This window comes from Prionailurus viverrinus, chromosome D1, assembly GCF_022837055.1.
Source record: "Prionailurus viverrinus isolate Anna chromosome D1, UM_Priviv_1.0, whole genome shotgun sequence".
NCBI lineage: Eukaryota > Metazoa > Chordata > Mammalia > Carnivora > Felidae > Prionailurus > Prionailurus viverrinus.
The window spans coordinates 5,048,404-5,120,492 of NC_062570.1; positions in this window are offsets into that span (position 1 = coordinate 5,048,404).

The window sequence follows — 72,089 nt, forward strand, 5'->3', positions numbered from 1 at the left end:
GAATTGCTGGATCGGAGAATACATTTAGTTGTAACTTTTATGAACACTGACTAATGTGCCATCTAGAAGGTCTGTGTCCTCTGTAAGGAAGGGTGAAAGTCATTGTTGACACAGTCTTACCAAAAAGGGCATGGGTCTTTGAGATGAATATACAGTGACCACTTTTGGTGTAAAATGATCTTACAGTGTACTTTTAATTTGCATTCTTCTTAGCATATCTAAAGTAGAGCACCTTGTCATGTGTTTCTCTGTGAATGGCCTTTCATGGCCTTTCATGGACTCTGCCTATTTCTCTACTAGAGTTTTAGTCTTATTGATTTCTAGCATACCTTTTATTTATTTATTTTTACCATGGTTACCTCTTGGTCTGTAATATGATTTACAAAAGTAGTTTCCCTCTATTTCTTGGATGACTTTTGACTTTATGCTTTTACCAAGCATAAAAATTTGAATTTTGGGAGTGAATGAATTAAACTTTAAAACTTTATGCTCCTGGCATTAAAGTTCTATTACAAAGTTCTTCCCCATATTCAGATTAACAAATGTTTTCTCCAGAGATTATTCCAGTTCTCTATGGTTTCATTATAATGTTTCATCCATTTGAAACTTATGTTAATCTAAGGTATGAAAAACAAAGCCAACTTAATTTTTTTCCAGGTTACTAACCATCTGTTCCCAAACTGCTTATCAAAGAATCCATCTTTCCTTTCTTTACTTAAATGCCATTTTTGGTTCAAATGATCAACATTATTTTTGTAAATATGTAAGTAAGTCTTTTATATTTACTCATATATTTATTCCTTGTAATGTCCTTAGTTTCTTCCCGTAGGTCTGGACTTCTATCTGGAATCACTTCTCTTCAACACGAAGAACTTCCTTTAGTGTTTTTTGTAGTATGAATCTGATGAGGACAAATTCACTTAACATCTGTACATCTAAAAATGTCTTTATCTTTGCCTATTTTTGAAGGATACATTCACTACAACTTAAAATTGGTAGTTTTCTCATTTCAGCATTTTAAAGCTACCTTCCTTCTGCCATTGCTTCCATTATTTTGATGAGAAGTTAGCTGTAATTCATTTTTGCTTTTTAACCCTGATTTAATTTTTTTAAAAATGTTTATCCACTTTTGGGACAGAGAGAGACAGAGTGTGAGTAGGCAAGGGGTAGAGAGAGAGGGAGACACAGAATCCAAAGCAGGTCCAGGCTCTGGGCTCTCAGCATAGAGCCTGATGTGGGGCTCGAACTCATGAACCGTGAGATCATGACCTGAGCCGAAGTAAGACGCTTAACCGACTGATCCACCCAGGTGCCCCTAACCCTGATTTTTATGTGGCTTTTTCCCCCTGGTTGTGTATAAGATTTACCTTTTTTCTTTTAATGCTCACTCTGAGGTACCTACGACTGGATCCCTTCATTTATTTTGCTTAGGATTTGCTAAGCTTGACTGCATGGTTAACATCTTTATCTTTTTGGGGAAATTCTCCCCCATTATTCCTTCATATTTCTTTTCAATCTGAGCAGTGCAAGTCTGTCAGATCCTTCTGTGTCTTCCAGACAAGTCCCTGTACCACTATTTACTCACCAAGGTCTGGTGGAAAGAAACTGGTGAACAGGAAAGCCCAGCCCTGGATTTGGGCTCATTGGGATTCTGGTCCCACTGCACCAGACAGCATATACCTATTGAAAGATAGGGTGGTTTCTGCTCATGTCTGCACGGGTCTGCTGCCTCCTGGACTTCTCCGTGCTCCCAGCCCCAGCAAATACCTCCACAGAGGTGACGGTGACACTTATCTCTGCTCGCCTGCAGAATGCTGGCTCCTTTTCGTGATTGAATTTACCTAGACTTCTTTGTTTCCACAGATCTTCAGTAACTTGAAAAAAAGTATATTGTCTCCTGTTTATCTGCTATTTTCTCATTTTTCCCCCAGAGGAATGATGGTCTTTTGCAACCATTACATTCTAGGTGGAAGTGAACCTATTTTTTTTTCAAAACTTTGTTACATTTATGTTCTATTTTGCATGATTTTTTTTCTATACTATTTGTCTTCTCCTTTGCTTTAATTATTGATATACTTCATTCTGTCTCTCCCAGTTCTGTGTTCATTTCTGTGATGGCTTAGCTTTTTCTTCTATTTTTATTTTCCTGAGCTTTGTCAGTTCATGCTTTATCACCTGTTGCTTCTTTTCTCTCTGCTTTCCTTCTGTTTTCCCTCCTTTCCATCTCAGCTCTTGAATCTTGACCTTACTTTTTCTTTATAAATGGTAATATTTTGTTAATTTTAAAAAGGCTTGTGTCAGTATGGTTAAATTTTCAACTGCTCCATGATGACTTTTTTCCCCCCTGCATTTTGTTCTCTCTTTATCTGGCCTTCTCTCTCTCTCTCTCACTCTTTCTCTCTCTCTCTCTTTCTCTAACTTATTTTCTTGTGGTGGGTTTGAATAGATATATCCTGGATCGGTTCTTTTTGATTATCAATTTTTGAAATACCTGAATGTTTTCATATATTTGCCTAAAACCCATCCTCAGGAGGCCCAGAACTCAGTTTCAGGTTAGTTGAGATAATTGTTGATGATTTTGTGCATGTGAGTTTGTACTTCTTTCCAGTCAATTGATATAGGATCTGACTATCTGTGAGATAGATATATATTTATATATCTATAGATATAGATTTAGGTATAGATATAGCTGTATAATCAATGAAAAGCCTTTTCCCCCACTCTGTCCCTGAAACAGATGGGTGTCTACCACTGACTTGTGTATGATTCTCCTGTGACAGGAGCGTTTCATCACAAGTAAGAAGTTTGTCATCCCAGGAGCATTTCATACTTTAGGGCATTCTCCCTTCCCTTCCCTCCCCTCCGCTCCCCTCCCCTCCCATTTCCTCTCCTCCTTCCCCTCCCCAACCCTCCCCTTCCCTCTCCTCCCTCCCCTCCCCTCCTCTTCCCTTCCCTCTCCTCCCTCCCCTCCCCTCTCTTTCTTTTTCCAAGCTGTTTTCCATGTTCTTTCTGTCCCACTTGCCTTTCTCTCTCTTGACTTCTTCCCACTCACACTTCTGCTTGATCTTCACTGTTTTTGACAGATTGTGTACCTATTTTGAGTTTTGGGGTTTTTGCTTTTCCCCGTTTCCACAAAAAATGGATGAGTGATTTTGTTTCTTGTTTTCATCATTGTTTTTGAATGATTTCCAAGGAAGAAAAAGAAGAAGTGCAGACTTTAAGTTACCATCTTCAAACTTGTAGTCATTTTATTATTTATGAATGTCTTCTAGTGTCAGGTTCTATAAGGTTTGCTGTTGCAATACAAGTTGCAAGGTATTTGTGTTCTGGAAACATCTGACCTGGGAAGACTTCTTTTTTTATTTATTTAAAAATTATTTGTTTGTTTATTTATTTTCAGAGAGACAGAGAAAGTGTGAGCAAGGGAGGGGCAGGTAGAGGAGGAGGAGAGAGAGAATTCCAAGTAGGCTCTGCACTGCCAGCACAGAGCCCAATGTGGGGCTTGAACTCACGAACCATGAGATCATGACCTGAGCTGAAATCTCAGAGTCATACACTTGACTGACTGACTCACCCAGGTTCCCCTGGGAAGACTTCTTAAACAGGGTAGCATTTAGAGTAATAAGATCAAAATTTCTTTAAACAATGACATTGTCTATCTCATGCATTGATATTTATAGGTTTTAAAAATCTCTAGATTTAGTTCAGTAACTGACGTCACTCACTCCTTTTTGACACCATATACCTTAGGGTAATAATCCATTTTGATTAACTTAAGTATTCCCTATAAAGCCTTTCTCATAAGCCCTGGTGAACAATTTGTGTTCAGTGAGTGTTAGCTGTCTATGCTATGTTCTTGGTGCTTGTCATGCATTGACTACTCACGGTGTCCTGCTGTCATCCCTATTATCAGACAAGGACATTGAGGATCAGAGAAGTTGAATAACTAACCCAAGATGAGTGGCAACACCAGCCATCATACCCAGCTCTGCTTCCTTCTCAACTGTGCTCTTAATCTCTCTTTTTCAAAATGTCTGCATCCTGCTGCTTGCTCGAGAATCAATGAGGAATTACCTATCATTCTCTTTAAAAAATGAAACCATCTGTGCTCTTTTGTGCTTTTACTGGTTTCTTTTTCTGTGTCTTTTAGAACCACTTTATGGTAGAAAGCATCACTTTGTAACAGCCTGATGAATGTTTATGTCAATGGAAACATTGCTTCCTATTCCCTAAGACTGTGTTTCTACCTACGTGTCCTGCACTCAGGACCTGCCTTTTTCACAGCAACATGGCTTTGTGAGTTCCTGCCTAATCTCCTTTCCATGGACCCCCTTTCTCCGGGTCCCCCTTTTTCCTCTTTCATAGACCCCTGCTCCCCTTTACTTTCCCTCTGACTCCTTCTCAGCTTTCCAGTGCCTTGAAGAGGCCCCATCACATCCATAAGCACTGTGTGAGGTATGAGGCTCTTGTCCTCTGCTGTCCTTCAAGGAAAACACAACTGACCATCGTTAGAACACAATACTGATGAGAGTTGATGCTAGCAAAGTCACTTCTTATTCACATCCTTCAGAGAAGCAGACAACTAGACGGGGCTAGGTGTGCAGGAGATTTACCAGGGAAGGTCCTGTCAAGGATCAAGGAGGAAGAGTAAGCAGAGACAGCTTTTGGGCCAAGGCCCGAATCTGAAACGCATGAAAACAGAGAGAGAAGAAAAGAGTGGGGAGGAAAAGTCTCGGTTTGTGGTGCCAGCCTGAGGGAGTTTTGGTCCGGTCAGTAGGGAGTGTCCCGGTCAGATTTGCAGTTGAGAGGATCTGACGCTGGGCAGGAATGGGCTGGAACTCATTCCCCTGACATGCTTGTCTCTGGTGGCAAGAAGCCTGGAGAGCCCTTGCTGCAGGGATCCCTGGGATCCCCGGGATCCCTGGGCCAGTCTCAGCTTCCTTCCACAGGCTCTGGAAGATGATCTGACCAGATGTCTCGTGGCTCCCATACCTCTTCTCTCCCTCTTCCCAAGATGCTCTCATAGAGATAGAACAAGACAAGAGTAGAAGAAGGGGAGGAAAGAAAACTCCATCGTGTCCTCTTTGTTTAACTGAAATCAACTCATTTTCAAAGTGGACGATCACACTTAAACCCAGAAACTTGGGCGTCTCTGGAAGTATTTGTGTGTGTGTCCAGGAGACACGAAATGAAGCTCTCAGTTTGGTCTTCAGGAAGGCATTGGCCCAGATCTCCAGTGTCAAGAAGAAATGCAGAGAGAAGGCACACATCCCTCTGTCTGCTATTTGAGAGATGTGGCATCTTTAACAGGTAGGGTCTTTGTCTCTTGCTTCTTTTTTTTTTTTTTTTTGGCCATTTTAAAAAGTTTTCTTTTCAATTCCAGTTAACACGCAGTCCAATATCAGTTTCAGGTGTACAATATCGTGATTCAACACTTCCATATACCATCAGGTGCCCATTATGACAAGTGCCCCCCCTTAATCCCCTTCACCTGTTTAACCCATCCCCCACCCACCTTCCTTCCAGTAACCATCAGTTTGTTTTCTATAGTTAACAGCCTATTTCTTAGTTTACGTCTCTCTCCATTTCCCCCCTCCTTTGCTGGTTTTCTACACCCAGTTAGTTGCCCTCAGTGCATCAGGAAGTTGGGACAATAAGGGGGTTTGTATATATGATTGTTTCTCATTGCGGAACTCTCAACACGAGAAGCTTCAGTCTGAGAAAGATGAGCATTTGTTTATTTATTTATATGTTCTTTTTAATGATTGTTTATTTATTTTGAGACAGAGAGCAAGAGTCATTGGTGTATGTGAACTTTCTACAGACACCCCAACCTTCAGAACCCACCACCCTGACCAATTATCAGCCATCAGTACTGAGGCAGGACCTCTACCGCAAAAAGATCATGACTTACTGACAGCTCAGATGATGGTTAATATTTTTTAGCAATAAACTATTTTATATTAAAGGTATATATATATTGTTTTTATACACTTAATACACTATTGCACATCTCTTAGATGACAGTATAGTATAAACATAACTTTTATATACACTGGGAAACCAAGAATGTATTATATTGCTTTATTGTGATAGCAGCTTTATTGCAGTGGTCTGGAACAGAACCAAAAATATCCCCTGCAGTATGCCTTTCCTTTCCATGAATTATCTCCATTAACCCTCACACTAACCCCATGAAATAGATATTTAACTTATTTTGGAGATGAGGAAACTGAAAAGTCAGAGAGTTTGAGCAATTTCTACACGGTGAAGCCTCTAAGAGGTAAGCATTGGACCTAAGTGTGTGCATCTAGAGCCCATGCATATAATAACTTTGCCATGCTTTCTCTCTCAGTGATTCTAGGCTGTTGGGTTGGCATCACTTAGTTTCTTGATTTCTGTGCTGAGATTTGCCCCAGTTACCAATTTCTGTTGTTGCATCCCGCCCGCAATCTCTCCTCTGAGTAAGCTCTGTTCTTTCTCTCAACACACTTCTTCTATCTTTAACATGACAGAGCTTGAGTTATAGAGATGGTAGACACATGGTTTGTTAGTTATCCATGGCTGCTGTAACAAATGACTGCAAACCGCATGGATTAAAATCCTGTTTTTTCTCACACTTGGGTACACTAGAAGTCTGAAAGCAAGGTCACTGTAGAGCTGTGGTCCTCCAGAGGCTCCATGGAATGCTCTCCCATCTTGGCCTCTCCCAGCTTCTGCTGGCTGTTGCCATTCCTTGACCTGTGACTCCAATCTCTGCCTCTGTGGTTACATTGTGTCATTCTCTTCTGTCAAATTTCCTTTCCTCACTATTAGAAGGACACCTGTCATTGGGTTTAGGGCCCACCTAGATAATCTAGGATAAAGGACCCTTCTCAAAATCCTTAACTTGGTCATGTCTTTTGACATGTAAGATAATTTCATCCTTTTACCATATAAGGTAATATTTGCAGGTTCTTAGGAATAGGATGTGGGCAGATCTTTTATGGAGATACCACTCAACCCACTAGATACTGCAAGGCAGCAGTCACTCTTATACATAATTGTTAATTGTGTCCTGAACTGCAGTAAATCCTGCACTTCCCTTGAGAACAGTATTCTGGGCAGCTACTATCAATCAACTGGTACTTGCTTTGGAGGTAAAATCAGTTGTTATTCATAAGATGGTTTATAAAACCCCTCTCCCTTATAATTGGTTCCCTGGTACTTTTGCAAAATGGCAGGCAACACCAGGTTTTTGCATAGTAGGTATAAAGGGACAAAGTGTTTTGTCTTTCTTGAATATTGGTGGGAGATTAAAATGATGTGAAGATTTTAATCATCATTGAGGACAAAAATATTTTTTTTTGCACCTTGCTACAAAGCTTCTTTTCTATGTTTGATTAAAGAATAATACTATCTTTAGTGTATTCCATACTGTTACTCTAATGTTTTTATTTATTTTTGAAGGGGAGAGAGAGACACAGAGCATGAGTGGGGGAGGAGCAGAGAGAGAGAGAGAGGGGGAGACACAGAATCTGAAGCAGGCTCCAGGCTCTAAGCTGTCAGCACAGAGCCTGTTGTGAGGCTCAAACTCACGAACTATGAGATCATGACCTGAGCTAAAGTCGGAGGCTTAACCGACTGAGCCACCTAGGTGCTCCATCCATACTGTCAGTCTAGATTATCAGTTACACTAGATTACTGTCAGGCTATAGGGATCCTAAAACCCGCCTAAGGTTCTATCCACTCTAATTATAATCTGGATATTTCCAAAAACAAACAAACAAACAAACAAACAAACAAACACACACACAAAAAAAAACAGAAGAAGAGCTGTTAGAAAAGAGAGATCATAAATTTAAAATGTCTTTACAATTTCTTTTGGGTCCTCATTTCCATAATCTTTCCTTTTTTAGTGTTTTCACTTACGTGGTAGTGATTTTAGTTTCTTGTTTTTAGTTGAAAAAAATTCATACGCAGTCTTTTGATAATAGGTAGATTGTTGTAGGCAGGGTAGGTAGTGTGATTGATTTTCAGACAGATGTGAGTGAAGTCTTGACCCTGCCACTCAGTGACTTTGGGCAGATGGAATTTGTTGTACTTACTCTGGTGGGTTGTGGCAAGAGCCAGGGTGACATAAATAAACCCCCTGAATACAGTTTGTTGCATGAACGAGTGAACATTCTCTAGGTACTCTAGAGGTAAAAGAAAGATAAAAATTTCTTTTGACTTCATAGAGCTGAGTGTTTTGAAAATAGAGACACCTACATTCCCATATTCACTGACAGAAAGTTAACCTAGGGTAAAGCCTGACTATCTGCCAAATGATTTTTGAACACCAACAAAGCCCACTTCAGCTTGAGTAGCTGTGCCCTATGATTAAACAGTGCCATCACTGGGGAAGAATAATTCTGAGGATAATTACATTATGTTGAGATATTTTTGGAAATAAATTGTACAAAACCCATTCAGTTCAAATGGCTTTATTTCTATAGGGATTTCACTGGTAGCAAAACCATTTGTTCTGTCAGTAGCTGGCTGGCATGGTGATTTTTGCTAAAGTATTACTACTCATTCACATTTGATTGGCTTGGTAAGTGTTCTTACCTATTTAAGGTGATCAGAAAAAGTCCTTAATACATGTGTATAAATCTGTGGACCTTAAAAGGAAACACAGTGATCTTTGAAAATATATGTTTTCCTTGTAAACTCCTATCATTCTATTGTATTTCTTCTTCTCTAAGTTTTGCATTGTATTATATTATTTCTGTTGCTGTTTTCATATCCCCTCACCCACGTGTTATTAGGAAGGACACTCCCAGGAAGAGCAAAACCGCATACCTATTTTAATCAGCCTCTGCAAACTATCTAAAGTCTATCAGAGTGTTTATGATATACTCACTGCTCATGCTGAGCACATTGATGAGCTCCTCAAATGGGGAATAAAGCGTGGTTGTGCCTGATGGGGTCTTGAGCTATGTTTAGAAAGACCCTGAGCTTTGAGGGGCGCCTGGGTGGCTCAGTTGGTTGAGTGTGGGCCTTCAGCTCAGGTCATGATCTTGTGGTGTGTGAATTCCAGCCCTGAGTTGGGCTCTGTGCTGACAGCTCAGAGCCTGGAGCTGCTTCAGGTTCTATGTCTCTCTCTTTCTCTGCCCCTCCCCCACTTGCATTCTGTCTCTCTCAAAAATTAAAAAGAAAAGAAAAAAAGGAAAAGAAAGACCTTGGGCTTTGAAGCCCACAGACCTGGATTCAGGCTTTGGCTTTGCCACTTAAGTTGCTTTTCAACCTTGAGAAAACCACTTCACCTCTGAGTTTCTATTTCCTTACTTTGCATTATAATAATATATATTGACAGAGTTGGTTTGGAAGGAACTGGTTGCTATTGTGGCCAATTCATGGCAGATGCATACTCTCTAAATTCCCTTTTTCTCTTTGCTTTTGAATGGAAAATAAAACCTCTTCAAAACACATATTCTTAAAACAAATAAAATAAAACCAAAGCAAACCAACCAAATGGCCCTGTATAGATATTCAGATCTTGTTACTCAAGTCTCAGTGACTTTTAGGAAAAAAAAAAAAAGCCAATGTTGCATTTCCTTTCATGATAGAAAAAAAAAAAAAACAAAAAAACAGCACGGGGACCCATAATTTGATCAGGTGCCAGGACTGTTTGGTACCATTCTTCAGTGGGACACCATGCTTTCTGTAATGCATGCTCTGCTTGTAGCTTCCTGTTTGAGTTTGCTTTATGGGAATTGTTTGAATACTTGTATATCCATGGAATATAGTAGCCACAGTGAGTCATTTAGCCATACTTTAGCCATGCACTCATTCACCACATATTGTTCAGAATATTTATGGAAGGAACAGAATTGTTGCAACACATAGACCTCAGGTGAGTAATTCTGAAGGCAAATTGAGTAACATGGTTTTATTCTTCTATCCCCACACTCATTTGCTCTTGCATTCATTTCGGTCTGTTTGTATAAGTGGATTCATTAATTTAATACATATTTATTGCACATCTACAATGTGCTAATCATGGGCTCCAGTGGCAAAGAAGATTAGACAAATTTATATATGTATATAGATGTACATGTATATATACACACGTACACATAGACACGTATATAGATTCAAGTATATATCTACAGTATATATTGAATAAACAAATAAATGAATTTTATGTGTATATATATAACTTTTAGCTGTCCCACCCATTGTGTGGAGGGATTTGAGGTAGCTTGCAGAAGCCGAGATTAACAAGCGAATGGTGGTGCAGTCCATTGTAGCAGTAGAGCTTGTCTCTGGAGCCAGACAGGTCTACGTCCGATATCTGACTGTGCCAATTTTAACAAAGAAAGGAAATCCTTCTGCTGCCTCAGTTAAACTATGTGGAAGATGTATACATTTGAGCATGTGTGTGTATGTTTGTGTGCCTGTGGCTGGGTTTACATCGGGGGAGTCGAGAAGGAACATTTGGACTCCCAGAGCTAGGATCTGGTGGTATCCTCATTTCCAGCCTCCTGGTTGTCTTCACTGGGGAACAGCCTCTTTACTGGGTTACTTTACTTACTTGGTTTCTTTCACTGAAACTAGAGCCATTGTAAACATGGTCCTTGATTTGCTTGTGTTCTCACTGGCTCCTCCATGCTGAGTCCCAGCCTGACATACAGACAAGTTGGCTCCAGTCTCTACGATGTGAAGTTGGCAAATATTACATTATAAAGTGAAAATCTGAATGTTGAGTTGTGTCTAGCCCAGGTGAAGGGCTGATCAACTTATGTAGATGGGTTGCAGGGCTGTGTTTTACAGGGATTTCTTGAGATCTGTTGTCCACATTCTGATTGAGACCTCAGAGAACTTCATCATGTACCCTCATGTACTGACATGTTTGCTCTAAAAGGTGCAGAAGTAGATCTTATCCAAAGACTAACCATAATAATATCTGAATCTGAGGACTGTCAGGAAAATTGGGAGGGAAAGTGTTGCTCTCAAGAAAATTGGGACTTAAAACAATTTAGTATTGTCCATACAAGCAATATGAAAGTAGCTCAGCCCAATTCAATAAACATTTACTAAACCCCTGCTGTATGTCAGACATCTTAAAAGCACTGGAAAACAAAGACAACTAACACACAAACTCATTTTTTGAAAACCAGTAATATAGGGAAAGAATCCTCATCTTTCCTGTTATAAACTATTCCTGAGGGTGTCCAAATAGTCAACGAGAGGAGTTTTCTCCTTAGAGGGGGATTCAGGCTAATCAATGCAGCATAAACAATAGGATCAGAAGGTCACATTTTACATGTGTCTATGAACTCAATTGTGTCTCCCTCAGTGAAGAAGCCCTAACTCCCAGAGTGGCTCTATTTGGTGATAGGACCTATAAAGAGGTAATTAAGGTTAAATGAGGTCATAGGGTAGAGCCATAATGTGATAGGGCTGGTGCCCTTTCAAGAAGAGAAAGAGACCCTAGAGCTCTCTCTGCTATGTGAGAACACAGCGAGAAGGTAGCCTTTCTGTAAGCCACTGAGAGAGCTCTAACCAGGAACCAAACTGGCTGAAACTTTGCTCTTTGACTTCCTGCCTCCCAGAACTTCGAGAAAATAAATTTCTGTGGTTGAAGCCACTCAGTCCATGCTATTTTGTTATGGCTGTCCTAGCAGAAAAACACAATTGTCTAATGAAATAAGGATTCTAAGCAGTGATCATCAATTACTGCTAATATCAGAGAGGACCAGAAAAACACGTCTCATGATAGAGGTAGTAGGTATTACTGCCTTTCAAGTTGTATTGCCAGAAATTCTAACCTGTATCAACTAAGCTTCTAGACCTAATTTATAGTAAATACAAGGGGTCAAGGGATGTTTTATATGACAATATGGTCATATAGTCAGCCAAAGCCTGGCTGTGGGAAACTCCACAACATAGATAAGCCAGTTTCTTCAACATCTAAAGAGAAGAACAAAAATAGGAAGGAAAAGAAACTGTGGATTAAAAAAGAAGCATATCTACCAACTGCAGTTTATGGGCCTTTTGACAATCCCAATTAAAGTGAACATGCAGGAAAAAATATTTTGGAGACAAAGAAATGTGAGTACTAACTGAACGTCTCATAAAATTAATGAATTATATAATTACCAGCAGGGATAATGGCATTGTGATTATATTTTATAAAGATGATTATCTTTTAAAGATACATGTTCAAACATTTGTGGAGGGAAATGACACTGGCTGCCAGGAATTGTTCCAAAATAATCCAGAGGAGGGGAAAGTAGGAAACAGATGAAGCAAAACTGGCCTTGAGTTGATGATGGTTTGAGAAGGGTAATGGGTGAGTAGGGCTTCATTGTATTTTTTTCTCTACTTGTTTGCAAATGTTTGAAACTTCCCATAACAAATACCTTAATAGAAAGTTGGAAAACATGTAAAAGCTCAATCTCGCCCTGAAGGATCTCAAAATGTAATAAAGATGGGCATGCCTGCATGCAGATAATTCTGCTAGCCTGAAGGGCAGTGAAGGGGGAGACAATAGAACAGCTATGTTGTTCATTATTAGAATTTCAGTTGTTTTCCAGCTCGAGGCACTGTGCTCTGCTTGTTGATTTGTGAATTTGCCACCTAGGGGCAAATTCATCAAGGCATGAATTTTCTCTGAAAAATGTACTTAGCTATTTTCTATAGGTTTCAGACACACTGAAAGATGTTTTTTATCCCCCGTCATTCCTCTCAATTCTTTGCTAGTAAGTGATGCTTACAAAGAGTCCACACAGCAATGGTGGTTTCTACACGAAATTGTTGACTAAGTATAACATTTGGCATTTGATGGTGCCATAATCATGCCTCATCATGCCAGACAAAAGGTGGTTTGCCACACCTCCTGTCCTTGCACCTTACCAAGCCCCAGTTCTTCACCTGTAAAATGAAAATGCTAATGATGTGAGAATATATCTTGAACTGTCTCCACAAGGATTGCTGGTTGAAAATAAACAATACACTCTGGCTCTTTCAGGAAGGAAGAAGCACATTCTAAAAAAGTGCTAGGTGGGGATGGAATACAATGAAGGGTCAGATAAATGGGCTAGAAGCTAAGCTGAGCTTTTAAAATCAGCACTCAGAGCCACGCTTCAACACTGGCATGGTGACCAAACGTGCCCACCATCCCTCCTCCTCCCTGCTCCCTGGATGCCAGGAACCCGTCACTGTGGCAAATGGTAGATAGACCAGGACATCTTCACTGTTGCCTGTCACTTGTGTCGGAAGGTGGATGTCCCCCTCAAAGCCTCTTTCTTTCCTTAGGCTACTCACTTACAAACTGAAGTCCTATATAGATGTTTATGTCAGATGAAACACACATCTCATGCCTTCATTCTGCAAGGGTTCCAGGGAGCAAAATGTTCTGGACTCTGCCTTATGGGGCAGAATGGGGTATGAGTCTCTCAGAGAGGGTTAGGGTCCTCAAAGGATGAGGGATTCATTTTACTGCTCTTCCTCCAATGACAGCATCACCTTCTTTTGTCTACATTTACAAGTACTTAGCAATGGGCTGAATGAGACTACACATAGCCCCACTTTGCAGTTGAGTAAATGGAGGTGCAAAGAGATTAAATTTGCCTTCAGTTGGTTAGTGGCAGAGCCAAGATTTGGGCCTCTGTCTGATTCCACACTCCAAATGGGAAATCTCTCTATGATGCTTTCTCTCTGAAGGCTCTTCCCCTATACTTAATCATGTTTCCTTTCCTTCAGTCTTGCCCTAAGAGCTGCTCAGCTTCTTGTCCTATTAACTCCCTACTAGTGCTATTTATTCAAAGCTACACCCATGCAACGGCCCTCCCACCCTGCAAAAGAGCTTTGGGAAAGTGGGTCAGATAAGCACTTAGACCCATCGGAGGCCCTGGTGAGCAGGGTATGGACAAAACCAATTTGGTTTCGTAGACTTCCCTTCAAAATGCTTTAATGTACAGCCCTTCCTGTATTTCCCACCCCTTTTTCACCAGCCTATTGGTGTTGAGCATAGGCAGGCAACCCAGTGCTGTGAAAAGAACATGAGTCACACTCCTTTTGATTTGATTTCAAGTCCTGACTTTGTCACTGACTGGCAGTGTCAGCTTTGAGAGATGATTTAACCCCTCAATTTTCTCATCTGTAAAATGGACCTTGCTTTAAGAGCTATGGGGCATGTGGTGCAGTGATATTTTGACCCCCACCCCCACGCCATGCACCTTAGCTCATTTTGTAGGAAGCAGAGACTGAGACACAGCTCACCTCTAGCACTTTATTGAAACCCAAGGATGCAAGAGCAGCAGGGAAGTGAGGCAGGAGAGGAGGAAAAGCCAAAAAATACAGGAGATGTGTTATTAAGCTGGCCATGGCTTCTCCAGAGCACACTGTTGGGGGCTCTGCCCCACAGGACATTTCCAGAAACACCTGGAGTCATGGATCCTTAGCAGTTTTCCAGGAAAAGAGCAGCAGGCAGTTTATCAGCTGGATTTTTCCCACCTCCTGGTGTTTATTGATCAAAATCTGCCTCCTGAGACATTAACTTGTGCCCTGAGATGTGTGATGTGGCCCCTCTGGGAATCCCCTGGAGAGGGCAGTGTGGAGACTGGATTTCAGAGCTCCTGAGTTGTCTTCCTTGTTGGGCATTCTTGAGACAGTGCCGGGCCCCAGTCCTGCTCAGAAGGGGTATGTGCAGAGACAATGATGGCCTGAGATCTGCGCACAGTGTCTCTCACTGCTTGCTTTGTGTTCACAGGAAGAATGTGAACCGTTATCCACCTGGTCTGCCAGAGACGTGAGGCACATGGCCAGAGTCCAGGGGACAGGTTGTGCTGAGCACATCGGGGTGGTATAAACTGGGTCAGAGACACCATCAGGGGTTTAGCTATCTTTGGGGTCATGGTGGAAAGCAGCACTGATCCCACCAGTGAAGCTGAAAACCTTTCCTGGACATTCCTGTTGTCAGGTCCTCTGGTGAGGCCAGCTTCTAGATGATGCTCTAGAGGGGCACCCAGCCTGGATTCTGACTCAGGAGCTAGGATTTGAAGAGGCCATTCGGGTGCAGGAGAGGGAGCTTGAGGAGCCACATCAAACTCCAGGAGCTGTAATGGCAGGTGTCCAGCAGCACAGGTGTCTGCCCAGTGGGGACGGTACCTTCATGGGAGAAACCAATTCTGTTGTTAAAGTTTGGGTGCCAATCCTAACATTTCTGCAGTCCAGGTCTGCTTCTCCCAGCCTCCCTGGAGACCCTGTGAGCTACTTATCTCATGTGATACATTGCTTTAGGTTAAATTAGCCAGGGTTCTCGTGTCTAAAAGCCTGAGTGACACAGTGATGACAGGAGAATAGAGATGAGTGGCAGAGTCAGAACCATTTCCCCCATTTGCTCTAGCCCTTGTTGAAGCATCTGTGTCCTGTTGTATGCCTAACATTTCTGGGCATGGATTTGATAGGATGAAATCACAGGGGGAAAAAAAAGACAATTTCTGGCCTCCAAAGCCTGATGACCTTGGGTAGGGTCCACCAAACTCCAGCAGACAAAATATTTGAAAGAGAGACCACAAGAATTGGAGAACTGAGCTTCTCTTCTCCTTCAGGCTTCCAGACAGGAAAATTCTTTCCCCAGGATGGGGAGAGGAAGGAAATAAGAGAAACCCTTCAAACCACCAGAGACCATGTTCCTGCCATTTCCAGAGAAAGGGCTCTCAAGGCAGATATGAACTTGAGTTCTAGGGGGGAAATAAAGACTTCTTGTACCTGAGTTTGTGGCCTGAAATTTGTTCCCGTTACATGTGTAACAAGGAAACAAGTCCCACAGTAACTCCCACCTCCCCCAGCAGAGGCCAAACACTAGCACTTAGTGAGCAGCACTGTTTTCCGTTCCCTTCAATCTAGTTAGACGTGGGGAGGCATGCTCTCTGCTCCGTCTGGTTAACAAAAGGAAATCTAGGTGCCTCGGGCAGTGCTGTGATCTGCAGGGACAGAAGCCTCAGTGCTGCTGGGGAATCTCAGTCACCAAATCTTGCTTAAGTGTATTAAGTCAAAACTGTGCTTGGGTGAGGGAGAAAACCAAAACCACTCTGATCAACATCCCCTCCTTCTTGCCCCGTGGGCTTCTGCAAGATGATCACAACAGGTGTCTGCTGATGCGCCCGGTTTCATATTTGCACTAATGTGGAGGTAAGGGTTAACGGAGCCTTTAGGGCACAGCCTGTAAACGTGGCCTGGCTTTTCTGAGGAGAAGCCCTATGTGACCCCAAAGTGCATGTAATCCAGGAAGTTAATGTGCTTCTGAGATGGAGGAGGAAAGACTCGGTTTTGTGCCTCACTCCTGACTTGACTTAAATTCCAATATTTGCTCAGAGCAGTTTGTCACAATATTGTTTATAATTATGAAGGCAGAATGCTTCATTTTGGCAGACAGCAAGCTGTGAGTGTTGGCTTTTGTGCCCTGATGTGAGCTGTTGCATTACTTAAGGAGCACTTATAATTTATAGGCACACAATGAAGTTGGTTATTCTTCTTTGTTTTCAATTTTTTTAAATATTCACTTATTTTTGAGAAAGACAAAGCATGAGCAGAGGAGGGGCAGAGAGAGAGGAAGACACAGATCTGAAGCAGGCTCCAGGCTCTGAGCTGTCAGCACAGAGCCTGATAGGGGGCTCGAACACACGAATGGTGATATTACGACCTAAGCCGAAGTCAGATGCTTAACCAACTCAGCTTCTCAGGTGCCCCTCTTCTTTGTTTTTCAAAGATAAATTAACTTCATTCACCTAACATAGATCTGTTTGTGTATTGAAGAAAAGAGAAATTCCTCAGTTTACCTAATGCAGTGTAACAGAGTGGCTCTATAGCAAAAATAGCAAAAAAATTTATTTTCTCTGTCATTTTAGTTTAAATCTTTTAATCCCTGTGAAATTTTTGGCCATTTTTATTACTCATTTTTATTTCATTTTCCCACTATAACTGGACTTTTTTGTTGTTATTAAAAAAGGAATGTTATAAGAGAGAATGGTTAATTTTCCTTGGTGTGGCAATGTTACTGCAGTTATGTATGAAGATGTCCTGAGGAAATCCAGGCTGAGTGTTTACGAGGGATCATGCTGTTTGCAAGTTACTTTCAGATGTTTCAACAAGGCAAATGAATAGCAAGAGAGAAAAAGATTAAGTACTTGTGGCAAATGATAATTCTTTTTTATGTGGATTTATTTATTTTGAGAGAGAGAGCTTGAGTGAACAAGGGAGGGGCAGAGGGAGAGGGAGAGAGAGAGAGAATCCTAAGGAGGTTCCACACTGTCACACAGAGCTTGACATGGGGGTCAGTCTCATCAACTGTGAGATCATGACCTGAGCAGAAATCAAGAGTCGAAGGCTCAACTGACTGAGCCACCCAGGCGTCTCAATGATAATTCTTAAATATAGGCTGAAGATATATTACACTGTTTATTACACTGTTCTTTCAAATTTGAAAATATTACTATGTTGAAGACTTTTAAAGACTATTTAATTGCAGTAAGCGAGGTTATGGGATACTGCTCATGATTATCTTGGAATTCAGTATTATAAATTTTCTAGAACTTCTGGCTTTCTGATAGTATTAGGAGATCCCACTTCTCACAAGGGCATGGAGAAATAGTATTAGTTCCTTCAAACTGTTCCTGTACTAAGCACTTCTGTAATTATCTCATTTAATCCTCACAAGTCCTTTCTGTATATTAGCCATAACCCCTGTCTACTCCAAATGTAGAGGGTATCAGCCCCATTTTAAAGGTGCACAAAAATCTGTTCTAGGCCAGGAAAATTTGTAGAGCCAATAACTTGGGTTTGCCTGTGTTATATAGCTTGACATTCACTCATCAGAAAAATAATAGTGGTGATCACAAAATATGTTGAGTAAGGATATTTTAGTGCATGTGTTAAGATAGAGGACTACAAAGACCAATATCACTGCACAATGGAGGCCACAGGCAGTGTGTGAGAGAGCCCAGCATGCATCAGTGAAGGGGTGGGTGATTAGATAGGAGAGGAGGGGTGGGAATACGAGGCGCATATACATATGTGTATGCATGCATACATATCTATTAAACATATATATGTGTATATGTACTTAGAACATCATCAGCTTCCTGTTTCTATACTTCAGACTTGGCTAGCTAAAATGTGGTACCATTCCTATCAATTCTTGAACAAATATGAGAAAGAACAGAATAAATGTAATAGACTCATAAACATGGTTCCAAGACAAATGAACTCAGTATGTTGGAGTGGCCTTATAGGATGCTTCCTTGGAAATGGGACTTTCAGAAAAACTTAGCTGAGAAATCATTTATTTGCCTGTCTTTATCAGAAAATCACCAGTGGTTCTGAGAAATATAAATTAGCTGGCTCTGTTTTGGTATTGAAGGAAGTTTTTCTAATATAGTATAACAGAGAGGCTCAATAGTCAGCAAAAATGTTATTTTCTTTGTAATTTTAAATTAAATTAATTTTTGGTGTTGTTGTTACTCTAATTTAATTTTGCTGCTGTAATTGGACTTCAATTTTTGCAAGACATTGCCAGTTGTAAAAACTTAAATTTTGCAGTGAGTCATTGGAAGCAACAAGACCTCAGGCAGCTCTTGGTTCTATCCCTTTGTTTCTGAACCCATGAATTATTTGTTGAAGACACAGCATGATGGAAAGGTCTTTGACTTGGTAGCTACATTGCATGTTGGAGATGGTTCTCATCTTGCAGAATATTGCCCCAAAATGGCACTGCTGCTTTGCATAGGAGTTTGCAACGATGGCTGACAGTTTCTGGGTGGTTTTGTAGGTGATAAAACCAGTGAATCTTAGGACTGGACATCCCTTTGCTGTGAAGTGGGTCCTCTGGTCTGCTCTAATGTTATTTGGGATGCATGTCAGTGGGTAAACATTCCATAAGCCTTAGGACTGTGATACTGGATGATACCCACAGGGCATAAAAAGACAAACATATACCCAAAATAAATTCATTTTTCTCTTTTGAGAAAGAAGCAATAGCTTTTTCAAGCATGGAATGGGCCACCAAGTGGCCACAAACTGGTTCATTGTTCTCCTTGAGGAATGGTACCATACTGAGGACTCCATGTTAGTATGTGTGGTTTTCAGGTTGGATGTTGGGCAGCAGTAATAACTAAACAAGATTGGATAAGCTCTTGGGCCCATGTGTAATATCCGTCTCTGCTGCCATGACCACTTTATTCCTTGTGTTCATTGGACCATCACTGGTGCTGCCAATGATAGAGGCTGGATTACGTCAGCTGGCTGAAACTTTTGTCTACTTAGCCACTTAGCACCTTTTCCATGGTCAATGCTTTGTGGTAGGCATTAACATGTCATACAGAAGCCATCACATTTCCTGCTCAATCATATTTGTCCCTCCAGAGGCATCTACCCCAGACCCCTTGTTCCACATCTTTTTGTCTTTTTCCATTTAGGTCCCTGACCAGCAGGCCAAGCTATTTGCCACTGCCCCTGATTCAGTATATTCCAACCTGAGGCCATTTCTCTTTCCATATAAAGTAGATGACTAGATGTACCCCTAAAAGCTATACCCAGCGAGAGGGTGTTTTTTCTCATCATTGTCTTTCAAATCCATCCCTGAGTCTAGCACTTACCTATCAAGCCTACGTGCTTGTAAACTGGTATTGGATTTTTTGTTCCTCCTTCAGCTGGTTGTTTGGGATGCCCCATATAGCCATAGGAATAAGTTGGAGAAACTGATGGGTGCCATTGGGGTATAGACCAGTGGTGTTGTTCATGCTTGATCTAAGATGTACCCTTTCCAAAGTAAGATGGATTTGCATGGGCCTGTCCCACTTTTTGACCTTGTTGGTTCAATAGGATCCAATTCATGATGGCCAATTCCAGCTACAATGTCAGTTGGTTTCCCATAGTCAGGTGCTCCATCTGTCAGGTTCCAGGAAGCATGATGCCTGGTGGATGGTTTGGGTTCTAGAAGCAGCATGGCATTGAGAGTGTCAGTGGTAGGAGGCCCCCAGGGGAAGTGGGTCATTGCACTTGGAGAACAGAATTATATACATTTTGAGAAACAACTCCTAGTGCATTCCTGGACTAGGCACTCCTGTACAATGTTGAATAGCTGAGACAGTGATAAGCCTTCTTGATCTTGTTTCTGTTTTGAAAGGGAAAGTGTTCAATATTTCATCATTTAAGTATGTTTTCCTGCAGGTTTCTGTAGATACCCTTAATTAAAGGTAGTTCCTTCAACTTTTCACTTGCTAAGAGTTTTTTAAAAACATTATTAATTAATCTTGGATTTTATCAAATGCTTTTATTGAAATATGTTTTTTTCTTTAATCCATTAACATGAAGAATTTAAACTATTTTTTATATTAAATCACAATCATGCATTTCTGGGGACAATTCTTATGTGATCACATAGTAATATCTGTATTATATCTTAAGGGTTTTGATTTAGCACGTTGTTTAGGGTTTTTGTATCATTATGCTTAGGTGGTATAAGTCCTTGTCAGATTTCTGCCTTTTAGTTCCCAAAGCCCCTCTTCCTTGCTCTATTTTGTGATACTGGAGCTCATATTCTGCAAACTGCATACATGACACTGTTGTTCTGCAGTCTCTGTATTCTGGGGTATTATCTTTCTTCTCTGTTGGCTGTGGTTTCTGTGTTGCTTCACAAGTATCCTCTCAAACCACTAGACTCAAACTGCTAGCCTCAAAAATGAATTGGAAGTGATCTTACTTCTGTACTCTGGAACTATTTCAGTAAGATTAAAATATTTGTTTTAAGTATTCAGTGTGAATCCATTTGAATTTGGAACTTATACAAATATGTTCTTCTACTGACTCAATTTTTTAACAGTTATAAGATATTTTAAGTATTTTTGTTTCTTGAGTTGGTTTTCATGAGTTATATATCTTTTCTAGTAATTTGTTTATTTAACCTAACTTTTCAATTTTTTGGTATAAAGTCATCTGTAACATCCTCTTACTATCTTTCCAATGTTTTTTGAGCTTAATGTAATGTTCTGGTTTTCATGGGCTCGAGCTGGTTGTTTTGTCTTATTTACTTAGGAGGTTACTTACCTATAAAGGATTGTTTAATGACATAAAAAGTTTCACAGATGAACTAATTTGCATGATACCTAATGCCTTTGAACTCTGTCCACCATTAGGAATCCAGAGACATACAGACTTGTTTTATGCCCTGTGGATCTTTAAAGAAAGTTGTATTGAAGAGAGAGATAAACAGGACACAGAATGGAGAAGACATATGTCAGAGTTTGGGTCAGTTGGCTGAGCTCAGGGTGTCGAAGGGTGTCGAAGGGTCTAGTGTGTCCATGAGTTACTCAGGCTCATAGAAACCATACCAGGAACTTGAACAGGTAAAGCTTACTGTCAAGAATTATTAACTACATAAAAGATGGTTAACTTTAAAAAGGTGGAAAATAACTGTAAGGTGTAATAAAGGTTGCAGGTGCAGAAAGCAGCTACTACCCATGGGACTGCAAGAAAAGTAAACTTAGAGAGAGGACAGCCCTGCCACTCTGAGACTGCTCCATAGAGGGTATGGTGCCTGGTGCTGAAATATGCCACATGTCCCTCTAGGGAAGAAGAAACTGGTTTGGGTCCTCTTGGTGCAAAGTGTGAAAGCCACCCCTGCTTTCTTGATTTCTGCTGGGGCCAAGTAATGATGATCATTCATTGCCACGCACAAAATACCCATTTTCCCTCCTCCAAGCAGGTAGTCTCCCTCTGGTGGCCCCTATTGGCAAAGCCTAACATTGACCCAACTGGCAAAGGAAATGTAATTGGCTGTCTGAGCTCTAGAATCACAAAGTAGAGCAAAAAAGGGTGGGTTTCGGAGCTGAAAAGCAATAACTTGATAACTGATACAGTTCACATGCAGTTTGAATCAGCCTCCCGACTAGCCTGACTACTCAATTTGGCAGTTTCTAATCCTGGACTGTTTGTGTGATCTGGAAATGACAAGACTATTATATAAGCAAACAGAACAGAAACAAGAAAAATGGTGTCACAAGAGATCTGAAGGTTCTCCTGAAGTAAACCTTTTTAGAACAGGTGGTCACCAGGCACAGTAAAGACACCTTTGCCAGAAAGGGAGAAGACGACTGCACAGTAGGGATTTGTATGAGGTCAGAAGCAGTGCAGACAGCACACTAGCATGGAAAATGATGGAAAATGAGTGGTTTAGAAGAAGTTGTCAGGGATTTAGGAAGGTAACTGTGGAGCAACCCAGCGGCAGCAGTCAACAGAGCAGAGAGTGCAGAACACCAGGCAGCCTCGCATCTGCTGCGAGACCACGTCCCCCAGTACCTGTCCACACATCCACTACCGCTTTCGTCCCACAGTGCTGCTCTGTCCCTGTAAATTCCGTCTAACCTGCCCTGAGTCTTCTTGCCATACTGGGCGGTAACAAATTCAATTCCAGTTACTTCTTTGTAGTGTATCTTTCCACAAGGTCTTAAATAAACTCAGCCTTATGTTCTATCACAAAAATGGTGTCCATTGAGTTCAACTATCTTTTGGTTTCTCCTTTTGCTACCTGATGTTGCTCTCAGACCCTGTTTCTTAAGCTCTGGTGAAAGAGTCTTCTCTGCAGATGCTCAGATATCCTGGTCCGAGGAGCATTCCTTTGGCTGCAGACTCTCCTCTAAGTTACATATCTGTGCTCCTAATCTATTGGCATGGGGTCCAACCTCTGTACTGTCTTATCATCACACATCACTTAGGATGTAGGAGCTAAATGCAGGACGGCTTCCATGTGTCACCATTTCCTGAAATCTGGTAGTAAGAGAATAGATCCTAGTAAATTTCACACTCCTTCTCAGGTTAGCTCACACTTCAGCTTAGACTTCGCTCCACCTTCAAAATGTTGGGGGATGACTGTCCATTGCATGGCCAGTAGATTCTGCTTGGGGTCCTATGTGTCAGCCATGGGAATACACCACTCAGATCTCCCTTCAAGAAAGAGCCTGATGCAAGGTTAGGGTATAGTCTTCAGCTGTCACACCATCAGAATCCAATCAGTCCTATGTTCACACCAGAGTGCCATGTTCCTCAGGCTGCTCCTAGCCAATGACTCAGCATGGCAGGGGTACTAGATCTGTGCCCTTCCTGCCCAATGCTGGACTTCTCTAATGGGCATTATTTGTTCTAAGATGCCCCATTGGCCTAGGTAAGACATTCTATGATCTCCAGTGTGGTCAGAGACTGTTCTTATCCAATCCTCCATCATCCCTTTCTTCACCTATGTCAGACTAGCAACACATTCTGAAGCTCTCCAATTTATGTCTAAGCCCTCTCTCCTTTATCCTTTATAAGATAAACTTGGACTTGTAAATTTATCTTGGTGTCTGCATTTTGGAGGTTCTGAACCACCATAATCTGTAGTATAAAATTTACAATCCTCTTACCTCACCTCAAAGATGTAAGCTGTTCACACCCCACATCGTAAAGCTTGGCTACAATCTTTTATTGGGGGGAGAAATGACACCACAGCAGTGAAAACAGAGACCAAATTGATATCTCACTAAATCATACTGCCAAATGGGCAAATTTAGTAGGTACTAAAAAACCACCAATATATGTAAAGACATATAAACCAAGGTAATTTACATTTTTATGTGGAAATGGGAGAAAGAAATAAGAAAGGCAATGGGAGTAAGAAAATATTACAGTGAGTCAGTGAATGTGTGGTCTTGGAGTATCTCTTTCTCTAACAAAACCTAATTTTAAACTGAAGAGTTGGAACAAATAATGATCAAAATGAATGTCAATAGTCTGAGCCCTGCTTTAACTTCAAAATGATGTCATTCTGGCAATAACAAAAGAAGTGCCAACATTTGAAAATTATGAAAATTATTCTTGGAGCAGGAAACAATGAAACAAAGTAAAAAGTCATATAAAGTAGAGACAAAAGGAAAAATGAATGGAACTGAAGATAAAAAGTGGAGAATGACCCAGTAAGAGTGACTGGTATTTACTTCAAAAGGTGCAAAGCAGTTCAGAAATGGGGAAAACATTAAAAGGGTATATATAGGACCATATTTATCATAGGCAATAGACAAGAGTTATCAATCAGATTCTTTTGCCACCTTATCTATGTAACAGTGATGTATGGCTCCCACCAATAGATGCACCATTTCACTGATGGTGACACTATTCATGGTGCTACAGGATAACAGAGCAAATGTGGAGGAAGCCCACATTTCAGTACCAAGAGTGGAGCTTAGTGTAATTTTCTGTTTAGTTGTCATTTGTATTCAACTTTTAACACAATCAGCAGATAAAAAATAAACACAAGCCAGGTGGGCAGTAAACTTTAAACTCAGACAACTACACTTGAAATACTATGGGAAAGAGAAGGAAAGATTTTTGAAGGCCAAAAAGGAGACCTTACAAAAGGATGCAGAGAAGGTGCAGAGTACAGGGGTCAGTCTAAGTGCTGATAATATGAAAACTGGAATGGTATTCACAAGGCAAAAATAGAGAATGTGGTCAATGAGAATAGTTAGGACTGCAGGAACTGATCCAAGATAAAGTAAGTGTGTGGTGGCCTGTGTCTTACCTACATGTTCTTACTAAAGGTCAAGATCAAAATCTAGAGCAGGAGAGAAAGTCAGCAACATACACTCTTTAAATCAGTCAAAACAAAATTAGTTGACTAGGATTATGTTCAAAGAACAGGTAGCATTAAGTCAAGAGCCTTATGATCCTTAGAATTGAGAGAATAAGGATGAGCAAAATCCCATGATGACTTCATGGAAGAAGGGAAACATGAAAGTCTGCTAATGGATAAAGGAAAGAAAATATACAGCTTGAAAAAAATTACATAGAATATACGATGGTAAACTGAGTTAAGTGAGAACAGAAGCAATTTGAATGTTTATAAGAAATTGATGTTCAATATTTGTGGAAGTTTAGCTGACATCAAATCCTTAAGAAATACTATAAATGTTATGGGGAAAAAAAAAACCTCCCTAACAAATTCATTTAATCCAATACACTTTTATTAAGGTTCTACTCTGTAGACCTGACTCAGTTTGAGTCCCGACAACAATGAATGAGTCCGCCTTCCTGTCCAAGATGGGCTTATCATATGTGAACACTTGAGGACAGGGAAATGGTTAATGCTCTGTAATGAGGTACATCACCTTTGTATTGTTGCTGCAACCAATTACCACAAATTTAATAGCTTAAGACAACACACATTGATTATCTTCTAGTTTCAAAGTCCAAAATGGTCCCAATAGGCTACAATCAAGATATTGGCAGGGCTGAGTTTCCCTGGAAGTCTTAGGGGAGAATATATTTCCTTCCCTTTTCCGGCATTTATAGCTTACATTCCCTGGCCTCTTTCCATCTTCTTCTTTTTTTTTTTTTTTTTTTTTTTTTCGTTCTGAAACTTGTTTATTTTATTTTATTTTTTTTTCATTATATGAAATTTATTGTCAAAATGGTTTCCATACAACACCTAGTGCTCATCCCAAAAGGTGCCCTCCTCCATCACCCACCCTCCCCTCCCTCCCACCCCCCATCAACTCAGTTTGTTCTCAGTTTTTTAAGAGTCTCTTATGCTTTGGCTCTCTCCCACTCTAACCTCTTTTTTTTTTCTTCCCCTCCCCCATGGGATTCTGTTAAGTTTCTCAGGATCCACATAACAGTGAAAACATATGGTATCTGTCTTTCTCTGTATGGCTTATTTCACTTAGCATCACACCCTCCAGTTCTATCCACGTTGCTTCAAAGGGCCATATTTCGTTCTTTCTCATTGCCCTGTAGTACTCCATTGTGTATATAAACCACAATTTCTTTATCCATTCATCAGTTTATGGACATTTAGGCTCTTTCCATAATTTGGCTATTGTTGAGAGTGCTGCTATAAACATTGGGGTACAAGTACCCTATACATCAGTACTCCTGTATCCCTTGGGTAAATTCCTAGCAGTGCTATTGCTGGGTCATAGGGTAAGTCTATTTTTAATTTTTTGAAACCTCCACACTGTTTTCCAGAGTGGCTGCACCAGTTTTCATTCCCACCAACAGTGCAAGAGGGTTCCCATTTCTCCACATCCTCTCCAGCATCTATAGTCTCCTGATTTGTCCATTTTGGCCACTCTGACTGGCGTGAGGTGATATCTGAGTGTGGTTTTGATCTGTATTTCCCTGATGAGGAGCGACGTTGAGCATCTTTTCATGTGCCTGTTGGCCATTCGGACGTCTTCTTTAGAGAAGTGTCTATTCATGTTTTCTGCCCATTTCTTCACTGGGTTATTTGTTTTTCAGGTGTGGAGTTTGGTGAGCTCTTTATAGATTTTGGATACTAGCTCTTTGTCCGATATGTCATTTGCAAATATCTTTTCCCATTCCGTTGGTTACCTTTTAGTTTTGTTGGTTTTTTCCTTTGCTGTGCAGAAGCTTTTTATCTTCATAAGGTCCCAGTAATTCACTTTTGCTTTTAATTCCCTTGCCTTTGGGGATGTGTCGAGTAAGAGATTGCTACAGCTGAGGTCAGAGAGGTCTTTTCCTGCTTTCTCCTCTAAGGTTTTGATGGTTTCCTGTCTCACATTCAGGTCCTTTATCCATTTTGAGTTTATTTTTGTGAATGGTGTGAGAAAGTGGTCTAGTTTCAACCTTCTGCATGTTGCTGTCCAGTTCTCCCAGCACCATTTGTTAAAGAGGCTGTCTTTTTTCCATTGGATGTTCTTTCCTGCTTTGTCAAAGATGAGTTGGCCATACGTTTGTGGGTCTAGTTCTGGGGTTTCTATTCTATTCCATTGGTCTATGTGTCTGTTTTTGTGCCAATACCATGCTGTCTTGATGATGACAGCTTTGTAGTAGAGGCTAAAGTCTGGGATTGTGATGCCTCCTGCTTTGGTCTTCTTCAAAATTACTTTGGCTATTCGGGGCCTATTGTGGTTCCATATGAATTTTAGGATTGCTTGTTCTAGCTTCGAGATGAATGCTGGTGCAATTTTGATTGGGATTGCATTGAATGTGTAGATAGCTTTGGGTAGCATTGGCATTTTGACAATATTTATTCTTCCAATCCATGAGCAGGGAATGTCTTTCCATTTCTTTATATCTTATTCAATTACCTTCAAAGCTTTCTATAGTTTTCAGCATACAGATCTTTTACATTTTTGGTTAGATTGATTCCTAGGTATTTTATGCCTCCTGGTGCAGTTGTGAATGGAATCAGTTTATTTGTCTTTCTGTTGATTCATTGTTAGTGTATAAGAATGCAACTGATTTCTGTACATTGATTTTGTATCCTGCAACTTTGCTGAATTCATGTATCAGTTCTAGCAGACTTTTGGTGGAGTCTGTCGGATTTCCCATGTATAGTATCATGTCATCTGCAAAAAGTGAAAGCTTGACTTTATCTTTGCCAATTTTGATGCCTTTGATTTCCTTTTGTTGTCTGATTGCTGATGCTAGAACTTCCAACACTATGTTAAACAACAGCGGTGAGAGTGGGCATCCCTGTCATGTTCCTGATCTCAGGGAAAAAGCTCTCAGTTTTTCCCCATTGAGGATGATATTAGCTGTGGGCTTTTCATAAATGGCCTTTATGATGTTTAAGTATGTTCCTTCTATCCCGACTTCTCAAGGGTTTTTATTAAGAAAGGATGCTGAATTTTGTCAAAGGCCTTTTCTGCATCGATTGACAGGATCATATGGTTCTTATCTTTTCTTTTATTAATGTGATGTATCACGTTGATTGATTTGCAAATGTTGAACCAACCCTGCATCCCAGGAATGAATCCCACTTGATCATGGTGAATAATTCTTTTTATATGCCATTGAATTCGATTTGCTAGTATCTTATTGAGAATTTTTGCATCCATATTCATCAGGGATATTGGCCTGTAGTTCCCTTTTTTTTTTACCAGGTCTCTGTCTGGTTTGGGAATCAAAGTAATGCTGGCTTCATAGAATGAGTTTTCCTTCCCTTTCTATTTCTTGGAATAGCTTGAGAAGGATAGGTATTATGTCTGCTTTAAATGTCTGGTAGAACTCCCCTGGGAAGCCATCTGGTCCTGGACTCTTATTTGTTGGGAGATTTTTGATAACCAATTCCATTTCTTTGCTGGTTATGGGTCTGTTCAAGCTTTCTATTTCCTCCTGATTGAGTTTTGGAAGAGTGTGGGTGTTTAGGAATTCGTCAATTTCTTCCAGGGTGTCCAATTTGTTGGCATATAATTTTTCATAGTATTCCCTGATAATTGTTTGTATCGCTGAGTGATTGGTTGTAATAATTCCATTTTCATTCATGATTTTATCTATTTGGGTCATCTCCCTTTTCTTTTTGAGAAGCCTGGCTAGAGGTTTGTCAATTTTGTTTATTTTTTCAAAAAACCAACTCTTGGTTTCATTTATCTCCTCTACATTTTTTTTTAGATTCTATATTGTTTATTTCTGCTCTGATCTTTATTATTTCTCTTCTTCTGCTGGGTTTAGGCTGCCTTTGCTGTTCTGCTTCTAGTTCCTTTAGGTGTGCTGTTAGATTTTGTATTTGGGATTTTTCTTATTTCTTGAGATAGGCCTGGATTACAATGTATTTTCCTCTCAGGACTGCTTTCGCTGCATCCCAAAGCATTTGCATTGTTGTATTTTCATTTTCATTTGTTTCCATATATTTTTTAATTTCTTCTCTAATTGCCTGGTTGACCCACTCATTCTTTAGTAATGACCCACACATTCTTAGAGGTGTTCTTTAACCTCCATGCTTTTGGAGGTTTTCCAGACTTTTTCCTGTGGTTGATTTCAAGCTTCATAGTATTGTGGTCTGAAAGTATGCATGGTATGATTTCAATTCTTGTATACTTATGAAGGGCTCTTTTGTGACCCAGTATATGATTTATCTTGGAGAATGTTCCATGTGCACTCGAGAAGAAAGTAAATTCTGTTGCTTTTGGATGCAGAGTTCTAAGTATATCTGTCAAGTCCATCTGATCCAATGTATCATTCAGGGCCCTTGTTTCTTTATTGACCATGTGTCTAGATGATCTATCCATTTCTGTAAGTGGAGTGTTAAAGTCCCCTGCAATTACCACATTCTTATCAATAAGGTTGCTTACATCTATGAGTAATTGTTTTATATATTTGGGGGCTCCCATATTCGGCACATAGACATTTATAACTGTTAGCTCTTCCTGATGGATAGACCCTGTGATTATTATATAATGCCCTTCTTCATCTCTTGTTACAGCCTTTAGTTTAAAGTCTAGTTTGTCTGATACAAGTATGGCTACTCCAGCTTTCTTTTGGCTTCCAGTAGCATGGTAAATAGTTCTCCATCCCCTCATTCTCAATCTAAAGGTGTCCTCAGGTCTAAAATGAGTCTCTTGTAGACAGCAAATAGATGGGTCTTGTTTTTTTATCCATTCTGATACCATATGTCTTTTGGTTGGTGCATTTAGTCCATTTACATTCAGTGTTATTATAGAAAGATATGGGTTTAGAGTCATTGTGATGTCTGTATGTTTTATGCTTGTACTGATGTCTCTGGTACTTTGTCTCACAGGATTCCCCTTAGGATCTCTTGTAGGGCTGGTTTAGTGGTGACAAATTCCTTCAGTTTTTGTTTGTTTGGGAAGACCTTTATCTCTCCTTCTATTCTAAATGACAGACTTGCTGGATAAAGGATTCTCGGCTGCATATTTTTTCTGTACATCACATTGAAGATCTCCTGCCATGCCTTTCTGGCCTGCCAAGTTTCAAAAGAGAGATCAGTCACGAGTCTTATAGGTCTCCCTTTATATGTTAGGGCTCGTTTATCACTTGCTGTTTTCAGAATTTTCTCTTTATCCTTGTATTTTGCCAGTTTCACTATGATATGTCATGCAGAAGATCGATTCAAGTTACATCTGAAGGGAGTTCTTTGTGCCTCTTGGATTTCAATGCCTTTTTCCTTCCCCAGTTCAGGGAAGTTCTCAGCTATGATTTCTTCAAGTACACCTTCAGCACCTTTCCCTCTCTTTTCCTCCTCTGGGATACCAATTATGCATATACTATTTCTCTTTAGTGCATAACTTAGTTCTCTAATTTTCCTCTCATACTCCTGGATTTTTTAATCTCTCTTTTTCTCAGCTTCCTCTTTTTCCATAATTTTATCTTCTAGTTCACCTATTCTCTCCTCTGCCTCTTTAATCCGAGCCGTGGACGTTTCCATTTTATTTTGCATCTCGTTTAAAGCGGTTTTCAGCTCCTCGTGACTGTTCCTTAGTCCCTTGATCTCTGTAGCAAGAGATTCTCTGCTGTCCTCTATACTGTTTTCAAGCCCTGCAATTAATTTTATGACTATTATTCTAAATTCACTTTCTGTTATATCATTTAAATCCTTTTTGATCAGTTCATTAGCTGTTGTTATTTCCTGGAGATTCTTTTGAGGGGAATTCTTCCATTTGGTCTTTTGGATAGTCCCTGGAGTGGTGAGGACCTGCAGGGCACTTCCCCTGTGCTGTGGTGTATAACTGGAGTTGGTGGGCGGGCCGCAGTCAGACCTGATGTCTGCCCCCAGCCCACCACTGGGGCCACAGTCAGACTGGTGTATGCCTTCTCTTCCCCTCTCCTAGGGGTGGGATTCACTGTGGGGTGGCATGGCCCGTCTGGGCTACTTGCACCCTGCCAGGCTTGTGGTGCTGGGGATCTGGCGTATTAGCTGGGGTGGGTAGGCAAGGTGCACGGGGGCAGGAGGGGCAGGCTTAGCTCGCTTCTCCTTAGGTGACCCACTTCAGGAGGGGCCCTGTGGCCGCGGGAGGGAGTCAGACCCGCTGCTGGAGGGGTGGCTCCGCAGAAGCACAGTGTTGGGTGTTTGCTCAGAGGGAGCAAGTTCCCTGGCAGGAACCGGTTCCCTTTGGGATTTTGGCTGGGGGATGGGCGAGGGAGATGGCGCTGGCTAGGGCCTTTGTTCCCCGCCAAACTGAGCTCTGTTGTCCTGGGGCTCAGCAACCCTCCCTCCCTTTGTCCTCCAGCCTTCCCACTTTCTGAGCAGAGCTGTTAACTTATGACCTCCCAGGTGCTAAGTCACGTTTGCTGTTGGAACACACTCCATCTGGCCCCTCCGCTTTTGCAAGCCAGACTCGGGGCTATGCTTGGCTGGTGGGCTGCCCCTCCACCCTGGCTCCCTCCCGCCAGTCCGTGGAGCACACACCACCTCGCCGCCCTTCCTACCCTCTTCTGTGGGCCTCTAGTCTGTGCTTGGCTCCGGAGACTCTGTTCTGCTAATCCTCTGGTGGTTTTCTGGGTTATTTAGGCAGGTGTAGGTGGAATCTAAGTGATAGCAGGACGAGCGGTGAGCCCAGCGTCTTCCTATGCCACCATCTTCCTCCCAAAAGCCCTCTTTCCATCTTCAAAGCAACAACAGCTATCGTGTTTCTCAGGCCATGTCCCTCTGACACTGACTCTCTTGCCTTTCTTTCACTTACAAGGACCAATGGGCCCATGCAGACAATCGAGTTTTAATGTCAGCTAATTAGCAACCTAAATTCTCCCTTGCAATCCAAAAAACGTATGTATAGGATCTGAAATTAGTACACAGATATCTTTGGAGACCATTACTCTACTTAACACATAAGAATTCTCAGGATACAATGAAGTGGGGAGGTATTGATTTATTCAATAAATACTTGTTGAGCACAGAGTATGCGTGGCATGTTTTTGGCACATCAACAATGTGTGTTTTTTCATTCTTCATATAAACTATGAGAACTTATTGGAATGTTTTAGATGAGGAAGGGATGTGATCAGCTTTGTGTTTCATAAATAAATTTTGATTTCAATGCAGAAGACATTGGCAAGGATAGACTGGAGATAACACAAGTCAGGAAACTATTGCAATGACATAAATGAGGGAGGTAATGTGGGAGCAAAATAAAGAATAAAAAGAATGTAAAATTGAGAAGTTCAGTTTTGTAAATGCAAGCATGTGTCAAATTTGATATACTTGCGTGATATCTAATCAACGGTGTCCACTAGTTGCCTTGATCTTCAAGTTTGGACTAGAGATATAATTTTACTTTAGATTAGTTGCTAACAGATAAGAAAAATGGAAAATATCACTATAACTCCTCTGTGTGGTCCATCTAGCTTTCCTAAAGGCAGAGTAGGGAGACCCTCCATACTGTAGTTGCAAATGCAAATTCAAATTTTTATGTTTCCTTGTATGTGTCTCCCCTGGACTTCAAGTTTTTCTAAGTCAGTGCTTGCATCTTCATTATGTTGGCATTTTCAGCACATAGTATACTATAGATTCAGAGTAGTTCTCTGGACATTTGATGGAGAAATAATGAATCCAATACAAGATGGGGCTCTTCCCCTTTGGTCTGTTGCAGAATATGAGTCTGGAGTTCCCTCTGGTTCAGTAAGACAGCGGAATTGAATATGACAGAAGTTAATGTCTGGGAGGAGACAAGAGCCCTGAACAGATGTTTCATCTCCTTATTTATTGATCTCACTAGATATTACCCACGTGGTGAATGTGAAGAAAACAAGGTCTTACACATGTGAATGTGGAGAAAGCAATCAGACAGTAGTCATTAGCTCGTGTGTGTAAGAAGCAAAGGGTCTGGGGGGCAAGTGGAGTTTGAGATCAAAGTACAATAGTATATTGGCATCAGATGGAAAGTAATTTCCTGCAGGTGATATAATGAGTTACTCGTGATCCCATTACAACATTTTGCTAGCTAAACTCAGGTGCTTTTGCCCCGTGGTGGCAGCTTTCCACCCTAAGCTTTTTTTCTAACCCGTTTATGTAAGTAGAACCCATTTCCTACATTTGCCTACAATTTAAAGGAGGGATTGAACAGGGAAAAAGCCCATTAAGGATAGGGTCACAAGAAAATGAATTTTAAAATATCCTGAGTGAGGAGATACTACACAGAAGTAGAGATTGAGTGGTTTCATTATTAGGTTCCTTTGGAGCTTGTAAAAAGAAAACACTTCTAATTTGTTTCATGAAAATGTCCTGAATATATGGATGTGGTAGGCATTATGTCAAAACTCAAATTTTGCATCCTAATGTTTATCAGGAAATTAGACAATATTGGAGTATTTTAAATCCGTATAGAATTTGGACTTCTATGAGAAATCCACCTTTGGATCACAGGAAGATTCTGTAAGCAGTTTAAGTGGATTAAACAGCTGTTTGTAGAATAAAATGAATATAATCATTGATCTTTATTCATCTGGCATGTAGTTATTTCCTCAAATATATTAAAATAATGTCATGACTGGCTGATAGCACATTAGATTTTTTGAATCTGTATTTTCTAAAACAGCACTAAAGACATTGTTCTTAAAAGACAAAATTACACAATCTCTGTGTACCCTGTGGACTGGCCCATTAATTTTGCAGTGGCAGAATTTCTCTGTGAAAAATAAAACTACTCCTGGTGGCATGTTTTCCTTGACCTGTGTGCAAAGGCATAAGAGAGTTTTTGGTCTTTATGAATATCAGCAAGCTATGGATGAGGCCTGTTTTAGAGGTTTTCCAAAGTAGAAGGCTATCCTTTTTTAATTTTTTTTAATCTTTATCCATTTTTGAGAGACAGAGACAGAGCATGAGTGGGGAAGGAGGAGAGAGAGAGGGAGACAGAGAATCTGAAGCAGCCTAGAGACTCTTAAATACTGACAATAAACTGAGGGTTGATGGGAGTAGGGGGAGTGGAAAGTGGGTGATGTGCATTGAGGAGGGCACCTGTTGGGATGAGCACTGGGTGTTGTATGAGACCAGTTTGACAATAAATTTCATATAAAAATACGCGCCCCAAAACTCAAATTCCTTTTACAATAAATAAGTAAGTAAATAAATAATTCTTTGTCCATTGGAAGTTGTGATGAATCCTTATCCTTTGGTGTTCTCATGTTATATATAACTTTGTTTGTCTTCTGAGTCTTCTTGAGAATAGTCTCCATGGTGTTTCAGTTTCTGTGGAAGATGCTGGAAACCATATTCTAAGGGGAGGATCATGTGGAAAAGGGGTTAAAATTACTGTTTTTGGCTCTTAGAATGCAAATTGTTACGTGGAGCAAATTCAATTTGGGTTAATTTAAGAAACATGTATTGAGTGGCAATTATGTGTCAGCTACTCTGCTGTGCTTGGAGATGCAAAGATGAAAAAGATTGTAATTTCCCTCATTGATTTTAAAGTTTTATAGGAAAGTCAAGCAAATAGAACAGTAGAAGCACGATGAGATAAAAGCTGTTCAGAAATGTCTACATGACACTATGGAATCCCATAGATCAACAAAAAGTAATATCTATTTTAGAAGTTCAAAGATGATTTTTCCTCTATAATTTATGTTTACCCCCAAATCAGACATGCTTACATGGAAGAAACTTGGTCTCCTGTCACTGGAGATTTGCAACCTGAGATTAAACTAGAAGGATAGAAAAATGGGAAAAGGGATGGTATCAGGTTAGCTGGGACACTGATAGTCTTTCTAGGTCTGAAATTCCACAGGGCTGAAATTCAAGTAGTAAATCCCTATATAAACTCAACAGACTTCTTGATGAGGCTAAACTCACTACCTGATAACACTACTCTCACCCCATTCACCTGCCATAATACACCTAGTGGTCCTTTTCACCAACGAGGACTTTGAGGTCTGGAGCATTCTACCCCTGTCACGTTGCCTCTTCTACTTCTAAGAAGTCTCTGAGTCAAATTCCATCACAGTCAATGTTGTCTAGAAACACCTGCCATCACTGTGATGGATTGTGGGATCCATCACTGTGATGGAATGTAGGATCATTCACAATGATGCTACAATCCACTTCTGGGTATTTATGCTAAGAAAATTAAAACCCTAATTCCAAAATACATATGCATCCTTATGTTCACTGTAGCATTATTTACAATAGAAATTCCCTAAATTCCCATTGATGGGTGAATGTATAAAGAAAATGTGGTACATATACATATAATGGTATCCTATTCAGCCATAAAAAGGGAAATCCTGCCTTTTTTGAGATTTGAGATTTCACCTGTATTCTGCCCAGCTGGTGCCTATTGGGCTACTTATCTGCTTGAGGAAGTTACTCTCTTTTTGTTTAGCTTACCAACCTTCCACGTACAGATCTGGAGTGGCTTGCTTCTTTCTTGGGTCTCTCCTTCCCTTCTGTATATAGGACAAGTGTGCAAACCAACACATAGGAGAGAGAAAAAATGGGCAGACAAAAAAGTAAGAGTTACTATAGTTATTATTTTGTTCTTTCTAAGCCTTATTCTTCTTTTCCTTGTCATAGCACATAGCCAGGCCCTCAAAAGCTGTGTTGAGTGGTAGCAGTAATAACGGATACCTTTATCTTCTTTCTGACTTTTGTGGATATATTTCTAATATTTGCTGTAATATTTGGATAGATACCAGTTTAAGAAAGTTTGTTGTGTTCTTATTATGCCCCAAATTTTATTTTTCAATCATGAAAGGGTGTCACTGATGGTGGTACTTTGAATATTTATTCCTAAAAACTTACATAATTTTTTTTCATTTAATCTGTTAAAGTGATCATTCATTTGATTTATCAAAATGTTGATTCAGTTTGGATTGTTGGGATACATACTCTTGTTTACAACGTTTGATTATCTTGCTAAATGCTGATTTTTATTTATTAAAAAAACATAATTTTTGATTCTATGAGTGAGAATGGCCCTTGGTTTTCTTCAGTTATCTAGTTTTGGGATCAGTGTTTTTCCAGAATTATGAAATGAGTTGGGTTACTTTTCTTTTGCTAAACGCTGGAACAGTTTGTGTAAAATAGGGATTATTTGTTGCTTGTAGCTTTGATAGAAAATTTGAGTTTATTTATTTATTTTGAGAGAGAGAGAGAGAGAACGTGTGTAAGCAGGGGAGGGGCAGAGAGAGAGGGAGAGTGTCAAGCAGACTCCATGCTCTCCATGCAGAGCCCATGGGTATTGATCTCACAAACTGTAAGATCATGACCTGAGCTGAAATCAAGAGTCAGATGCTTAACCGACTGAGCCACCTGGCACCCTGGTTTGATAAAAATTTTTGGAAACCATTTGGGCCTGGTACCTTTTCTTTAGATAAAAAATCTCTGAATATCATTCACTTTTTCTTTTAACTTTCTGGCTGTGATTATATCAGCCACAGGTGTATTGCTGCAGGCAGGAAGGTCAGGTATTGTGGCATTAACAGACCCAACTAATTGCTTCAGTGGCTTTGTCCAGTATCCTACGCTAATTCAGAAAAAAAATTCTTCTCTTCCAGAAATCCCCTTTCCCCTCTGCCTTATGTATTATCACTACTGTTCTTGAAATGTGAGTGTGCTCCTGTTTTGTGATGTTATCTATGTGGACAGACCAGGACTCTGGTTGTTGAATTTGAGCTCAGGATATTTTTGGGAGAAATAAGATTCCTCCAGCTTCATCATAACCATATACGGATGCGTTTCTGTCAATGTAATGAATAGCTTGTCTCTCTTCCCTCATCCTATTTGAAATTCTGATAGGTCCCCATAAGGGGTAGAAAGGTGAGCAGGAATTTGGTTTTGATCTGCAAGTAAAGGGGGTTGAGGCAGGCAAGAGAAGTCTGGGAGCCTCTGTGCTAAATAATAAAGGTGTGTTTAAATAATACATTGATTTTTTAGATTTCAGTGTAATTAGAATACAATGTTAGTTTCAGATGAACAACATTGTTTTAAAAAATCTGTACATTATTCAATACTTAGCATGATGTGTAGTCAACATATGTTACAACACAATGTTATTATAGTATTATTGGTTGTATTCCTTATGTTGTACTTTTCGTCTCTGTGATTTACTTATTTTCTAACTGGAAGTTGGTATCTCTTAATCCCCTTTCTTTTCTTTTAACCCTTCTCCCATCCATTTCCCCTCTGACAACCAACAGTTTGTTCTCTGTATTTGAGAGTCTTTTTGTTTTGTTTTATTTTTTAGATTCCACATATAAGTGAAATCATATGGTATTTGTCTTTTATCTGTATGACTTTTTTTTTTAGCATTATACCCCCTAGGCCCATCAATATTGTTGCACATGGCAAGATGTCATTCTTATTTATGGCTGAGTAATATTCCAGTGTGTGTGCGTGTGCGTGTGCATGTGCGTGTGTGTGTGTGTATGTGTGTGTTGGTTTTATTTGGGTAAAGACTCCATAGTGGAATTACTGAATCATAAGGTAGTTCTTATTTTAATTTTTAAAATTTTAATATTGTTCTCCAGAGTGGCCGCACCAATGTGCATTCACACCAACAGTGCACCAGGGTACCTTTTTCTCCATATCCTTTCTATACTTGTTACTTGTCCTTTTGATACCAGTGAGTCTGACTGGCGTGAGGTGATACCTTATTGTGGTTTTGGTGTGCATCCTTGCTTAGTGATGTTGAGAATCTTTTCATGTATCTGTTGGCCATCTGTATATCTTTTGTGGAAAAATATCTATTCAGGTCCTCAGCTTATTTTTAATCAAATTATATCATTTACATACTTTTATGGTTATTGGTCTGCTCAGATTTTTAACTTTATTAACTGATTTTAGTAAATATTTTTTTTCTAGAAAAGTCTTTTGATAAATTATTCATATTAACATGAACTTATAGCATTTTTTTTGAATTGTAAAATTTCATCATGGTTACTTTCCATTTTACCCATCTTAATATTGTTTGTGTTGTTTTTCCCTTGATAAAACTTCTCAGAGATTTGTCCATTTTATTTGATATTTTAAAGATCTATTGTTTTGTTTTTCTGATCTTCTGCATTGCTTTTGCTTTTTACGTTATTTCTGTGGGTTTTGTCCTTGTTAGATTTTAAAAGTTTTCTTTGCATTCATGTTAATTTTTCCTCCTTAATGAATAGAAAACATAACTTATTTATTTTCAATTTTTCCTGCTTTCTAGTATGTTTGAGGCTGTAAGTACCACATTAGCTACACCCCAAGGCATTTGATAGGTACTAATTCAGTTGACATTGTGTTCCAAATCTTTTGTAATTTTCTCTTTTGATGTCTTTAATTCATGACTGAGATAGAATTTTGTTTGTTTGTAAATCTCTAGGATTTGGAGAAGGTTTATTTTTTGTTTTTGAAGTTTATTTATAACTCTACTGTGAATACTATTTGATAACAATTGTGATTTGCCAGAGCGCCTGGGTGGCTCAGTTAAACCTTCAATTTGTAGTTTCAGCTCGCATCATGATCTTATGGTTTTGTAAGTTTTGATCCCCATGCCTGGATTCTCTCTCTGCCCCTCCCCAACTCACATGTCTCTCTCTCAAAAGAAATAAACTTTAAAAAAGGTGATTTGTTGAGGTTTCGTTTGTTGGTCAGTTATTATTGATTTTGCTTGCTTCAAAGCATGTATATTCAGTGTTGGATGTAATTTATGTGTGTGTTCTTTCATGTTATTAATGATATATATCATTCTTTTACTTGATTGATTTTTCTACTTCAAAGAAGTAGTTTAAAAGTCTTCAATTATGATTGATACTGTGTTACTTTGGTTGGTGTTTCCCTAGTTTAACATTTTCCATGTATTTAATTTAAACTTTTATGGTGTCAGTTTGTTTTGAATGTTCCTCTTGTATTTTTTAAAAAATCTATCCTAAGGATACTTTCTTTTAAAGGATGCATTTAACATTAAAAAAAAACGTTGTGTCTAGTAATAAATTTGGCCTCTACCATTGCATTTTATGTTTGTGATAATCCTTTTTCTTCTCGTCCTGTTTTCTATCAAAGTGCATGAACTTTTAAAAAACTATTTGCTTCGTTCTTTCCATTTTAATAGTTTGGAAGATAGATTTTTTTTAACTAGGAACTACTTTAAAAATGTTTTCTAACAATGTCTTGAATTTATTTTATTCTGAATAAGACAAAATCTGCAGTTTGGAGAGCTAGATCAAAAAGCAGTAAAAGCAGTTTCCATGTTAATGCAGTTTAAAAATTCTATACCAACCTGCTATTATACCTGTGAAAATGTCCTTTATTTTATATCTTATGCCTATTTTGACAGATTATACAGGTTTTGTTACATGTTTTTATTTTGCAATCTGCTTTTTAACTTACTGTTCTTGTATCATTGGGGTTTGTGGAAGATAAACTATGAATTTTTCAGTCTTCAAATATCTTTATTCCTCATTCTTGAATGGTCATTTACATGGATAAAGAGTTCATGGGTCTGAGTTATTTTTGCTCACCATCTTGAAGATAAATTTATCCACTGTCTTTTGTCATCTGGTATTGCTGGTGAAAAAGCTAATATTAATGTGATTGCTCTTCTTTGTAGGTAATCTTTTTACTCTCTAGTTGTTTTTATGATTCTCTATTTCAAAGGTTTCACCATAATGGGTCTATATATAAAATTAGAAAATTAGTTCTTGGTAGTCTCAACCTATTTCAGTATTTGGACTTGGGTTTCTTTAATAGTGGGAATTCTCAGTATTTTTCTTTACGCATTGTCTAACTATCACCATTTCTACTGACTCCTGAAAGTCTTATTATTTACATTAGAACACTTGGTCCTATTCACTTGTATTTCTTAATTCTCCTCCCATCCTCATTAAGAAAAATCTCTTTATTTTATGTAAGGCCTCAATTTGACTCAACAATTCATGAACTTGCTGTTAACTTTTTGTTGAATGTATATGTATCCTTTTGCTGATGGTTAAACTTGTGTTTATAATTACTCATTTCTAAAAATTGTAATGGGTTCTCTTAAAATAACCAACCACTCATATTTATTATCTCTTTTTCATTAGTCTTCTGTCCTTTTTTTTTTTTTTGGCTTCCCATTGACTACTTTAATTCAGAAGATGTTAAAAGTAATTATTCTAAAGTTTTTAGGGTTCTGTATTCTGATTTCCTTGAGTTGTAAGTTCTTCGATGTTCAGAGAATATTACTTGATTTTCATAATGCTTTCCCCCTGCTGTTGGTGATTGTTTAAGTTTATCTTCATGGAAAGTTATTTTCAGCATGTCACAAGAACTTGCAATGGTATTGGGAGCCTTAACTTCAACTAGCCTTGGATGTGTTTCTTAGCTTGAGGTTTCTGATCCTTGAAGATGACATTGTATTTCCAGATGAAGTGACTGCTGTGCTCACATTCATTCATTTCTGGGTGATAGATCCACTTTTCATGGCTGTACCCAATCGTTGCTGTCTGTGCCAACTGAGGACTGGCTGGGAAATCTAGGCTCTACTCCAGGCCTGTGGTCTGATTCTCTTCCTGGTCTGCTGTGAAACAAGAAGCTTTCATCCATTTTAATCACATGGCTTTTAGGATAACCACCCCTTCCTGGGAACAATGACTTTTCCCTTTTGTGTTTTTAAGAGCACTTAGGTGTTAAAAATTGACCCTGTGATCTGAAACCGGGAAAATTACTTTTAATATTTACATTTAAATTTATTACTAATTAGGGTGTAGTTTTATATGCCAATAAAGGGACCCAGTTTTGTTTTCTAGAATGGTGTACTATTGGAACGGAAACCGTTCATTGATTAATCCAATCGTCCCTAACTGCTAATTTTATTAAATATTCATATCTCCTAATTCTCTTGGTCTCATGGACCTTTTCTTGCATCACTTTTCCATCTCTATGCTTTTGCTGCCACACTTTTAATTACTGTTGATTTATCACCTGTTTGAATATAGAGTAACTTTTCCTTCATGACACTTGTAGAATTGTTTCAGCCATTCTCCTATGCTGATTCTTTCAGCTAAACTTTAGAATAATCTTGTCATTTAAAAAATACCCTTTGGTGTTTTGAGGAGTGTATACCATTTATATGGAGTTGAACTCTTAAAGAGCAAGTATGAATCCTTCTATTCAAATCTCTTGTGACCTTAGAATAATTTGGTAGTTTTCTTCAGACATAGAGTTGATTTCTAGGAATTTTGGTTGTTTTAGTTGATTTGGAAATAAGATTTTTGTCTTAAATTATCCAAATAGTTTGTCATTTGTTTACATTGGTATGTAGCTAAATATAGTATAACATTCTTTTTTCTAATTGTTTCACAGCTCAGTATTTAAAAATTTCCTAGTTGTCTACATATATACATATATATGTATATGTGTATATATATATATATATATATATATATATATATATATATATTTATATATATTTATAGTTTATTCAACACCCAGTACTCGTCCCAACAGGTGCCCTCCTCAAGATCCATCACTCTCTTTACCTCTCCCCCTACCCCATCAACCCTCAGTTTGCTCTCAGTATTTAAGAGTCTCTTATGGTTTGCCTCCTTCCCTCTCTGTAATTTTTTCCCCCTTCCCCTCCCTCCTGGTCTTCTGTTATGTTTTCACTCATATGTGGATCCTGAGAAACTTATGGTATCTGTCTTTCTCTGCCTGACTTATTTCACTTAGCATAATACTCTCCAGTTCCATCCATGTTGCTACAAATGGGCAGATTTCATTCTTTCTCATAGCCAAGTAGTATTCCATTGTATATATAAACCACATATTTTTTATCCATTCATCAGTTGATGGACATTTAGGCTCTATCCATAATTTTGCTATTGTTGAAAATGCTGCTATAAACATTGGGGTACAAGTGCCCCTATGCATCAACATTCCTGTATCCTTTGGGTAAATTCATAGCAGTGCTATTGCTGAGTCATAGGGTAGATCTGATTTCTATTGCTTAATTCTTTTTTGTTTGTTTGTTTTTTAATTCTATTGTTGAATTCTTAAAAAAAACCATTGTGAGATGAAATTAAATAGCAGGTAGGCTTATGTTGCTTCCAAATTTAATAGGAATGCTTTTAATATTTTGCCTTTTGTTTTTATCCTGAACTGTATTAAGAGACTGTATTAGTTATGACAGCATAACTAACAATACAAAAGTCTCACTAAAATTGTCATGAAAAATGAGGAAAAGCTATCCTTTCACATAATACATTGAAAGGTAGAGTTCTAGAGTGAATTTGGTGATTCAACTCTGTCATCAAATGTACATGTATAGTCTGTTCTGTCATCTTCAGTTTGTTGGGATTTCATGCCTGATGGTGGCAAGATGGCTATTTTAATTCCAGTTATCATATAAAGGCTCAAGTACCTCTGGTAATAAGAGTGGGTTTTTTCTCCCACATAAATTTTTAGTTAATGAGGAAAGTCTTTCCCTAAATCTACACTGGATTATGTATCATTATCCAGGATGCTGTTACGTGTTCACATACAAACTTACGCACGGCAAAGGAAAAGCAACCACTCTGATAGATATTAAGCTAATCATGATTTACTTTCTGAAGCTAGGGATGGTGTGGTCATGTTATTTGAGCAAATACAAGGGTGAAGAACTGAACCAAATTAGTGTTGAACCCATTACAGACCAAAGGGCATAGGGGAAGAATGACTGTTGATAGGCAGTGGTGTCATCCATAGGGCATTCCCACCTCTGTTGCTCTATAGAGTTCATCAGTGGTCATTGTTTTTTCTAAATGCCTTTAGACCACAAACAAGCTGATTATACCATTCTTCTCCATTCCCTTTTGACAGGAAAAAGATTTTCTATTAAAAAAAAATTTTTAGTGTTTATTTTTTTTTCCCCCCAAGGTTTTTTTTTTTCTGAAATTTATTGACAAATTGGTTTCCATACAACACCCAGTGCTCATCCCAAAAGGTGCCCTCCTCAATACCCATCACCCACCCTCTCCTCCCTCCCACCCCCCATCAACCCTCAGTTTGTTCTCAGTTTTTAACAGTCTCTTATGCTTTGGCTCTCTCCCATTCTAACCTCTTTTTTTTTTTTCCTTCCCCTCCCCCATGGGTTCCTGTTAAGTTTCTCAGGATCCACATAAGAGTGAAACCATATGGTATCTGTCTTTCTCTGTATGGCTTATTTCACTTAGCATCACACTCTCCAGTTCCATCCACGTTGCTACAAAAGGCCATATTTCATTTTTTCTCATTGCCACGTAATATTCCATTGTGTATATAAACCACAATTTCTTTATCCATTCATCAGTTGATGGACATTTAGGCTCTTTCCATAATTTGGCTATTGTTGAGAGTGCTGCTATGAACATTGGGGTACAAGTGGCCCTATGCATCAGTGCTCCTGTATCCCTTGGATAAATTCCTAGCAGTGCTATTGCTGGGTCATAGGGTAGGTCTATTTTTAATTTTCTGAGGAACCTCCACACTGCTTTCCAGAGCGGCTGCACCAATTTGCATTCCCACCAACAGTGCAAGAGGGTTCCCGTTTCTCCACATCCTCGCCAGCATCTATAGTCTCCTGATTTGTTCATTTTGGCCACTCTGACTGGCGTGAGGTGATACCTGAGTGTGGTTTTGATTTGTATTTCCCTGATAAGGAGCGACGCTGAACATCTTTTCATGTGCCTGTTGGCCATCCGGATGTCTTCTTTAGAGAAGTGTCTATTCATGTTTTCTGCCCATTTCTTCACTGGGTTATTTGTTTTTTGGGTGTGGAGTTTGGTGAGTGCTTTATAGATTTTGGATACTAGCCCTTTGTCCGATATGTCATTTGCGAATATCTTTTCCCATTCCGTTGGTTGCCTTTTAGTTTTGTTGGTTGTTTCCTTGGCTGTGCAGAAGCTTTTTATCTTCATAAGGTCCCAGTAATTCACTTTTGCTTTTAATTCCCTTGCCTTTGGGGATGTGTCCAGTAAGAGATTGCTACGGCTGAGGTCAGAGAGGTCTTTTCCTGCTTTCTCCTCTAAGGTTTTGATGGTTTCCTGTCTCACATTTAGGTCCTTTATCCATTTTGAGTTTATTTTTGTGAATGGTGTGAGAAAGTGGTCTAGTTTCAACCTTCTGCATGTTGCTGTCCAGTTCTCCCAGCACCATTTGTTAAAGAGGCTGTCTTTTTTCCATTGGATGTTCTTTCCTGCTTTGTCAAAGATGAGTTGGCCATACGTTTGTGGGTCTAGTTCTGGGGTTTCTATTCTATTCCATTGGTCTATGTGTCTGTTTTGGTGCCCATACCATGCTGTCTTGATGATGACAGCTTTGTAGTAGAGGCTAAAGTCTGGGATTGTGATGCCTCCTGCTTTGGTCTTCTTCTTCAAAATTCCTTTGGCTATTCGGGGCCTTTTGTGGTTCCATATGAATTTTAGGATTGTTTGTTCTAGTTTCGAGAAGAATGCTGGTGCAATTTTGATTGGGATTGCATTGAATGTGTAGATAGCTTTGGGTAGTATTGACATTTTGACAATATTTATTTTTCCAATCCATGAGCAGGGAATGTCTTTCCATTTCTTTAAATCTTCTTCAATTTCCTTCAGAAGCTTTCTATAGTTTTCAGCATACAGATCCTTTACATCTTTGGTTAGATTTATTCCTAGGTATTTTATGCTTCTTGGTGCAATTGTGAATGGGATCAGTTTCTTTATTTGTCTTTCTGTTGCTTCATTGTTAGTGTATAAGAATGCAACTGATTTCTGTACATTGATTTTGTATCCTGCAACTTTGCTGAATTCATGTATCAGTTCTAGCAGACTTTTGCTGGAGTCTATCGGGTTTTCCATGTATAATATCATGTCATCTGCAAAAAGCGAAAGCTTGACTTCATCTTTGCCAATTTTGATGCCTTTGATTTCCTTTTGTTGTCTGATTGCTGATGCTAGAACTTCCAGCACTATGTTAAATAGCAGCGGTGAGAGTGGGCATCCTTGTCGTGTTCCTGATCTCAGGGAAAAAGCTTTCAGTTTTTCCCCGTTGAGGATGATGTTAGCTGTGGGCTTTTCATAAATGGCTTTTATGATCTTTAAGTATGTTCCTTCTATCCCGTCTTTCTCAAGGGTTTTTATTAAGAAAGGGTGCTGGATTTTGTCGAAGGCCTTTTCTGCATCGATTGACAGGATCATATGGTTCTTCTCTCTTTTTTTGTTAATGTGATGTATCACGTTGATTGATTTGCAAATGTTGAACCAGCCCTGCATCCCAGGAATGAATCCCACTTGATCATGGTGAATAATTCTTTTTATATGCCGTTGAATTCGATTTGCTAGTATCTTATTGAGAATTTTTGCATCCATATTCATCAGGGATATTGGCCTGTAGTTCTCTTTTTTTACTGGGTCTCTGTCTGGTTTAGGAATCAAAGTAATACTGGCTTCATAGAATGAGTCTGGGAGTTTTCCTTCCCTTTCTATTTCTTGGAATAGCTTGAGAAGGATAGGTATTATCTCTGCTTTAAACGTCTGGTAGAACTCCCCTGGGAAGCCATCTGGTCCTGGACTCTTATTTGTTGGGAGATTTTTGATAACCGATTCAATTTCTTCGCTGGTTATGGGTCTGTTCAAGCTTTCTATTTCCTCCTGATTGAGTTTTGGAAGAGTGTGGGTGTTCAGGAATTTGTCCATTTCTTCCAGGTTGTCCAATTTGTTGGCATATAATTTTTCATAGTATTCCCTGATAATTGTTTGTATCTCTGAGGGATTGGTTGTAATAATTCCATTTTCATTCATGATTTTATCTATTTGGGTCATCTCCCTTTTCTTTTTGAGAAGCCTGGCTAGAGGTTTGTCATTTTTGTTTATTTTTTCAAAAAACCAACTCTTGGTTTCGTTGATCTGCTCTATAGTTTTTTTAGTTTCTATATTGTTTATTTCTGCTCTGATCTTTATTATTTCTCTTCTTCTGCTGGGCTTAGGCTGCCTTTGCTGTTCTGCTTCTAGTTCCTTTAGGTGTGCTGTTAGATTTTGTATTTGGGATTTTTCTTGTTTCTTGAGATAGGCCTGGATTGCAATGTATTTTCCTCTCAGGACTGCCTTTGCTGGGTCCCAAAGCCTTTGGATTGTTGTATTTTCATTTTCGTTTGTTTCTATATATTTTTTAATTTCTTCTCTAATTGCCTGGTTGACCCACTCATTCGTTAGTAGGGTGTTCTTTAACCTCCATGCTTTTGGAGGTTTTCCAGACTTTTTTCTGTGGTTGATTTCAAGCTTCATAGCATTGTGGTCTGAAAGTAAGCATGGTATAATTTCAATTCTTGTAAACTTATGAAGGGCTGTTTTGTGACCCAGTATATGATCTATCTTGGAGAATGTTCCATGTGCACTCGAGAAGAAAGTATATTCTGTTGCTTTGGGATGCAGAGTTCTAAATATATCTGTCAAGTCCATCTGATCCAATGTCTCATTCAGGGCCCTTGTTTCTTTATTGACCGTGTGTTTAGATGATCTATCCATTTCTGTAAGTGGCGTATTAAAGTCCCCTGCAATTACCACATTCTTATCAATAAGGTTGCTTATGTTTATGAGTAATTGTTTTATATATTTGGGGGCTCCGGTATTCGGTGCATAGACATTTATAATTGTTAGCTCTTCCTGATGGATAGACCCTGTAACTATTATATAATGTCCTTCTTCATCTCTTGTTACAGCCTTTAGTTTAAAGTCTAGTTTGTCTGATATATGTATGGCTACTCCAGCTTTCTTTTGGCTTCCAGTCGCATGATAAATAGTTCTCCATCCCCTCACTCTCAATCTAAAGGTGTCCTCAGGTCTAAAATGAGTCTCTTGTAGACAGCAAATAGATGGGTCTTGTTTTTTTATCCATTCTGATACCCTATGTCTTTTGGTTGGCGCATTTAATCCATTTACATTCATTGTTATTATAGAAAGATACGGGTTTAGAGTCATTGTGATGTCTGTATGTTTTATGCTTGTAGTGATGTCTCTGGGACTTTGTCTCACAGGGTCCCCCTTAGGATCTCTTGTAGGGCTGGTTTAGTGGTGACAAGTTCCTTCAGTTTTTGTTTGTTTGGGAAGACCTTTATCTCTCCTTCTATTCTAAATGACAGACTTGCTGGGTAAAGGATTCTTGGCTGCATATTTTTTCTGTCTAGCACCCTGAAAATCTCGTGCCAATTCTTTCTGGCCTGCTAAGTTTCAAAAGAGAGATCAGTCAGGAGTCTTATAGGTCTCCCTTTATATGTGAGGGCACGTTTACCCCTTGCTGCTTTCAGAATTTTCTCTTTATCCTTGTATTTTGCCAGTTTCACTATGATATGTCGTGCAGAAGATCGATTCAAGTTACGTCTGAAGGGAGTTCTCTGTGCCTCTTGGATTTCAATGCCTTTTTCCTTCCCCAGTTCAGGGAAGTTCTCAGCTATTATTTCTTCAAGTACCCCTTCAGCACCTTTCCCTCTCTCTTCCTCCTCTGGGATACCAATTATGCGTATATTATTTCTTTTTAGTGTATCACTTAGTTCTCTAATTTTCCCCTCATACTCCTGGATTTTTTTATCTCTCTTTTTCTCAGCTTCCTCTTTTTCCATAATTTTATCTTCTAGTTCACCTATTCTCTCCTCTGCCTCTTCAAGCCGAGCTGTGGTGGTTTCCATTTTGTTATGCATTTCGTTTAAAGCGTTTTTCAGCTCCTCGTGACTGTTCCTTAGTCCCTTGATCTCTGTAGCAAGAGATTCTCTGCTGTCCTGTATACTGTTTCAAGCCCAGTGATTAATTTTATGACTATTATTCTAAATTCACTTTCTGTTATATTATTTAAATCCTTTTTGATCAGCTCATTAGCTGTTGTTATTTCCTGGAGATTCTTCTGAGGGGAGTTCTTCCGCTTGGTCATTTTGGATAGTCCCTGGAGTGGTGAGGACCTGCAGGGCACTTTACCTGTGCTGTGGTGTATAACTGGAGTTGGTGGGCGGGGCCGCAGTCAGAACTGATGTCTGCCCCCAGCCCACCGCTGGGGCCAGAGTCAGACTGGTGTGTGCCTTCTCTTCACCTCTCCTAGGGGTGGGATTCACTGTGGGGTGGTGTGGCTCGTCTGGGCTACTTGCACCCTGCCAGGCTTGTGATGCTGGGGATCTGGCGTATTAGCTGGGGTGGGTAGGCAAGGTGCTCGGGGGCAGGAGGGGCAGGCTTAGATCGCTTCTCCTTAGGTGATCCACTTCAGGAGGGGCCCTGTGGCAGCGGGAGGGAGTCAGATCCGCTGCCGGAGGTTTGGCTCCGCAGAAGCGCAGAGTTGGGTGTTTGCGCGGAGCGAGCAAGTTCCCTGGCAGGAACCGGTTCCCTTTGGGATTTCGGCTGGGGGATGGGCGGGGGAGATGGCGCTGGCGAGCGCCTTTGTTCCCCACCAAACTGAGCTCTGTTGTCAGGGGGCTCAGCTGCTCTCCCTCCCTTTGTCCTCCAGCCTTCCCACTTTCCGAGCAGAGCTGTTAATTTATGACCTCCCAGACGCTAAGTCGCGCTTGCTTTTGGAACACAGTCCGCCCGGCCCCTCCGCTTTTGCAAGCCAGACTCGGGGGCTCTGCTTGGCCGGCGAGCCGCCCCTCCGCCCCGGCTCCCTCCCGCCAGTCCGTGGAGCGCGCACTGCCTCGCCGCCCTTCCTACCCTCTTCTGTGGGCCTCTCGTCTGCATTTGGCTCCGGCGACTCTGTTCTGCTAATCCTCTGGCGGTTTTCTGGGTTATTTAGGCAGGTGTAGATGGAATCTAAGTGATCAGCAGGACGTGCGGTGAGCCCAGCGTCCTCCTAAGCCGCCATCTTGCCGCAACCTCTAGTGTTTATTTATTTTTGAGAGAGAGCGTCAGTGTTAGATGTGGAGGGGCAGAGGGGCAGAGAGAGAGGGAGACATAGAATCCAAAGCAGGTTCCATGCTCTGAGCCATCAACACAGAGCCCGACATGGGGCTTGAACTCATGAACCATGAGATCATGCCCCAAGCCAAAGCCGGACTCTCAACCAACTGAGCCACCCAGGCGCCCCGGAAAAAGATTTTCTAAAACTGATCTTTTAAATTTCATGAATGACACTAATTAGGTGGATAAAAGTAACTTTAAAAACTTAGGTCAGGATTAGATTTGTAAGTTGGTGTATAAAATATTTATGAAAGAGTGTTGGTATCATGGCAGCATAAGACAGACATCATTTTTTAAAGCTGAACAAAAATTTGGCATGTGTCCCTGGACAGCTGTGATTTTGAAAGAGTTGTGGGATTCAGCACCAAACACCCAAGGACCGGGAGGATTCTTGACTGCTGGAACATTTGGACATTTGGATAATAGGCAGACAGATCTTGGTCCTAGATGTTGACACTGCAGTGGCCTATGAGTCAGTTCCAGGCACTATTGTCTGCAGTGCAGATGCCCCTGGAAAACCTCATCTTAAAACAATCACCCATGGACAAGAGAGCCTTAGAGAGTTTGTTTCCAGAGAAATTCCAGCACCCCATGAGAGCAAAAGATAGGAGTTGGGGTGCATTGCAATGAGAGGAACAGTCTGATTTGGTCCATACCCCTCCCCCAATGCAGCACAGCTTAGGGCCATGAGAGTTCTTCCTCTGCCCATGATTTCTCGCACAGGGGAAAGAAGTATGTAAGTTGAGTACCCAGATTCCCCATCTGTACAGAATGCTGCTAAAGGAAGTCACGTCTCTTCCCTTAGATCCAGAGTACTCCAGCATGAGCTATGTGACTGGGGGGGGGGGGGGAGGTTAAGGAAGGGACTGGGAGAGTGGCAGATGGGATCCTCAGAGGGCATTAAGATCCTAACAACTGCATGCCAGCCTTGACCAAGAAGTTGCCAATGAGCCTCAGCATGTGCTTTACCCCCATTCTGTGATGGCTTTCCTGTGCATGGTCCCAAGGGCAGTGGTGAGAGTAAGCTTTTGCATGTGGCTGTTGAGCATACACAGAAAGCCCACCTGAGTCTGGGCCAGGGCAAGAATGCAAACAACTTCAGACCATCTTTTGGAAAAGAAAAGAGAGCCTCTATTGGCATATGGATTGATGCATTATAGCCTCCATGGAAGGCATAGAGGCTTAACAACTCTGCCCCACAAAGAAGCAGGGAAGTGTGGAGCATATGTCTTCATGGAAGATCTGAGATAGCCTCAGAATTCTGGCAAGGCTGATGGAAATTATCTCTCTTCCAAAAGCAGTTAAAACTAAAGGAAGTGACTGTTTGAAATGCACAGATGCCAACACAACTTAAAGGAACATGAACATTGAAAGGAATATGACATCACCAAAAGATTATGATTATCCTCCAGCAACTGAACCCAAGGACATCAAGATGGGTGATTTATCCAATGAATTGAAAATAGCTGTTCTAAATAAACTCAATAGACTTCAGGAAAATACAGAAACGTAATTCAGCAAAATTAGGAAAACAACCTATAAACAAAATTAAATTTTATTAAGACCTAGAAATGATGAAAATAGTGCCAGACAAATTCTTGAGACAGAGCTGCTGATAAACCCAAGACCTCAGCAACCCTTGTTCAGCTCCCCACCATGTTGCTTAGATAGGTTTTCAAGGACAGCATGAGCTCAGCCTGCCCAATCAGTGGTGTAATCCTGGAAATGCAGAACTACATAGAAACTGAAGATGACTCCCCACATGGCCATAAACAGTAGAGGATGGGAAAGAGTTACTCCTTAGTCAGTCTTTGTCAGCGATTTGCCAAAAAAAAAAAAAAAAAAAAAAAAAGAGCAGAGGAGGAAAAATGATCAACTTCCATGATTCAGGTGCTTAATTCCATTGAGCAACTTGTATGAAACAGAAATGTAGAAAAGTATACAATTGACACCCAGTATTTCCTTATCAGGGAGGCTGACCATGGAGCCACAGAAAACTATAGGGGTGTGGAACAAATTGTATTAGGATAATTTTTTGTTGTTAATTTTTTGTTTGTTCTGTTTTTTTAAGGGTGTATTATTTTCCTAAGTCTGACGTTTTAAATTACTGCATGCTTGATTATAGGAAACATCAAGAATTGATTCTTACTGTTCCAGAGGTCCAAAGTCCGAAATTCAGGTGTTGGCAGGACATGCTCCCCCTGAAGGATGTAGGGCAGAGTGTTTCCTTGCACCTTCCCACTTGTGGTGGTGCTTGGCAATCCAGGGCTTGTGTCAGCTTGACTCCAATCTCTGCTTGTGTTGTCACATGGCGTCTCTGTGTGTCCTTTACTGCCTTTTATAAGGATGCTCTTGTTGGATTCAGGGACTACCCTAATTTAGTACAATTTCATCTGTATCCTTACCATTACATCTACAAAGATTCTATTTGCAAAAAACATCCCATTCTGAGGTTACAGGTGGACGTAAATTTTGGGCAGACAGTATTAAACCCACTACAAAGGAAATGCTAAGAGAAATTGAGTTCACTATTCCTTAAATTGATTTTACTTTTTTCAAAACATGCCTAGTTTGTCTGCTTCAAGTCTCCTAAAACAGAAGTTAAAGGATTTGCTGAATTTAGCAGTTATCAGATGTTGCAGGGAGATTCCATTTCCATGATTATTGGGGTGGTTGGCAGGAGTCACTCACTGTGGTTGGTCGAATGAAGCCCCATTTTCTTGATCATTGTTGGCTGGGAGTCTTTTTTTAGTTTCTAAAGGCTACTTGTGTTCCTTTGCTCCTGGTCCTCTCCCGACATCTTCAAAGCTAGCATTTGTTGACTTTGCCCTTCTCATACTCAAAATTTCTCTTCTGGGTTCCTCTTGTGTCTGAACTATCCAAATTTTCTATCTGCCACATATTTCTGCCATAATTCAATGCACCTCTGACTCCAGTCAAAGATTGTTCTCTGATTTTAAAGGTCATATAATTAGATTGTACCCACCTAGACAATTTAGAAGAGTCTCTCTATTTTAGGGTCTCTAACCTTTATTTCAATAGAAACATGTTTCTTGCATTGTGAGTACCTATTCAAAGTGTCTGGAGTATTAGAGTATGAACATCTTTTGGGGGAGTAGAGCACATTATCAGCCCTCCATAACCAGTTAAAATAGTGTTGTAGTTCTTATAATTATACATATTTTTAAACTTCATTCTAGTAACTAGACTTTTGCCCATGGAGTCCCCTGATTTATTCTCAATGAAGTCACTTCCAGAATATGGATAATACTTTTCTTTTTCATTTTATGACCATTTTCCTTCCCCTGCACCATGGACATTTGTGACTGAGAGCCCAAAGGAGAATATTAGTAACCCCCACTCAGCTCTCAGGGGTGCTTTGAAGATTCATTTGCCATAAACATTCCAAAAGAAATTTTAATGAAATTTCTGTAAATTTATGTTAATTTATGTGAATTTATGAGATTAGGGATCAGGTACCTTCTTTAGCTAACTCACTAGATTCCCTCCCCACCCCAAGACTACAGGACTAGTTATTTTCTTGCCTGACAAAATCCTATAACATAAAATTTTGATTCAGTCTACTTTTCTGTGTATTGAACAATTTGAATGAAAATACTGAATAAATACTATTTTTACTTGAAAGAATTACTTTTAAGTAAAAACAGAAGAAATTCAAACATGAACAGTGTAGATTTGGTCTTGTCTTAGCTCATTTTCATTGGCTCTGTCCACCATTTGCATGGGGCATCACTTAGAGGGGATCATTAGATTTGACCTGGTTCTCCTGCAATTAGTAAAATGTACAAGTATACTTGGTCAGTAGTTCAAGGCTTTAATTTTGAATTTTATTATGCCTACTTCAAAACTTACTAAAAATAATTTTGTCCAGTGGAACCCATCATAACAACCAACTCTTAAAAATAGAAGTTGGATACGCATATAGTAGGAATCATTGCTGTAGTTTTAAAATCAAACTTGGCATCTAATTTTTATTTGTTGGACAGATATTTAAAAATTGGTAATAGGAGCCAGAACATTGCTGTGATGTAACCCCATTTTTATTTATCACCCTTCCCCCACTGCCAACAGTTTAATAAAACCTACCAAATGCATGGAAATGGACAATGTGTCAAGTTTCATGTCTGGCTTTTAGAGAGAACCTTCATTTCCCTTGTGTCCCATGTCCAGGAGGAAAGACTTGTATTGGAATAACATTTTGGCTCTCTCTAGGGGCATGAGAAGGACCCACCTGATTGGTGAGAAGAAATGAATTTAGAGTCTTGTTGTGCTCTTCTTACTTTTCTTGAGAACTGATCTTCCTGATCCTTCATGTAGGAAACTCAGAGAGAAAAGCTGGGAAGGATGGTGGCTTTTGATTTGTGAAAGTGACAGGGTGGGTGGACCCATGGGATTTTAGAGGAGATCATTAGTACATGCGTTTGTCTGTAGGTGTAAAGACCCTTTCTCCCATCAGATTTATTAATAATGTAACTGACTTTTGGACCTCTATCTTCTCTAGCTATCAAGTTTCATTTCTTGTTCCAACCAAGGAAGAAAAGAGGAGGTCTGTTAACGGTTTGATAAGGACTCAACGGGAGGCACTGTCAAATATATCAAAGAAGAAACCAAGAACTCAGTGACTTGACAAGGACTTGACAGGGACTTGGGATTATGAAGCACTGAGGAATTCTGAGAGACTGTCAGGGAGGATTTCGGAAATTGAAACATATGGAAGTGAGGGTTTGAGGCAAATTTTAATCAGATCTTGGTCAAATTGCTTAAACTTTATCCAATCCAGTTTAATTACATATATATATAAAGGAATAACAGCACCACAAAAACAACAACAACAACAACAACAACAACAACACACACACACACACACACACACACACACACACACACACACAGCCACACAGCTTAGGAAAGTGATCGTGATCTACTATGGTTATGTGGATTATTATAATGACTATTAGCAGATCAGAGGGACTGACATTGACAGCTAAACTGCACAAAAATCTAAAAAGTAGAGAAATATTACTGGACATTTAATGGTTGTATGGGCAAGCACTGAGTGTAGCTGTGAGCTGTTCTGGCAAAATGGCAAACTGACCAGCACTGGGTTATATAGTTATTGCCGAAGAAAGAACAAGCACATGTTTTCTAGAGATAGTGTTTGATTTCTTCAGCGTAGGGGACCCATTTTCTACTCTGGCCACAAAGCTTGGTCAGAGTATTTCTGATGAGTAGCTCAAGGAGATGGGGTGATCCCACAGACCTGGCACAAGTAGTCCATGCATTATTTTAAAGGATACCTTTGAATACTCCAGTTAAGTAGGTGAATGAAAAGCATAGTTACTGAAAAAAAGTGCATTGTGTATCAAGCTGGAACAGGAGATTATAGACAGTAAAAAGGCAAGAAGGTAGGTAGCTAGAGGATTTGGGGAAAGACTAAGATTTAGATCAGGTGAGTTAATACTATTAAGGAACATAATCTAAACACTTGGCATGAGGGGGATGTTTCCCCTATGTAAAATTTAAAGTATATGCCAGAATAGCAACAAATCCTTGAGGACAGAACAGGCTTTCTGAAGAAGAAGAAAATCTTTTTCTAGGTTCTATGTCTCTTAGTAAATAAAGAATTCATTCATTTCCCTCTAAATATTCACTGCTAGATAGTGTGGGGATATTGGTGAAGCAGAATACAAATATATTGGGGGCTCCTGGCTGTCTCCGTTTGTGGAGCATGCAACTCTTGGCCTCATGGTCATGAGTTCAGGCCACCATGTTGGATGTGGGCTTACTTTAAGAAAAATGTGGTCAGGGGCGCCTGAGTGGCTCAGTAGTTTACCTTCTGACTTTGGCTCAGGTCATGATTTCATGGTTCGTGGGTTCGAGCCCTGCATTGGGCTCTGTGCTGACAGCTCAGAGCCTGTTTCAGATTCTGTGTCTCCTTCTCTCTGCCCCTCTCCTGCTGGCACTCTGTCTCTTTCTGTCTCAAAAAAAAAAAAAAAGGTCAGAATACAGGTGTATTAACTTTAAAGTAGTTTACTTCAGTTCCACATTTTGTGAATGGTACAACACCAACTAGGTTTTGTGTTTTGTGGGAAGGATAAATAAAAAACCTGTTTCCAATATCCTTGGAGAGAAAAGCAATGGGTACAATCAAGGCAGGAATTGATTTAGCCACATCTAAGGTGAAATTACTTTGTTTTTGTAATATTTGAGAGGAAGAGCACTTAATCCTCAAATTAAAAGTAACTGTCACTTTATATATAATTATAGTATGTGTAATTTATAAATACACATACACACACAATAATGAGTGTGAATACCACAATGAAAACTGTTCCTGGAAATTGCTTTCCTTATGCTATGGTGTTTCTATGCCACTTCTATCATCTTTGGATCATAATCATAAGACATGAAAGAGTCTTATAATGTACACTTGAAATAGTCCACAGAACTTGCACAGACTTAAAATAATCTGCAGAAGCTGAATATGAGCTGAATACCATGAAAAGTGTTAGGGGTTATCTCTACCTTTGTTGTTCATTTTCATGAAGAACTTTTCCTCCTCTGTGAAGTGTGAACAGTGACTTTTGGCTCCCACTTGTTTCTCCCCTTGGGAGGAATGGCTGGTACTGTATAGATCATGCAAGCCAGGAAGTAGGGCCATTCTACTGTAATGTGGGCAAGATGAGCCATATCTCTTGCTTTGTCAGTCCTGCCTTTACCTGGGATGGTGTGTGTTCTTCTTGTTGGTTGAGATGGCCTCATTTCTGGTTGGTCAGCTCTGTTCTCCTTGTTTTTTCCCCCGCTTTGCATTGGGTGGATACTTCTACATCCTATGCATTACAAGGCTAAGTTTATGGAGGGGAGAAGGCCCCACTGTGTTGTTCAGTTTAGCTTGTTAGTATCCAATACCTCTAAATGTGTTTTGACCCACTCACTTGGTTCCTTGGGTTTATCTGCTCCTGGTTAGCATCTAGATGGAAGGAAGGAGTGATGGATTAATGCGTGTTCCCTGAACCTCCAAAAAAAAAATACAAACTTGTAACCTTTATTCTGCCCATGCTCTCTGTGAAATTTTGGACACGTTACTTCCATAGGTAATGTTCCTTTACCAAAAAAACAGCACAAGGTAGGTGAAAATGGTCATCCCAGGTAGCAGCTCCTAGGTGTTCATAAATCTTGGCCTCCCTCTAGCTTATGTTCCCTTCAGCTCTTTGATGGTGGATCCACCCATCTAGCCTTTTGCTGAGGGGGCTCGGTTTTTCAGATTTCTCCTTGTATTTATAAATAAGCAGCTGGAAAAAGAGAAATATTTCAGGCCTGTCTGTGCTGCCAGGTACATAAGAGGCAAAATAATCTGAGACACCAGTAACAGCCCAAAATTACTTCTAAAATATAAAATTGAACTCAATTTCAAGTTTCTGACATCTTAAAACATTTTATTATTTGTATCCCCAAGTTTCCTAGGGTAATTCAGTGCTTAAATTATCACAATAGATGAATATGATGATATGTTGGTTAAAATCTTCCCTCTGTTCGAACTGGAAAGTCACTGAAAGCTGATGTAATAACTGATTTGTTGTAAGCATTGAATCTTTTTGCTCTTTATCTAGAAATGAATAGTTCAGAAGTAATTTCTTTGCAATAAAAATACTATCATTTTCTCTGCAACCTCAATTAGATTGTCTTTCTAACTTGAGAATTGAAAACATTCTGTATAGAACCAGAGATTAATTTCACATAGGGAGGGCTAAGATTAAGTTCTGTTTCTCAAAAAAGTAAGAAAACATCATAGTGATCTCACATGGCTTTACTTCAGAATGGTCTTCTCAGGGTAAGCCTTCCTTGTCTGAAAGACTCCATCTTCAACTATCAGTGTATGTAAACCTTTCCAATTTTCCAATCCTAATTAAGAATTTGTTTTGGGGCACCTGAGTGGCTCAGTTTAAGTGTCTGACTCTTGATTTCAGCTCAGGTCATGATCCCAGGGTTATGAGATGGAGCCTCAACTCAGGCTGTGCACTGACAGCACGGAGCCTGCTTGGGATTCTCCCTCCCTCTCTCTCTCTTTCCCTCCCTCTCCCTCTCTTTCCCCTGTTTGCATTTGTTCTGTCTCTCAAATTAAAAAAAGAAAACAAACAAACAAACAAAAAACCCAAATGTGTTTCTTACATGAAACTTTGTCTGATTCCAGGCCAATTGATGATCAGCTTAACTCCTTTTGAACCTATAGTCAGTTGCACAAAGAATGGTCCAGCAGATGATGTACTTCTAGAGTCTGATCTGTATTCAAATCTTGGCTTTGAATTTATTAGATGTGGATCTCGGGGGGGAATTACTCTTATGATTATTTCTTCAAGTACAAAATAGGGATAATAAAAATTATTTGGGGGTAAAAACTTGATTTTCTGTAGGAATTAAATAATAACATATTTGAGGTACCCAGAAGGGTTACTGACCAAAAAGGCTTGATCTGTTTCATTCATGTATTCATTTATTCATTCCATAAATACTTGTCAGGTAACTAAGTGCTATGTATTATATGAAGAGCTGGTGATACAAACTTAAAATAGAAACATCCTTTCCTTCAGAGCTTAACACTTAACAAGCTAAATTAGATGGATCTAGGTTAGATCAATGATGTATTAGAAATTTACAATCTAGGATCCGTATAATAGATAGATACATAGGATACTAGGAGGCATCTTGGAAGAATGCCTCAGCCAATATGAGAAGGAGTGAGAAAGGAAGAAATTAGAAGGTCTGTGTCCAGTGCACTGCTGTACACAAAATAAGAAAGAGCCTGTCCTATTCAGAAAGAACTTAATAAATTTTAGCCCAACTGGAGCACAGGGAAATTGGCAGTAAGTGAGATTGGAGAGGTAGGCAGGAGACAGTTCCTGAAAAAGCTTGAAAATCACATATGGTCTTTGAATTTTATATTAATGAGAAATATTGATGCACGTGAAACACGTTTAAAATCCATTTTAAAATGGTGAGTATTAGACTGGTAGAACATTGATTAAAATGGAATAAAAGGGCAGGTAAGGAGATTAAGTTGTTGGGGTCAAGGTTTAAATGATGAGAGTCTGATTTAAGATACTAATATTGGGAACAGAGAGAAGATCAAGGAGTCCAGAAAGAATAAAGTATTGGTGAGGAATGAGTGATGGGTAATACATATTAATGTTACTAGACGGTATAAATCAAACTACCAGAGGTAAACATTATTAATTCTCCTCAATCCCATAACTTCCTCTTTCTTTAATTCTGGATGCATCTTGGGTTAATTCTGAACTACTTGTAGTATTCCTAAATGGAGACAACATGCTAGTAAGAGTGATACAAATAGTCATTGTACTTGGCAGTTCTTAGTGCAAATTAATTCTTATTCTGGCATAATGAATCTGCCTTATAACATGGTCTAATGCGACATTGCTCATGAGAAACTTAGTCTTTCTTGGTATGCTGAAAGTAACAGGACTTGTGCTACTAAGATGGACCAAGGACTGAGATGAACCCACCAAACTTGTGCTATTCTGAGAGGTGAGATGTCCCTGGAAGAGACTCCTACTGTCATTATTCACCTAGTGAAGTGTTGCAAACATTTCAATAGGTACAAGTCCAGTTTTAGGGATGCTGAGTTCAAGTTGCAGGAGGAGCTGCTTAATAAAAAGGTCTACCAGGCCACTAGATAAAGGGTGTGTTAGTTGGGGTAAGTAACACTAGGTACTGTAATAAACAACCACCCCCCACCCCAACCTTGACATCTTAACTCAGGAGAAATGTATTTCTTGCTCCTGTGAAGACCACTGAAGATGTTTCTGATCACCAGGCAGCCTTCCTCGTGGTCATTCAGGGACACTGACTTCTTTCGTTTAGATACCACACTATCTCTTAGATTATCTGCATAAGCCAGCAGATGGGAGGAGAGAAGGAATGGAAGAACCCCTGGAAGGTGTTGGATGGGCCAGTCCTGAAGTTGGCCTATGTTACTTGCTCTACATTTCATTGAGAGAATTCACCCCTGATGCTCTATGAAACTGTAAGGGAATATGGTAAAGGAAGTTGAGCTGTGTATCAACGGGTCTGGGGGTAGTCTTACAGCTGAATCTGCCAATAGGGGTTTATGGTTCAGAAACGAGATCTGGACAAAGGGTATAGAATTAGGAATCAGAACAGGTGATTGAGGCTATAAAGTATATGAGAATTTATAAAGAGTAGATACAATGAAAAACAGGACATGGGACTCAGTAATATTGAGTTTTCTCAGTAAATATTTAGGTGGCATGTGAACAAGGAGAAACATACGTAGAAACCAAATGGTTTAAAGGTATTAAAATGTAATTAAGTATTGATTGTATATTAAGTATATGGCACTTTGCAGTATTAACAATGATCACTTTACACAGCACTCATAATCTGATGAAGAAACTTCTTCAGATCCATGTATTTTTCACAAAGAAATAAGACTGGAGAGGTAAGTAATTATCAGAATCACACAGTTAGTAAAAGATCTTGAACTTGAGCCTTGTCAAACTCCAGAGTCTAGTCTCCTCGTCAGTGAACTCTTGCTGTCCCTTCACCCCGACGTCGCCAGAAAGTTATGAGAACATGGATATGAAGGGAGAAAGATTTCCAAGAATGGAGAAGTGGTGAACACATGTTGCAGAGAGGCTAACTGGATAAGAACTGTATAATGTCCGTTGGAAGGTCATTGTTGCACAAAAACATTTTTTTTCAACAAATATTCATTGAGCACTGACTCTTCCAGTCCCATTTCTGGATGTCTGAGACACAATGGTGAGCCAGATTCCTGCTCTTGGGGAGCTCAGTGTTGTGTGACAAGACTACGAGGGTGACAACAGGTGCAAGATTGCAGAGAACTGAATGAAATTAGAGAATACTAGTTGACAAAGCTAAGAAGAGGTAGAACTGGCATTTGGATTTCAGAGCTGAATTTCCACACTGCAGTCTAGTACTAAGTAGACAATGGAAGCTCAATTTGAACTCCTTGCTTTAGTTTGAAAAATACAACATAGGTTATTCAGATAGCATATAGAACCCAGGGAGGTGGGGGGAGATTGTGGAGGGAGTGAATGTAAACCATGCATTTGAGTCTTCCCCTTCCCACCCCTCCTAGAGCTGGGCTCCAGAAAGGCAGAGACCATTCCGTACCTCCCACCCTCATCCCTTCTGTGTCTTAAAGTCTCATATTCTGAGGCTTCCCTCTCTGGTCCTACTTTTTAAAACCTTCCTGTAGGTGGAGCATCTGATAAACTCAGCTCAGTAGGATGTTAATCACTGGAAAAGCTTAATATACTGGTTTCCTAGGGGCATTTGAAATGTGGGAAAGGAAGGAAGCCACAGCTTAAAAGAATAAATCTGTGCATTTTTAGGGCTCATTAGGCAGATGGAGACATAATTTTATGAGGGTGGGAGAGGGCTTCTTGTTGACCCTGAAATTACATCATGAAAACAGCCGCTAAGACTCCCTGTTGTTGTTGGAGCCTGCACTTTAGGGACTAGTCAAGATAAGACTGAGCTATGGAATTATACAACCTTTGAAAAATCTTTCATGTGAGGACAATGTGGGACGAACCTCTTACCAAAATAGCTCAGAAATCTGTGTCATGCTGTTACAGTGAACACCCAAGAGCCCTCTGCATAAACCCCAGCAACCTCCTGAGGACAGATAGAGGAGGAAGAGAAATAGGGGTTATGGCCTTTGAAAAGAAAGGATATACAAAGGGTGTGGAGTTATTTCTAGAGAACATATTGTAAGCCATGGGAAAGCGATTAGGGTAATTGCTGAAACGTAAGTGATGTTCTGGTCTCAAGGCTATCAAATGCATTAGCACTGTGAGCTCCAGAATCTCATGATCTCCCAGGGACCAGTTAGGGAACAGACCCACCGTCATTGCCTAGCAGTCCTTGAAACTGCACATCTTCCCTGCATGCTTTCACGTAAACACCAGATGTATGTTTGGTCTATGTCTGGAGGCTCCTTGTGTTTTCCTCCCATGCTCTAACATTGTTTCATATTTATACCTGGTGAACATGAAATAAAGACCATGTAAGGTTTGCTCCTGTTGCTATTTTGCTGGCAGAGGCAGCCCTGCTCATCTGCTCAGTCTAAGTGAGAACTTTTTCTTCAGTGTGTGGCTACAAAAGAGGCTATCCATGTTGGGAGCCCAAGGATGGCAGCATTTTGGTGGGTCCAGCATGTTCTGAGTCTGTTCCTGAGTTGGTCATTTCCTCAAATTTGCCTCCTTGGTGTATCAGATTTGAAGGAGTCAATGGAGTTTGAAAAATCAGGTTATCTCAACTCAAAAGAGACTGTTGTACAACAAGATACAATTGTTTATTTTACAGAGACGATGCTTGAACAGAGGACATAAATACTAATGGCAATTGGTCAATGCATTCTCTCCAGAGAAGGAATTTCTTTGTAGGAGGCAGCATGATTTAACTTGCCATTCAGGAATTTGTTCTTGGTGTCCCAGAGCCAGAGAATCTCCACTTTGCCAACCAGTAGCTACAAGACTTGGGGTATATCAATTACCTTCATGAGCTTCAGCCTTTTGCCTATAAAATGGGTCTAGAAAGAGTAGGGTGAGAGAAGAAAATGAATAAGTGGGTGCAAAGTAATCACCACATGACTGGCAACTAACTAGGTATTTTTAAAAATCTGTAATGAATCTGTAAGCAGACCCAAAGGAATTAGGTAGAGAACCTACATGGTGACTTTCACTGTTTTTATAATCAACAGAATCAAGCTTTGCAAGGGAAGCTTGTTCTGTCTGCTGGTCAAGTCCCCATCTTCTTTACAATGTTCCTGCTCATTGACTTCCTTCTTTCCAGGCCTTTGTGCAGACCACAACACATCCTTAAATATGTTAGATTGTCCACTTGGTTGCATACCAGTTTAAGCCTGCAACAGAGGCATATTTATTGGTCTTGACTGGCTTTAGATTACTGACAGACCACCACATTCACAAACCATATGAAGCAGAATTACTTAACTAGTTAGGTCTGGACATGGTGCGCTCCTTTTTACTATTCTTACATACCATGTGTGGCTTCATCTTACATTATAGTGCTTCATATTACTGAAGGTGGAGCCTCTATATGTTTCTGACAAATTCCATTTGGTTAAGAAGATGGGGGTTTAGTTACAGATAACAGAAATGGTTCCAGCTAGTTTGGGCAGAAAGGGACTTCATACAGGGAATTAGTTGGCTATAACATTGTTTAAAATGCTGCAGAAACACTGGTTAGGCTGGACCTCTGGGAAGAACTGCAGAATAAGAATCCCACTAAAATTGCTGTTAGCCCTGTCACAGTTACAATACCAGGAGATTAGGAGGCTGCTATTCAAAATTCTGGCCCCAGTTTAATCTCATCTTGGCCATAATCCAGCAAGTCACTGCTTAATTTGTTGGCTTCAGCCCCATGTGTTTGCTGAAGTCTACACCATTAAGCTATGGTTCTAGGACTACTTTTGTCTCCATTTAACACGTTTCTAAAACAACTCTTCGGTTATACCAATTACATGCAAAACAAAGTCACATTGATATCCAGATAAACAAGGGAAGCTGGGGGATGTTTTTACTTTGCAGTCTTGCAGAAAAGTACAAGGAGGTTGGAATAGATGTTGAGTGAGCCAGTCAGCTGGACACGGGCCAGGCAAGTACCTGTGGAAAGTAATAGTTCTGGTTCTATGGAGAAACTAATGATGAGCAAGCTGAATTCTCTCGTTGAGAGTCATAATTTATTAAATTAGCTGTAAAGGATAGGGACTGTATGTGCCTTGCTTACTGTTAAATAGCCTAGTCAATGTGTGATCCTATGTCATTGAATATATGTTAAATGATTGGATAAATGAAAGAGTATTTTAAGTAGGAGTCAAAATGACAGCTCTAAGGATGTGTTAGCTTATTAGAGCAAAAGTGTTTTCTTCCTGCCAGATCTCAGCCTTATCTGTAGGTTATATCTAAAGCCTTGAAACAATAAATTGAACATTGATGTTAGGAGAGTATATTTCCTTTTTATGGTTCACCAGTCCTGAATTCTCCCTAAAGACAACTGTGTATTTGCGGCTGGAGAAGCTAAATTGAATTTCCTTTTGCTATTAGCATGAGAAGTTAACACAGAAAACTGTTGTGCTCTCTAAGTGAAGCCACTTGCTAGCTGGTATAAAAATGAGCATCACATTCAAGGTTTCCTGCTCTTTAGTTACTTCTTGGGAATGGGCATTCCAAGGTGTTTCTGTATCTGGGATGATGTTCTGTTTATAAATAGTGTTGGAAATACTACTTAATGTGGCTGCTACTACTATTAACATTTGCAGTACACAATGAGTGTGAATCCTAGGGCTTGATGCTTTATACTCATGATCTTCTGTAAATTAAAATCACACCAGCTCATGAGGTGAGGTGCTATTTAACCCCGTTTTACAGCTACTGGAACTGAGATTTGGAAGTTGAAATAACTTGTCCAATATTACCTGGTTAGTGATCTAGAAGGTTATCTCTCAAAGTTAGGTCTGTCTGATCCTAGAGTCCGCGTTCTTAATGCCTAAGTGAATTTCAATACTAGTTTTTTCTTATTCTGTAATAAATCTCTTCTTACCACAAATATTAAGAATTTATAGGAATGTACAGCTTCCATGACACTTTTCTGCAAAGTAAAAGTAATGGTTATTAATTCTCAAAATATCTGAGAAAAGTATTCTTATCTCCACTTTACAGACCCTAACACAGAAACTTAGAATAGGTAGAGTTAAACTTTGAATTGAGGTATTCAGACTAAATGCCGATGTTGGGAATTTTCATGATGCTCCTTCCCACAATGTTCAGTAAAGACCTGCAGGCTCCCATCTCTTCCAAATGGCTCCCTGGGACCCTGGGGCTGCCAGAGCTGATGAGCTGGTTCTTGGTTACTGTGGTACAGCCATCATGTCACAGGAAGACTGGAAGAGGGACCTGTGTATTGAATTCGAATTTTAAAAAAGTCCTGCTTCTTCCTTCATAAGCATATAAGAATTGAGATCATACCATGAACACTTTCAGACCACAATGCTATGAAGCTGGAAGTCAACCACAGGAAAAAGTCTGGAAAGCATCCAAAGGCATGGAGGTTAAAGAACACCCAACAAAAGAATGAATGGGTAAACCAGGCAATTAGAGAAGAAAGTAAAAAATATATGGAAACAAATGAAAATGAAAATACAACAATCCAAATGCTTTGGGATGCAGCGAAGGCAGTCCTGAGAGGAAAATACACTGCAATCCAGGCCTATCTCAAGAAACAAGAAAAATCCCAAATAAAATATCTAACAGCATACCTAAAGGAAACAGAAGCAGAACAGCAAAGACACCACAAACACAGAAGCAGAAGAGAGATAATAAAGATCAGAGCAGAAATAAACAATATAGAATCTAAAAAATCTGTAGAGAAGATCAATGAAACCAAGAGTTGGTTTTTTAAAAAATAAACAAAATTGATAAACCTCTAACCAGACTTCTCAAAAAGAAAGGGGAGATGATCCAAATAGATAAAATCATGAATGAAAATGGAATTATTACAACCAATCCCTCAGAAATACAAGCAATTATCAGGGAATGCTATGTAAAATTATATGCCAACAAATTGGACACCCTGGAAGAAATGGACGAATTCCTAAGCACCCACACACTTCCAAAACTCAAACAGGAAGAAATAGAAAGCTTGTACAGATCCATAACCAGTGAAGAAATGGAATCAGTTATCAAAAATCTCCCGACAAACAAGAGTCCAGGACCAGATGGCATCCCAGGAGAATTCTACCAGACATTTAAGGCAGAAACAATACCTATCCTTCTCAAGCTATTCCAAAAAATATAAAGGGAAGGAAAACTTCCAAACTCATTCTATGAAGCTAGCATTACTTTGGTTCCTAAACCAGACAGAGACCCAGTAAAAATAAGTAGAGGCCAATATCCCTGATGAATATGGATGCAAAAATTCTCAATAAGATACTAGCAAATCGAATTCAACAGCATATAAAAAGAATTATTCACCATGATCAAGTGGGATTCATTACTGGGATGCAGGGCTGGTTGAACATTCGCAAATCAATCAAAGTGATACATCACATTAATAAAAGAAAAGATAAGAACCACATGATCCTGTCAATCGATGTAGAAAAAGCATTTGACAAAATTCAGCGTCCTTTCTTAATAAAAACCCTCGAGAAAGGTCGGGATAGAAGGAACATACTTAAACATCATAAAAGCCATTTATGAAAGGCCCACAGCTAATATCATCCTCAATGGGGAAAAACTGAGAGCTTTCTCCCTGAGATCAGGAACACGACAGGGATGCCCACTCTCACCACTATTGTTTAACATAGTGTTGGAAGTTCTAGCATCAGCAATAAGACAACAAAAGGAAATCAAAGGCATCAAAATTGGCAAAGATGAAGTCAAGCTTTCACTTTTTGCAGCTGACATGATATAATACATGGAAAATCCGATAGACTCCACCAAAAGTCTGCTAGAACTGATACATGAATTCAGCAAACTCGCAGGTTACACTATCAATGTACAGAAATCAGTTGCATGGTTATACACTAATAATGAAACAACAGAAAGACAAATAAAGAAACTGATCCTATTCACAATTGCACCAGGAAGCATAAAATACCTAGAAATAAACCTAACCAAAGATGTAAAAGATCTGTATGCTGAAAACTATAGAAAGCTTATGAAGAAAATTGAAGAAGATAGAAAGAAATGGAAAAACATTCCCTGCTCATGGATTGGAAAAATAAACCTTGTTAAAATGTCAATACTACCCAAAGCAATCTACACATTCAATGCAATCCCAATCCCAATTGCACCAACATTCTTCTCGAAGCTAGAACAAGCAATTCTAAAATTTGTATGGAACCACAAAAGACCCCAAATAGCCAAAGTAATTCTGAAAAAGAAGACCAAAGCAGGAGGCATCACAATCCCAGACTTTAGCCTCTACTACAAAGCTGTCATCATCAAGACAGCATGGTATAGGCACAAAAACAGACACATAGACCAATGGAATAGAATAGAAACCCCAGAACTAGACCCACAAAAGTATGGCCAACTAATCTTTGACAAGGCAGGAAAGAATAGTCAATGGAAAAAATGACAGTCTCTTTAACAAATGGTGCTGGGAGAACAGGACAGCAACATGCAGAAGGATGAAACTAGACCACTTTGTTACACCATTCACAAAAACAAACTCAAAATGGATAAAGGACCTGAATGTGAGACAAGAAACCATCACAACCCTAGAGGAGAAAGTAGGAAAAGACCTCTCTGACCTCAGCCACAGCAATTTCTTACTTGACACATCTCCAAAGGCAAGGGAATTAAAAGGAAAAATGAACTATTGGGATCTCCTGAAGATAAAAAGCTTCTGCACAGCAAAGGAAACAATCAACAAAACTAAAAGGCAACCAATGGAATGGGAAAAGATATTTGCAAATGACATATCGGACAAAGAGCTAGTATCCAAAATCTATAAAGAACTCACCAAACTCCACACCCGAAAAACAAATAATCCAGTGAAGAAATGGGCAAAAAACATGAATAGACACTTCTCTAAAGAAGACATCCGGATGGCCAACACGCACATGAAAAGATGCTCAACGTCGCTCCTCATCAGGGAAATACAAATCAAAACCACACTCAAATACCACCTCATGCCAGTCAGAGTGGCTAAAATGAACAAATCAGGAGACTATAGACGCTGGAGAGGATGTGGAGAAACAGGAACCCTCTTGCCCTGTTGGTGGGAATGCAAACTGGTACAGCCGCTCTGGAAAACAGTGTGGAGATTCCTCAAAAAATTAAAAATAGATCTCCCCTATGACCCGGCAATAGCACTGCTAGGAATTTACCCAAGGGATACAGGAGTACTGATGTATTGGGGCACTTGTACCCCAATGTTTATAGCAGCACTCTCAACAATAGCCAAATTATGGAAAGAGCCTAAATGTCCATCACCTGATGAATGGATAAAGAAATTGTGGTTTGTATACACAATGGAATACTACGTGGCAATGAGGAAGAATGAAATATGGCCTTTTGTAGCAATGTGGATGGAACTGGAGAGTGTTATGCTAAGTGAAATAAGCCATACAGAGAAAGACAGATACCATTTGTTTTCACTGTTATGTGGATCCTGAGAAACTTAACAGAAGTCCATGGGGGAGGGGAAGGAAAAAAAAAGAGGTTAGAGAGGGAGAGAGCCAAAGCATAAGAGACTCTTAAAAACTGAGAACAAACTGAGGGTAGATGGGGGTGGGAGGGAGGGGAGGGGGGGTGATGGGTATTGAGGAGGGCACCTTTTGGGATGAGCACTGGGTGTTGTATGGAAAGCAATTTGACAATAAATTTCATATTAGAAAAAAAAAGTCCTGCTTCTCTAAAATGACTTGTTGTCTTTTTCATCCAGAGAGGACTCCTTCTGTTGTCTTTCCAGAATAAAAAAAGCCATTACTTTAAAGGAAATTTTATTGAAATTCCTCCTATTACAATGGGAGCCCTACCCTACCTTTTTTTTTATCATCATTCATTTCTCACTGAAAATACAGAATAACCAGTCACTGTCATTAGATCTAATGCTCTTGAAGATAACTACCAGTTAAACAGAACTTACTCTCTGGGAATGACTTGTGGAAAAAGAACACCACTATTGTCCCAGTACTTTTGAGGATGTTTGATGTATGATCCATCTTAAAAGATTTATAGTAGGTGGTACTGGTTAGACAAATTGAGTTTTAAGGAATTGAGACTAACTCAAATTTTCTCAGTCAGAGAACTTGTTATATGAGTATATGGACATGGGACTTCAGAAAGACCCACACGAACTGAAAAGAGCAGGAGCCTGAGGGTGGTTCTGGGTCCGAGTGCCTTAAGTACCCCAGCAATTGGGATCAATGGCTTTTCATTCTAGGACTCCAGCTTAATGTTATGCCCCCGTGTGTCTTGGCTTTCTCATTATCTTACATTTTACTTTCCATTCTACTTTTCTCTTTGTATTTAACTTGTATTCCCATAAGTGGCAACATAAATTTCTTAAAGATAGACTTCATCCCAGCTTTGGGCCAGATACTCAGTCCTCAGCTAAGAAGTTGTCTCTTCTCCAGTAGCCTGGGCCTATTGGGTGGTGGGATTACTTAGGGCAAAATATGGTGGTGTCTTCAGCAGAGGTCATGAATGAAATTATTTCCATCAGAAGGGGCTGAGGATGGCAGAAAATGTGCTTAAAAAAAAAGGAAGTCAATGTAAGACACTACCTTGAAAGTAGGACATGTATCTGTCACCTCTCTATCCCCACTGTCACTGCTATAGTTGAAATCACCATCACCTCTTGTCTTGATGACAGCTATAGCTTCCTGTGTACACAGCCACCTTCTGTGCTGTTCCATTTAATCCATTTTCAATTTTGCAGCCAGAGAGAACTTTCCAATACATAAGACAGTCTGATTTTTTTCTGTACTAAAAGGTCCTGGTGACTTAGGATGAATCTAACATGGTCTAACATGACTTGTGAGACCTATACTTGGTATCCTGAAATCCCCAACTTCATCTCTAACTTACTTTTCTTCCACTATATACTTTACTCATCCTCCTTTTTTTATCTTGCACTTTCTCATAATGTGTTACGTTGATTATAAAGCACCCCCCCCCCCACCCTTCACATGGCTAACACTTCTCTACTTAAAGTCCTGGCTGGTGCTTTCCTGATTGCTCAGTTTGGGTTAGGTGTCTCTTGTAGGTCTACCTCTAGCATACTACATTTGTCTATCATAGAATTGAATCTTAATTACCTGTATGTTGTGTTGTGGTGAAGACTTGAAGTCCCCTCAAGCAGGGACCATTATCTGTTCACAGGCTCCCCTAGCTCTTGCTATATTACGACTGGTATATGATGAGTGCTCTGTCAATATGTGTCGAATCAGCAGGAGAAAAGGTAAGTATATTTTCCTAGGAAGGTGATGGAAATCCATTTTGTGGGCTGTCTCCTCTCACATCTGTTTTCCTGTTCATTTTCTCAATGAAAATTGAGACATTGTCTGTCCTTCCTTCATTATCCTTTGCTTGTGGCCTTCCTCTGCCAGGAATATCTTCTCCTTTTGCTGGTGTAGCTGTCACTTACCTTTCAGATTTCTTCAGGAAGACTTTTCTGGCCTCCTATCCCCAGACTAGATAAAATGCTCTCATGATCTATTTTCATGACATCACAGAGTTCTTCAAAACACATATCCCTGTTCTAATCTTCAATGTATGTTTGCAATTCTGTCTGTTTGTGGATATTATTAACATCCAGTCCTAGCACCACACCTAATAAGAGAAGAAAAATAAATAATTTTTTAAAGTAGTATTGCTAGATAAAAGCTACCATGGACATGGTGGATGAGGTGATGAGTATATCAGAAGTCTTCATAAGTTGGTTACCAGGTGTGGTAAAAAGAGCAGCAAGAGTTAGACGTCAAGGGCTTGAATCTGTGCTCAGCAATAATCTAGTTCTGTGACTCTGAACATGTGGGACCATTTCTCTGAATTTCTACTTACATTGTAGTAAAATAGAAATCACAATATTTTCCCCTTTCTTAAAACTAAAGGAGAAGAAATGAGTAAATATCCTGAAAGCTGCCATATAAAGCACTGATAATATCATGACAAAATTCAGTGTCCTTCAAGATGAAATAAAATAAGCATAGTTTCAGAAAGTATATTTTACAGTATTCAAACTTTGCCCTGTGGTGAAACTGTCAAAGCTGAGAAAGTGTTGGAAATAGTGATTTTTTTTCTTTTTTTGCATTTTGTTTCTAACAGGAATTATTTGTATGCCAAATCTGAGTCAGACCATTTAAGTGACTTCAAATGAATAATATAAATGTATCAAGCTGTCTCTTAACCTATTTGAGAATGTGAAGAAAAACGTAACCAAATGCTTAATGAACATTTCCTTGTTTGGGGAGCTTATGAGCAGGATCTGGGAATTCCCAAGAGGTTAGGTGTGACTAAGAAATCTGACTCCATTGGCCCCATTAGAACACGGTAGACTCTAAGAAACTGGAAAGGGAGGACTTAAGAATAATATGCATTTAATACATGCTTAATTTGAAGAGCTCAAAGAACTTTATATTAATAACTCATTAAAGATGCTGAGCCTTAAACCAGGTGATATATATTATTCATGTGGTAGAATCCTCAGCAATCTTTTGAAATAGGGACTATTATCATTCAAATAGGACATGGAAATGATAGATAAGAGTGGAAATAACTCAACTGAGGTCACTCACCCTCCTGTGTCCAACCATCCACAGCAACTAGTAAGTAAGGAGGAGCTTTTGTGTGCTTACTCTGTGCTAACTAATGTGACAGTTATAAAAGGAATCTCAAACAGCCTGGCTTGGAATTACTTAACACCCTTCCAGTCAAATCCTGTAGTCCTCGTATTGCAGAAGGAGAAACAAATCTGGTAGATTCTACTAGCTAAATTTATACAAAAGGCAGATTGTGCATGTCAGAACAGTACGTGGCATATAGTAGGGCATCAAATAAGTGTTGATGGATGCAGCTGTATGTTTCTCTTGAGGGGGCTCTAGGATCTGGTGAGAGATGTGGTACTGCTATCAGAAAGAATCAGTGCTCCTGGCTTCTACATTGTCTGAGAGTATGTGATTTTCCCCACCAGACTCCCACATACCCAGGCTGATATCAAACTTACTGATGTCAGTTCCAAACCTAGGCTTTGCGAGTCTTCCTTTCAAAATGTTGTATAGCTGCAAGGTGCCCTGATGGTTTTAACATTAATCAAAATTTGACTTTCAAGTTTCTGTGACACCAGTAAGGCACACAAATGTCTTTTTGAAGGTACCATGAAATTTGCATTCATCAGTGTTTGCCAACTAATTACACAATAAAATTGGGTCCCAGTCTTACATAAACACATCAACTGACTTCAACAATCATTCTCTTCATTCAAGGAAATCTATGTGCATATCATTTACCTTTAGGGAAGGGGTGCGTGTGAATGAGTCTTGTAGAGGAAACACTTGAGCTCAGTGGATGACTAGATCTCAGTTCAAATCTCCTGAGCAATTTATTTACCCACAAAGGACCTCAGTTCCCTTTTCTCTAAAATAGAATAAATTGTAATAGTCCTGTCATTAGTACTTCGTGGATTCTGTAGATTCAATTAGCTAATCCTGATGAAGTGCCTGGCACTTGGCTGGGACTGTTACTGAGTTTCTGCTACGGAAAATCCAGTATTCCTACAGAAGTGAGATTGGGGCTGGGACAATTTGAAGTGAGATGTCCAGAGGCCCAATACCTCAGTTCTCGGCTGGGTTATTATTTTTTTTTTCTAAACCAGAGAGTAATGGACTAGATGAATGCTATTGTAGGATATTTTCCTTATTACCTAGGAAAAAAAGTAATGAACAATTCTTCCTGAAGTGGCCGGAAAATCCACATTCAAATGTATGCATCCAGGGGGGCCTGGTATCTTCCAGCCTTGAGTATCGTAAATCACACTGTGGTTTTTCCTGGACCCACTTTCTGTTCTCCCCCATTGCAGGGATGAGATGGAAATACTTCATCTCTGTCTCTTCTTCTCCATCATTAATTTTTCCCTTTCAATTGGATCATTCCTGTCAGCACACAAACACGCTGTTATTTCTCCCACATTAATGTTTGTTGCTTTTGCTTTTTTTTTTTTCATTTGCCACCATATCTATTTATTGCATTTAACACCAAAACTTTTGGAAAGACTTGGCTTTATTCATTGTACCCCATTCTTTTTTTCCTTCACCATGGATCCCTATCAAGCTCTCATCCCTACCACTCTACCAAAAAGCTCTTGATTGATGACCTCCACATGGCCATATCCAACAACAAATTCTCAGTCTTTTTCTTAACTAATCAGAAGTATTTGAGTTGATTCCTCCCTTATCTTTGACATGATTGATTTGGCTTCTTGGATATTCTTACGTCTCCTTCTCCTTTGTGTTGGGGTGTTCTAGGGCTATGTCTTCAGAACTCATCCCTTTATTGGTGATCTCCTGCACTAGTAGGCTTTTAAGCATCCCCTATACATTGGTGACATTTAAATTTAATCTCTTGATCTATACTTTTGTGGATGTGTATATATATGTATATATATAACTCCTCAACATCTCTCCTTGAATCACTGATCTTTCAACTCAGACTTCACGTGTCCCAAATCTAAATCTTGAACCTCCTTCCCCCAATCTGGTCCCCAGTTTTTTCTCAACATAATGGCAATAGCAGTAGCAAACATTTACATAGGACTTACTATGTGTCAGGCAATGTTGGAAGAACTTTGTATTGACACTAATCATCATTAAAAACTTCATATGAAGTAATTAATATTATTACACCATTTTATAGTAAAAAATGGAGACAACTATTACCTTGCCCTGTGTCACAGAGTGG